The following is a 72,089-nucleotide window of genomic DNA, read 5'->3' on the forward strand; positions in this document are numbered from 1 at the left end:
TCCAGAGGAGAATGGTGGCTCTGCCAGATGGAGTGATCAACACAAGGGTTCCGAATCTTATCCCGCTCCCAGTCCGCACACAGCTGCCACTTCACCTGGTCACAGGTAAGTAACGCAAGCCAGGGCACTTTCACCATGCTCCCTTCAGTCTCCCTTGTAACTGCCTTAACCGCCCCTACCGCAGCCCCTTTTATCCACTATCCTGCGTGTCTCTGTGCTTCCTAGCAGGACGCTCTCTTTCCCACACATCCACAAAGCCTCTGTCTCCCGGCATCTATGTCCCCATGGCCGCTAGACATGTTGTCCCAGAGCAGGACATAAGGCCCACATATACATGTGGTATACCCCATTATAAAAACCCAAAACCTGATGGGTGTGCCACAGATCCATAAATAATGCTCCTCTAGGGGTCCCGGTGACTGGAGTTGAGAAACACTAACTTAAAGGATACAGTAAAAGAGTAAATTTGCCACACACAGAATCAGTGATGGGAAGCGGGCTGTGAATACACCTTAGCAATGATGTGTCTGTCAGTGCATACACGGCAGTCAAGGCTATTGGCTGCACCAATTCTCCATCTTGCCAGATTACATTTTATTTGAATAACACACTATGGGGGTAATTCCAAGTTGATCGCAGCAGGAATTTTGTTAGCAGTTGGGCAAAACCATGTGCACTGCAGGGGAGGCAGATATAACATGTGTAGAGAGAGTTAGATTTGGGTGGGTTATTTTGTTTCTGTGCAGGGTAAATACTGGCTGCTTTATTTTTACACTGCAATTTAGATTGCAGATTGAACACACCACACCCAAATCTAACTCTCTCTACACATGTTATATCTGCCTCCCCTGCAGTGCACATGGTTTTGCCCAACTGCTAAAAAATTTCCTGCTGCGATCAACTTGGAATTACCCCCTATATTTCAGCAGGACAGAAAGTCAAACTGAGCAAGGGACGGCAGTTCCTTAAACAATAAATAAATTAATTAAAAAAACAAGCAATTATGACAAATTGTAACCTAAAATGACAGAAGAACACACAGAAAGGCTATATTTTTCCATTAATTTGTCACCAAGCTCAAGCTTTATATTGATTTTTTGGAAATTGTTTTTGAACCTCTCAGGTTCAGTCACTTGTGACCCTCTTGTGCTTCATTACTTGAAGCAAACATTTTTGTTTAATACCAATGATCAGTCCCACAAATTTGGCAACTTAGGCCCTCATTCCGAGTTGTTCGCTCGGTAAAAATCTTCGCATCGCAGCGATTTTCCGCTTAATGCGCAATGTCCGCACTGCGACTGCCCCAAGTAAATTTGCTATGCACTTAGTAATTTTACTCACGGCTTTTTCATCGTTCTGGCGATCGTAATGTGATTGACAGGAAATGGGTGTTACTGGGCGGAAACAGGCCGTTTTATGGGCGTGTGGGGAAAAACGCTACCGTTTCCGGAAAAAACGCAGGAGTGGCCGGAGAAACGGAGGAGTGTCTGGGCGAACGCTGGGAGTGTTTGTGACCAGTGCCGTTTCTAGCGGCGGGCGAGCCGTGCAACCGCACGGGGCGCCCGCCGCGGCACTTCGTGACTACTCCTCTCCTCCCTCTCTCTCCCCCCGAGCGCTCCTGCTCGGGGGGCGGGGCTTCGCGGAATGACGCGTTTGCGTCGTGACGTCACGACGCAAACGCGTCATTCCGCGAAGCCCCGCCCCCCGAGCAGGAGCGCTCGGGTGGAAGAGAGAGGGAGGAGAGTACTGGAGAAGATAACCATCGACGGAGGAGGCGGCCGGCGCGCGGGACCCGAAGAGCGGCAAGTTGTAAGTATTCTCTCTCTCTCTCTCTCTCTCTCTCTCTCCCCACTTGACACCTGCCGCACTGTGTAAAATGGGGATACCTGCCGCACTGTGTAAAATGGGGATACCTTCCGCACTGTGTAAAATGGGGGCACCTGCCGCACTGTGTAAAATGGGGGCACCTGCCGCACTGTATAAAATGGGGATACCTGCCGCACTGTGTAAAATGGGGGCACCTGCCGCACTGTGTAAAATGGGGATACCTGCCGCACTGTATAAAATGGGGGCACCTGCCGCACTGTGTAAAATGGGGGCACCTGCCGCACTGTATAAAATGGGGATACCTGCCGCACTGTGTAAAATGGGGGCACCTGCCGCACTGTGTAAAATGGGGGCACCTGCCGCACTGTATAAAATGGGGATACCTGCCGCACTGTATAAAATGGGGGCACCTGCCGCACTGTGTAAAATGGGGGCACCTGCCGCACTGTATAAAATGGGGATATCTACCGCACTGTGTAAAATGGGGACACATGCCTGCGTACTGTGTAAAATGGGGATACCTGCCGCACTGTGTAAAACGGGGGCACGTGCCTGCGTACTGTGTAAAATGGGGGCACGTGCCTGCGTACTGTGTAAAATGGGGACACCTGCCTGCGTACTGTGTAAAATGGGGATATCTGCTTACCGTACTGTGTAAAATGGGGACACCTGCCTGCCGCACTTTGTTAAATGGGGACACCTGCCTGCCGCACTTTGTAAAATGGGGACACCTGCCTGCCGCACTTTGTAAATGGGGACACCTGCCTGCCGCGCTGTGTAATATGGGGACACTTGCCTGGTGTAATGTGTAAAAAGGGGACTTTTTTATTTTTATTTTCCCCCCCTGTGGTGGGTGTGATATCAGACGAGGCCACGCCCACTGAAATGAGACCACGCCCATTTTAATCAGGCCACACAGCCTTGTCAGGAGCGCATGCTTTTTTTCTGGCTATATGGGGAGGGCACGCAATTTTTTTTTATACCAAGGGGGGGGGGGGGGGGGGGGCGCATTTTGAAATCTCGCACTGGGAGCCAAATTGTCTAGAAACGGCCCTGTTTGTGACGTCAAACCAGGAACGACAAGCACTGAACTGATCGCAGATGCCGAGTAAGTCTGGAGCTATTCAGAAACTGCTACGAGGTGTGTAATCGCAATATTGCGAATACTTCGTTCGCAATTTTAGGATGCTAAGATTCACTCCCAGTAGGCGGCGGCTTAGCGTGCGCAACTCTGCTATAATCGCCTTGCGAGCGAACAACTCGGAATGACCTCCTTAGTTCTCCTAAAACTTTGCTTTCTTCTATAATAAAGGCATGGTATCTGTTCCTCAGATATCTCCTATGATGGAGGCATGGCATGTGTTTCTTAGATATCTCATATGAAGGAGGCATGGCATGTGTTTCTCATCACCTACAATGGAGGTATGGCATCTGTTCTTCAGAAATCTCCTATGATGGAGGCCTGACATCTGTTCCACAGAAATCTCTTATGATGGAAGGATGGTATGTGTTTCTCCGATATCTGCTATTATCGAGGAATGGCATGTGTTCCTCAGAAATCTTCAATGATGGAGGATTGGCATCTGTTCCTCGGAAATCTAATTTGGTGTAGGCATGGCATGTGTTCTTCAGAAATCTCAATGATGGAAGTATAGCAACTGGTCCTCAGAAAACTCCTATGATGGATTCTTGGCATCTGTTCCTCAGAAATCTAATAAGATATAAGCATGGAATGTGTTCTTCAGAAATCTCAATGATGGAGGCATAGCAACTGCTCCTCAGAAAACTCCTATGATGGAGGCAAGGGATCTGTTCCTCAGATATCTCCTATGATGGGGACGTGGCATCTGTTCCTCAGAAATCTCCTATGATGGAGGCAAGGCATTTGTTCCTCAGATACAGTGTCGGACTGGTGCATGAAGGGCCAACAGGGGAAACACAGTGGTAGGGGCCCTAGTTTAGAGGTGTGGCCAGTCTCCAGAGGGGGTATCGACAGCTGCCACATTGGTTTACCCAACCATTAGAGAGTGCATAGACTGGGACCCTTGATAAATAAATAATATATATATATATATATATATATATATATATATATATATATATATATATAGTAAACACTGCTAGTGCATGCATGTTACTATACCAGAATAATGATACCAATGCACTTTAGAAAATAAACCATAGTCCTGTGCAGTATAAGGTAACATATGTATAATTCAAGTGCACACCTGGAACCTGATCCCTAGAAGAGGAGGTAATTCCCCAGGCAGTTGGGCCCACCAGAGGTTTCCGCTGTGGGCCAGGCCAACCCTGCTCAGATATCTCCTTTGATGAAGCATGACATGTGTTCCATCTCCCATGATGGAGGCATGGCTTCTGTTCCTCAGATATGTCTTATAATGGAGGCATTGCATGTGTTACTCAGAGGTCTCCTATGTTGGAGGCACGGCATGCATTCCTCAGAGATCTTCTATGATGGAGGCATGGCATGTGTTCCTCAGAAATATCCTATAATGTAGGCATGACGTGTTCCTCAGAAATCTCCTATGATTAAGGCATGGAATGTGTTCCTCATTAATTTCCTATGACAGGTGTTCCTCAGAAATCTACTATAAGGTAGAGGCGAAGTGGTGTGTCTGCAAATTACCACAGGACTCTGGAGAACAGCAAAAATATGTCTTTACTCATTGCAATCATGCTGAACAACAGATGCAGAGGCACTTCCTCTATAACAAACACTTCTTGTATGATAAAGTGGATGGCAATGATTCCACCTATTGATATACAGCATACATCTACAGGGGGCATGTCATATGTTCATCAGAAATCTTCCTTAATCTAAACATGGCATGACTTTTACAAACATCTATGGTTTGTGTTAATTAGATCAGGATGGGACAACCAAACCCACAGCTCATTGTTATCATTAATTGACAACTCCTGACTCTAATTATCCCCTTAATTAATTTGATAAGACTATAGGTTCACATAGACAGTTAAGTGTAAAGTTGAATCATTTTGATCAGTAATTGTATGAAAAAGTATACTGTATCAATTTGTGTATGATTGAATGTAATGGGTGCCATTTCAAACAGAGTTAAGGGCAAGAGAGGATCAATTATTACAACCAAATTAGCACACATGTAATTTCAGGCAAGGCTAAAGACAAGAGAAGACCAGTTCTTACAAGTTACACCCCTGAAGATGTCAAGAAAGATGAAACGCATTGGATAATTCACAAAGGGACCCACTTTAAATAATTTTTCTAATTCCACCAGGAGCCGATACTCCTCTTTTGGTCCAGCTCTCCCTTTCAGAGGGTAAGTATGTGGTGTAATAACATTTCTTTTTATGTAAGAGCATCTATATATATATAATTTAGCAAATACATTCTGTTTTATGAAATACTACACAACGTGCAGCCATTGCCCTTTTCTGGGTGCTTTTGATGCAAGGTATCTATTTGTAGGACCTCTACAGCAAACATGAAAGTGGAAGAAGGAATATTCGGTTGGAATAAGGCGAACCAGTGATGAAGATTAAAGAACTGCCTTACTGATACCCCTTTTCCACTAGCTTTTTTAAACACGGGTAAATGCGCGGGGGCGCGCATTTACCCATGTTTTTCCCTAGTGGAAAAGGGTTCCCCGGCAAATTGATCCGGGAATCCTACCCGGGTAGCTAGCCGGGTTGAACACGTGTTCAACTCGGCTAGCTGTCTAGTGTGAACACTAGAGGCGACACGGCTCCCGTTCACAGTGCATAGGGAGGGCGACACGGCTCCCGTTCACAGTGTATAGGGAGGGCGGTGCTGGGAGATCATGTGATCTCCCAGCGTCGCCCCTGCCACATCACTAGCGCGTCACCAACCCGGCAATTGTGGAAAAGGGGTATGACTGAGACAAGTATCAGGTTAGATTAAGGAATACCAGTTTAGTGGGAAGATGTATCATAGCTTGGAGATAGATAAAGTACCAGCCAATCAGCTTCTGTTAGGAGCTGATTGGTTGGTACATTGGGATCTATACACTAAGCCGTGGAGAGAGATAAAGTAACAACCAACCAGCTTCTAACTGTTAATTTTCAAATCCAGCCTGTAGCATGGCAGTTAGGAGCTGAATGGCTGGTACTTTATCTCTCCCCAAGGCTTAGCACATAGACCCCTTTATCTCTCTTCACTTCATTAATCTCCAAGCTTTGAAACTTCTCTCACTTACGATAAGCATTAGTACAAAATACATTTTACGGACATAAAATAGTTACAGATGTATAGAGGCCCTGGCTTCTGCAATAGACATTCTGCTAGTGCACAGGTTCTCAAACTCGGTCCTCAGGAACCCACACAGTGCATGTTTTGCAGGTCTCCTCACAGAATCACAAGTGAAATAATTAGCTCCACTTGTGGACCTTTTAAAATGTGTCAGTGAGCAATAAATACACATGTGGATTACCAGGAAAATATGAACTGTTTGGGGTCCTGAGGACAGAGTTTGAGAACCACTGCTCTAGTGTACAAAACAGCGCTAGCACAAGCAGGATCACCACTCAGACACAAAGACCGTGGCCTGAGCCTTTCCTTGCCACTGCGAGTGGGTTGTGGCATGTTGCCAATTTTATGTTTTTCAGCAGTAAATTTTCTCTTTAGAGGTGATAGTTTCTTTTTCTTTAACACTGAAATATTGTTTAGATTTCAGGTGCCTTTTCTTAAAATTGATGTCCCCTGGACCACCTTTAGAAGATGTTTAAGTACTATCATGACTGGCAGCAGCCGTAGCACTAGTACTGGATTGCTGCTCCTGCTCTTCTATCAACGGACCTATATCAACTCACAGCGCTACTAGTAATGGCAACTTAATGATGGTAACACAGTGCCTGAACACACAAGTTTTATTTTTATTTTGATGAGACCGGGACTATGAGACCGGGACTACTTCCAATAGGATAGCAGCGTGGGTGCGGGAAAAACCGCCATATGAAGATGGCAAATTTTCCAGCAGTCAGAATCTTAAAATGTAGTTTTTTCGGAGCCTTATGAATTAAGTTCCCCATACTAGTATACAGCAGGCCAGGTCGGGGACAAAAGGTAAGCAGAAGAGATCTCATCTTGAATAGCACAGACACTTAATTTATACCAAAGTAGGCTAAAATTTTAATTTTCACCTACTTTAGCATTCATTAAGTGATGATAAATAGATCCCATGGTGGTTTCTTACTTTTGTTGCAAATCCTACATTTTGGATCAGTGAACAGAGGTGGCAATACTCACCTAATGTTACGAGTTGATCTACATTTTACAGCAGCATCCACATGCTGGACAAGTCATCAGAAATGTATTTTATCATTATTATTTTCAATTATTTCACTGGTTTCTAATGGTTTCTGCAACAAATAACAAAAATAAAAGCAACAAAAAAAAAAAAATGTCAGTAAAAAATACACATCCACCAACATTCTGAGAGCACCGATTTAGACCAAAACTAAAATGAAAACTGGGTAAATATTGTAGATCGCCCACTCTCATAGTGGTATACAGCTATTGATACGGTTACCTGTGAGGAAGACATAGATTTGAGTGAATTTGTAATCACCTCCAGCTTCCTGCATTAAGGATCCACTGCTTAACCACCCTTACCGTAAAGAACTCTTACCCCAACATAATGGTGAAAATAATGGTGAAACCTTCTTACTTCCAATCACATCGGGTGACTGCCTGCTCCATGCATGGTCCTTGGTAGGAAAAGATTTGTATTGACCCCATATTTTTAGATTTATGGGGATGGTTTTGCCTTGTAAGAGATTGCCCCTTTAAAAAAATAAATAAATCCCAGTTCTGCCGGTAATCTGTACGGCCGCCAAACTAGGGCATCATTAAATCCGTCCCATTGTCTGTTCTAAATGCAAATAAACCTAGAACTACAGTCTGGATGATCACTTCAATGATCAATCTGGGTATTACCCACGCCTGTAAAAAAATTTCTGCCCATACACTTGTCCACTAAAATTTGCAGATTTTATAAGATTTTTTGGATATTTTTGTTCTTTAAAAAAAACCTGCACAAAACACCAACTTTATTACTGCTCTGCGACGTACACGTTACACCCGGCCTTTAACACCCTATTAGGGAACAACGATGCAGTTTAAAATTTAGATTGAGCTGCATTTTCTTCCGTGATACTGTATGTAATCATAACGCAATTATCTATATCCAATAGAAACCTTTATAATATTTGCACAGTTGTTAAAGTAGCAAAACAGAGTTTAATGAATTCCCTAAATAATATAATGAATGAATGTAAATAATTTGTCGTTCAGATGATATCTTGGTGCAAGAGATGAATCCCTCTGCTACAGTAACATACCTTACTCACCATGGTATTGCGGCACGTGCGGCCAGATGTGTTATTCTAATAAATAATTACAGACACTTACATACCCTTAGACCAGAACCCCTGGGGAGGATCTCCCAATATCCCAGAACTAGTTTAGTTATTGTCAGTAGACCGATTAGTGGTGTTTTGCATCCATTCTGCACAACGATTATTAATGTAACTCCTGGGATTATTTTTTTTAAATGACAGTGTAATTAAAGAAGAAATAATATAACGTGTTCCTAGCCAGACCTGAAGACACAACGGTTCTCTGTAAATGGCCAGCTCATCAGCGAGGTCAGGATCAGGGGATACAGTATCTGCTGCTGCTTGAGGACCAGCGATACATAGCAGATATTGATGGAGAATGTTGAGTATGCTCTGTGGACTATGGCCAGTGTTTATGTCTATGGCCGTCCCCAAGGTAAGTCCCATGAAATATTAGAGTACCTCAAGGCCATTCCAAAATAAAATGAGACATTCTGGCACAAGAGTATTAATTGCCATGTCCACTCCACCAGTCATGGACAATTTCAGGACACTGGCTGAAGTGGGGTGGGTGGGGGGAGGGGGCTTGGCTCAGAGGAACGTGAGGTTTTGGAGTCTGAAACAGACACGCAGAGGAGCAAGCCAAAGTACACTGCACAGCCAACGAGAAGAACAGCTTAAAATGTAGCCTCCCCCCAAGTGAGCTTTGTACGCTATGAAACAAACTTTTTGAAAAAAAGTTTACAAATAGGGCTGGTGCAAGTTTTGACCGAGGGTGGTGTATAATGATTCACCAATCGGTATTATAACATGCATGGGCGCCAATACTGGGCCTCCCGGTCCTTGCACATTCAGCAGCACGGATGTACACCATGGTAGGAGTTTGTACCCATTTGCATATACTCGCAGATGGACGACCACCAATAGACACCCCTGCATGTTTTTATGTTGTTTCCTATTATCGGAATCGCTTTAGGCCTAATGCAAACCCATTAAAAAGCTAGATTTTATTCGTGCATCCTAATACATGTTATAAAATGTGCGTGTGTGTACAGTATTTATATATAGGACATTTGACTTACAGGGGCGCACCACCAGAAGTCCATATTCTGTACCAAGCTTTCCTGGCCCGGATGCATGGTGTCGAAGTCGGAAAATATTGCAATACACATACCACATGCAAACACCACACAGATGGCATCCATGCATGTACTCAGTCTGCCGTGCGTGCGCATACTCGCAAATTGCGTAGAATCGCCTCCCACAGGAGTGCGCGTACGGGCATGGTATGAGCAATTACAGAAAGATTCTTACTTGCAATGGAAATGATTAGACACATGCCACAGTGCCCAGCCTGTGTCGAGTCACTGTTCACACACACACACACACACACACACACACACTAATCTAACCAAACATGCACATCCTTCCAACACAATGTCTTGTTCACTCCAATGTTTGAACAGACCCCCTGGTCTGTGAAGAAAGACAAACACAAACTGAACAAGTCATCGTTTGGTAGGGGCCAGAACAATGGGAGACAAATATCCCAATAGATACACATAAGCCTGCGTTTTCAAATTATTAACTACAGGCAGCCTGCAGTCTAGAAAACCTTTGATATAATAGCAGGGAGACACTATATATATATATATATATATATATATATATGAGAATGGTTGGTCATTTCATGTGTAGGATCATGTTGCCAGGAGATAACATAACAAAGTAACCTAATGAACATGGAAATATCTGTCACACATTACATATTTCCCAAACTTAGTACACACATTACACAGTCTCCCCTTTCCCCTCATGCAACTTTTACTTATTTACAAGGCACAACAAGGGAATTATACACCTTTACAGTATGTGAGGGGACAGTAACTGATCAGAGCATCATGCATGGTATCTACGTGTTCGGATAATTATGAGTAATAATCCGGTGTTGGTTTGGAGAAGATCGCATGTCGTTGCGAATAGTTATTTGCAAATGCTGATTAAAGGTATATTTGTGTTTATTATGTACTTGGTATGCGGTGGGAATCCAGAGCTGACCAGCTGTACACACCTCTGGATCAAGGCATCGCCCATCTCTTCAAACCGACCAATGACCTCTCCTGTACTGTAAACGACCATCCCTCCAACCAATCAGTGGAGAGCATACAACCCCATTGTATTGTATTTTGGGCAAGGGTATATAAACCTTGCACCTGGGCCGGTCACACTCTCTCTCTCTCTGCTTTTTAAAGACTCATAGGTCATCTCGCCAGACGACTGGGGACCGGATCCGGGTGGCGCAAGCGACAAAGCGTACGTATCATTGGGTGTGACTCTCTCTCTGTGATTGAATTGTATGGTGTTGTACCATTTATATTGTAACTTATTGTAATCCCCTTTTTCAAATATATTATTACTTGTTGCTGCTTTGGCCCACAACTTACAATCAAATACTGGTGTTGCATTCAGTTTCTGTTGAGCGTTTGTATAGTGTAATTGCCACACCTAGAGCTGCCTCATGCTCTCAGCGTGTCGGTCTGTGTGTATGCACTGAGTGTAAGCTGCACGGCTATTCCGGTGTGTGTACGCAAAGTGCGTGCACTGTACGGGACTGTGTACGCTAACTGGGGACAGAGTACGAAGGTAAAGGATTTATTACAGCGGCCGCAGCAGTTACAGTGTGCAATAGGGGTTAGTGGCTGCTTTCCAAGAAGTCTATCGAACTTCTCAGTTGGGGGTATCGTCCGGCTCGTCTCATACCCGGCTTTTGCACAACATTGCAGGCGCTTGCCAGCAGCAAAGGGTGTATTAGCATTATTATATTGTGTTGAGCTACCTTGTGCTGCTGAACCGCGCCTGTACTGCATTGGTTAGGGATGCTGGCGTGAACCGCAAGGACAAAGGGTAAAAAAAGCCATTTAAAAATTTTTTGTTTTTTTTCTTTTGCACATGTAACCTTGCGTAAAGGCGCACACAGCGTACCCATACTTTGCATCCATCCCACATATTGTTGCCATAGGTTATAACGGTCATTTATAGGTTTGTGTGTATTCATTTGAAGTAACTGTGTTAATGATATAGTTGTAAGAACACAAAACGCAGCTCTGGCCTAGTCCTTTAGGTTAAACAGAGCAATTGTAGGGTGTGTTCGTGAGCGACAATAGTTTATATCGCTCACATTTATACTGTGTGATTTGTTTTAGTGCGGGTGCACTTTTGTACGTGAGCGCGCACAAGCGTGAAAAGGCACGTGCAGTTGCGTAAGATCGCTAACGCCAAGGACAAATCACACAATAGTTCAATTTAAAGCGGAGTAGTAGATGTTTATCTACAAATAGCACATAACTATTCGGTTTCAAACGCAGATTAGAATAACATTGATAAAGTGTGTTACCTCTGGGGAAAGCTATCAGTTAACAGGAAAGGATATTTTTCTGATCAAAAAACTATAGTGTGTTAGTGTGGGCTGAAAAAGGTGTGAATGTATTGAACCCCGCTTGGTGAACTTGGTGAAACTCGGTGAACTTGGTGAGCACGGTCTAGGTGAACACGTGCAACGGAGTGTGATAAAGCTTTGTGAAGTTGTTGTTTTAAAGGTTTTTTTTTCTTGGTGTTACACTCCGGCTGTTTTGGAGCACAGTGTGAAGACTCCAGTGATCCTACAACTTATAGATAGCAAGTGTCTATAAGCGGTACGATTGGGCCGCACGGTTGTGTGAGCGATACATGGTGCAACGTGATACGAAGTTTTGCATATTTGTGCGTAAATCTCGTCATCATACGCGTTGTGTAAAGCACATGCAAGCGTGATTTGTGTAAAAATAATAATTGTCTTTTAGGAAGATATTCACTGGGTACGGTAAGTTACTCCTAAAGGCCCAGGGGATATAGGCCGAAGTAGGGCCTGCACTGGCTACGCGTGTCTGCTAAATAGGGCGGATCCGTGGTACTCGGAGCAGAAGAAGTTAGTGGAAGAACTTTGAGGACTTCCACCGTTAGACTACTGTGTTTGGAGCATTTTAGGAAGTTTTCCCGTGTTAAAAGGGTCCACAATGGGAGCCAAGTGCACAACACAGGGACGTTCCTCAGTCAGGGTTCAGACAGCAGAATTGAGGCCCAGGGGGTCAGCTCGGTTGGTAATGTGGGGGAAGTATGGTCCCCACACTGAGACCTTTTGTGATAAATCGACACGAATGACTGTGGGGGATAAAGCATCATTTCTTGGGATAGGTAGTTTTGATCCAGAGGTACTACAAAATGTAAGGATTAGAATATGCCTGCTCAAATCCAGAAAGCAAAGGGTAAGGCATACAGATTGTTTAAACTTGTGGCAACAAGAGGGGGATGTGCAAAGGGAGCTTGCTCGCACAGCAAGTTCCAAACCAGGCAGAAGCGTGAATGCGACAGCACCACCACCACCATATGTTGATGGAGAGAAGAGTGTCACCACCAATGATACAAAGGTAGAGGTCAGGGAAATGCGCAGCGAATGTATTAAAACTAACACTTGTACCCTGTTTTACCTTCTCCCCAAGATTACAGCAACGTAGAGGATGAGCCTAGCATGATCTCAGCCCTTGCCCTGGCTGCCACCATACACGACACAAGGGTGGGCATTGCCCAACCACCAAGGGCAGTGGCCGCATCAGCCAGTGAGGGGGCAGATGAGATTGTGGCAACTGGTAAGTACGGTACCGTCCATTATGCAGAAACAGTGACTCCCCGTATTGTAGAGACAAACAAAAAAGATGTGGTTGAGTTGCATCCAGTTAGGGTGATTGCAGTCCCTAACGGGAGAACTGACACTCAGGGGGTGACCCCAATCAGGAACATTGCAATGTACTGTCCCTGGTCCCGTATGGAGCTGAGGTCAATTATGGCAGAATTCCCTGACCCCAGAAAGGATTTAGTCGGATGCCAGAAATATATCAAAGATTTAGGACTTTCCCAAGAACCCACAATCAAAGATTGGCGGACGGTGTTGCGAGCGAGTCTCCCCTCTAACATTGTCATCCCAAAATTTATTACAGACTGCAACCTAGATGCAGAAGTGCCACTCACTGATGCTTACAATCAGGAGAATGTCAGGCAAATCAATATACAACTAGGTTTGTATTTCCCAGTTGTAGTTAGATGGAATAATATTTTTTCCATAAGACGGAAAGAGAATGAACTGGCATCCGAATATTTCTACAGAGCTTTGATGGAAATGGCTAAATTCACTGGGGTTGAGGATATTCGAGACAATGTCAACCACAGGGAAGTAGCTGTCTCTGTATTAATGGAGGGATTGAAGGAGGCACTGAAAACCAGGGTGCAAACTTCTCTGCCAAACTGGAGGGGTATTACAGTGACTGCACTTAGGGAATCAGCACTGGAGCACGACCGTAATATCCAGAAAACCAGGGAGGCACAAGGGGAGCGGTTGATGGTGATGAGCATCCAAGCACTGGAAGGAGCACCAACTCGACCAAAACCCCAGGCCCCTGACACATGGAAAAAGTCAAGAGTTTGTTATCTGTGTAAAAGGGAAGGGCATTATGCCAGCAATTGTAACAGCACACAAACATTCAGACCCCCTAGACAAGAACACGAGCAAAGTAATTATACACATAGAGGAGATCAGGGATCATACAGGAGAGAGTACGAGCCGCATAGAGGGGAAACAAGGAGGTACCCGCCGAGGATGGACTGGCAGACCTCTGAAAATTCTCAGTTACCACCCTCACATATTGTAGCTGCCAATGCGCTGCAGGAGGGTCTCACCACACAATAGAGGTTAGGCCACACCTGTAGTCTGCAACCAGTGAAGTTGATTGCTAGCCTTGGTAGTGAACCTGAGGTCACAGTTGATGTAGCTGGTAGATCATTACCTTTTCTTGTAGATACAGGGGCGGCCAGGTCAGTGTTAAATTCGACGGTAGGTATAAAAACCACGGGAAAAACAATTTCGGCAATGGGAGTAACAGGAACAGTGCAACACTACCCTTTGAGTAGACCAGCAGAGATTACGATAGGGCCTTTGCAGACCAAGCACTCCTTTTTGCTAGCTGCATCGGCTCCGACTAACCTGCTTGGAAGAGATTTATTGTGTAAAATGCGGTGTGTCATATATTGTACTCCTGAGGGTGTCTTCTTAGATATACCCGAGAATCACGTTCAAGAAGTACAAGATATATTAGACACCCCTCAAAGGCTAATGTCGCATTCTGCTGTTATAGACAAGTGTCCATCAAAGGTAGAGGAAATTATCTCACGAATACCGGGTTCCCTTTGGACCAAAGATGGACAAGACACTGGATTGATGGTGAATGTAGCTCCAGTAGTAGTACAAGTAAAAGATGGTAGGATAGCTCCAAAAATCCCTCAGTATCCTCTGAAGCCAGAGGTAGAATTAGGAATTTTCCCTGTCATAGAGCGCTTGCTACAACAGGGCATCCTAGTCAGGACGTCAAGCACTGCCAAAAGTCCCATCTTCCCTGTGAAAAAGAGCGGGGGGAGGGGTTACCGGCTAGTGCCGGATTTAAGAGGGGTGAACAAAATAGTTGAGAGTCAATTCCCCGTAGTGCCCAATCCAGCTGTCATCTTGATGCAGATCCCCGAACCTCTTCATACTTCACTGTCATTGATCTCTGTTCTGCCTTCTTTTCTGTCCCTCTCCACCCCGACAGTCATTACCTTTTCGCCTTCTCTTACAGGGAAGTACAGTACACCTGGACTAGTCTTCCCCAAGGCTTCATTGACAGCCCAAGTATCTTTTCCCAAGCACTGCATGACTGTTTGCAATCCTTTCAACCTGAAAATGGCTCAGTGCTAATACAGTATGTTGATGACTTATTGTTGTGCTCTAACTCATTTGAAACGTCCTTGGCAGATACGAAGCAGCTGCTGCTTCACCTCTTCCAGACAGGACACAAGGTTTCAAAGGATAAATTACAGTTGTGCAGTAAAAGGGTGAGGTATCTGGGGCATTGATTGACACAAGGACAACGACACCTCACTGCTGATAGGATAGAGGCGATTCGCGACATGACTCTGCCAGAAACCCAGCAACAGATCCGCACTTTTCTTGGAATGTGTGGGTACTGCCGAAACTGGATCCCAGGGTTCTCCATACTGGCTTTACCTTTGCAAGAGATGGTCTCTTCGAACAAACCAGATCGGATCTCGCACACAGATGAGTCTGAACTAGCATTCGAGAGACTCAAACAGTGCCTATCACAGGCACCTGCATTAGGCATGCCAGATTATGGGAAACCCTTTGAATTGTACGGTACGGAAAGTGCTGGGTGTGCGGCTGGTGTTTTAACCCAGAGACATGGTGATGCCAGCAGGCCGGTAGCTTACTACAGTGCACAGTTGGACACCGTAGCGCGGTCTCTCCCCACATTCTTGCGAAGTGTTGCAGCGATAGCTTTGCTAGTGAGTAAGAGCGAAGACGTAATGTTAGGACACAACCTGACAATCCATACAACTCATGCAGTATCAGCCTTACTGAACTCCGCCCAAACCAGACATGTCTCATCGGCACGGTTTACAAAGTGGGAATTAGCACTAATGGCCCCTGTAAACATCACCATAAAGAGATGCAGCGCACTAAATCCTGCAACTTATCTGCCAAGTGTGCCTGGACAGGCACAAAGGGTGGAAGATGAGAATGATGGTGAAGGAGGATTTAGTGCAGACACTGATACGCATGATTGTATGAAATACCTCAACCAAACTTTCACTGCGAGACCTGACATTAGTGACAACCCACTGGAAGGCGTAGATTTTACTTTTTACACTGACCGTAGTTGCCACAGACAGACGGACTCAGGAGACTTGTGTACTGGATACGCAGTTGTAGATGACAGAAGTATCATAGAAGCCGAGCCCCTGGGCCCACCGCACTCAGCACAAGTTGCTGAGCTTGTCGCCCTAACCAGAGCGTGTGAACTGGCCAAGGGTAAGTCAGCTAATATATACACAGATTCTAGGTATGCCTTTGGAGTGGTATATGATTTCGGGGGCCCTATGGCGCCTCAGAAATTTCATGACCGCAGCTGGCACACCCGTGGCGCATGCGACCCACATCAAAAGATTGCTATCAGCAATACAAGACCCCGACAGAGTGGCTGTTATCAAGTGCAAAGCCCACACTTACAGTCAAGACCCAGTGTCACTTAGTAACAGCCAGGCAGACGAAGCTGCCAAGGCAGCAGCAAGTTCAGCCACACTAACCAACATCACACCACTGATGACATTTAACACAATAAGCACACAACAACTCATTGAAATGCAAGATTTGTGTTCCCTGCAGGAGAAGTCCGCCTGGAAGGCGAAGGGATATGGAAAGAGTCTTCGGGCCTCTGGACAGATGGGCACAGTAAGCCAGTGGTGCCCAAGGCATATCTTCCAGCCCTAGCGGAAGCAGCTCACGGCCTGACCCACTTGGGCAAGGAGGGTATGTGCAAACTGGTCAGGGCATACTGGAGTGCACCAGGGTTCTCGTCTCATGCAGGTAGGAGGGCAATGGCTTGTATTACCTGCATGAGAAAGAATGTTGGGAAGACCGTACCGACGGAACCATCCCATATCCCTCCTACGGACGGACCCTTCCAGGTAATAGAAATAGACTTCATACAGTTACCACCCTGTAGAAATCTGAAATATGTCCTAGTGTGTACAGATGTCTTTTCAAATTGGGTAGAAGCATTCCCCGCTACCACAAATACTGCTACGTTCACTGCAAAAAAAATTGTGCAGGAATGTGTGTGTAGATATGGTGTCCCTAGAATAATTGAAAGTGATAGGGGTACCCATTTTACAGGTGAAGTCTTTCAGGTCATGTGCAAACTTATGGGTATTAATAGCAAGCTACATACTCCGTACCGGCCACAGGCGAGCGCAAAGGTGGAGAGAATGAATAGCACTATTAAGAACAAGCTTAGCAAAGCGATGGTTGAAACTGGATTGTTGTGGCCAGAGGCATTGCCACTAGTGTTGTACAGCATCAGAACCACTCCCAGGTCACCACTTAACATATCACCCTTTGAAGTTCTTTTTGGGCGACAACCTCACGTAATGATTGACCCCCATGATGATTTGAAATGTAATAATGAAGTGACTGTGCAATATTTGGTTAGGATGAGCCAGCAGCTCAGAAATCAACCAAGAAATCTAAAGCTGGTGATTCCTGACCTACCAAACAGTAGTTGTCATGACATTGAACCTGGGGACTTTGTGATGATTCGAAATTTTCTACACTCAGGTTGCCTCATTAACAGGTGGGAAGGACCGTACCAAGTTTTATTGACCAGTACAACAGCACTAAAGGTCGGCGAAAGAGAGACATGGGTCCACTCGTCCCATTGCAAGAAAGTTGCAGACCCGGAGACAGCTTGTGATAAGGAGAAAGGTGAAGAGAACCTTGTATCGCTGGAGCAGCTATTGCGGGAGAACTAAAAAGGAAAGACTGTTGAGCGGCACCCGAGCGTAGGGAGCGGAAAGAGCAAAGACGGTTGGTGCAGCCAGAGATGGTTAACAAAGATCAAGGAAGGTTGTCGCACCAGTTTTTCTTTTTTCACCTCCCCACTACTTTCTCTTTGTTTTTGTTTTTCCCCCTCATCTTCCTATTTTTGTCCCTAACGAAATGGATCCATCCCAAGAGACTGTATTCCGGCTTTTTCTGGTGGTTTTGTTTTTGTGCAGGACAATTTGTTTTTGTGAGGGCCCCCGAGACGTCGAGCAAGGATCTGGAGTGAGTTCAGATGGAGAGTACGGGTTGGTAGGACCCCAGGATCAGCGTATCACTTTCGCCAAGGCTAGCATCAGAAAAAGGAAATCCAACTCAATCACCAAAAATTTAATTTTATTGTTGTATGTACCGTTACATGTCTTCTGTTCATCTCAGCTAGGTTAGTGAAACACACAGTCATCAGATAATAGGGACACATAATTGCTCACACATATGGATCCCCACGATGTATCATCAGATAAATGTGCTCCCCATTTATCATATAGCTCGGTGGAGTTTGTTGGACCATGTACAGACCCTTAATACGGGATGAGAAGGAATATAATGAATACTTTGCAAAGCCTAGAAGCTAGTGATGCACGATGATACATCCCCCTCAGGCAGTTACTCATACATACACGTTTTTCCTATCACACTAGGCCATCCATTTCTCACCTATGACCTTTTCTCCCTCTTGCAAGATACGTACTCGCCCATTGTAATGTATAGCATGTAAATATTTTTTCTGTTATTAATATTAGTGGCAGTTATTGTTGACTGCCAAAGGGTGGATTGTCGAAGTCGGAAAATATTGCAATGCAAACACCACACAGATGGCAGCCATGCATGTACTCAGTCTGCCGTGCATGCGCATACTTGCAAATTGCGTACAATCGCCTCCCACGGGAGTGCGCGTACGGGCATGGTATGAGCAATTACAGAAAGATTCTTACTTGCAATGGAAATGATTAGACACATGCCACAGTGCCCAGCCTGTGTGTCGAGTCACTGTACACACACACACACACACACACACACACACACACACACACACACACATCTAACCAAACATGCACATCCTTCCAACACAATGTCTTGTTCACTCCAATGTTTGAACAGACCCCCTGGTCTGTGAAGAAAGACAAACACAAACCGAACAAGTCATCATTTGGTAGGGGCCAGAACAACGGGAAACAAATATCCCAATAGATACACCTAAGCCTGCGTTTTCAAATTATTAACTACAGGCAGCCTGCAGTCTAGAAAACCTTTGATATAATAGCAGGGAGACAAATAAATAAATAAATATATATATATATATATATATATTTTTGTGTGTGTGTGTGTGTGTGTGTGTGTGTGTGTGTGTGTGTGTGTGTGTGTGTGTATCTTGAGAATGGTTGGTCATTTCATGTGTAGGATCATGTTGCCTGGAGATAACATAACAAAGTAACCTAATGAACATGGAAATATCTGTCACACATTACATATTTCCCAAACTTAGTACACACATTACACAGTCTCCCCTTTCCCCTCATGCAACTTTTACTTATTTACAAGGCACAACAAGGGATTTATACACCTTTACAGTATGCGAGGGGACAGTAACTGATCAGAGCATCATGCATGGTATCTACGTGTTCGGATAATTATGAGTAATAATCCGGTGTTGGTTTGGAGAAGATCGCATGTCATTGCAAATAGTCATTCGCAAAGGCTGACTAAAAGGTATATTTGTGTTTATTATGTACTTGGTATGCGGTGGGAATCCAGAGCTGACCAGCTGTACACACCCCTGGATCAAGGCATCGCCCATCTCTTCAAACCGACCAATGACCTCTCCTGTACTGTAAATGACCATCCCTCCAACCAGTGGAGAGCATACAACCCCATTGTATTGTATTTTGGGCAAGGGTATATAAACCTTGCACCTGGGCCAGTCACACTCTCTCTCTCTCTGCTTTTTAAAGACTCATAGGTCGTCTCGACTGGGGACCGGATCCGGGTGGCGCAAGCGACAAAGCGTACGTATCATTGGGTGTGACTCTCTCTGTGATTGAATTGTATGGTGTTGTACCATTTATATTGTAACTTATTGTAAACCCCTTTTTCAAATATATTATTACTTGCTGCTGCTTTGGACCACAACTTACAATCAAATACTGGTGTCGCATTCAGTTTCTGTTGAGCGTTTGTATAGTGTAATTGCCACACCTAGAGCTACCTCGTGCTCTCAGCGTGTCGGTGTGTGTATGCACTGAGTGTAAGCTGCACGGTTATTCCGGCGTGTATACGCAAAGTGCGTGCACAGTACGGGACTGTGTACGCTAACTGGGGACAGAATACGAAGGTAAAGGATTTATTACAGCGGCCGCAACGGCTTCAGTTACAGTGTGCAATAGGGGTTAGTGGCTGCTTTCCAAGAAGTCTATCGAACTTCTCAATGGCATCCATCAATAATTAGTAATCCCGTAGTACTGTGTGTATACCTATCCTGCCTTCCTTGTCAAAAGCTAAATACAGTCTATGGGAAATGAGGTTCTTCCTTATTCAGGAAATAAGGCCAGGAGTATATGGATTTGGGGCCTAATTTAGACCTGATCGCAAAAGCAAAATCTTTCTCTAATGGGAAAAACTATGTGCATTGCAGGTGGGGCAGATGTAACATGTGCAGAGAGAATTAGATTTGGGTGGGTTATAATGTTTCTGTGCAGGGTAAATACTGGCTGATTTATTGTTACACTGCAATTTAGATCTCAGTTTGAACACACCGCACCCAAATCTAACTCTCTCTGTTACATCTGCCCCCCCCCCCCGCAGTGCACATGGTTTTGCCCATTAGAGAAAAATGTTGCTGTTGCAATCAGGTCTGAATTAGTCCCTTAGTTTTGATTACGATTTGTATTTCCCTGCTATATTCCGAGTTCAAAAACATACATTGAGACTTTTGGACCTTGTTCAGTAAGGCAAGGATGGGGAACCTTCCGCCCTCCAGCTGTTGAACTACACATCCCAGCATGCCCTGCAACAGTTTTAGCATGGGCAAACATCAAAACTGTGGCAAGGCATACTGGTACATGTAGTTCAGTAGCTGGAGGGCCAAAAAGGTTCCCCATCCCTGCAGTAAAGATTGCAAATTTGGCTTTTTAGCGGAATTTGCAATCCTTTCGTTCGCATGCTGGGGCCAGCTGATAACAAGGTAAGCTGTCCGCATCCCACCCACTGCAATCGCGCTGAAATTGCGGCACCATCGCAATTTCAGATTGATCACAAGAATTATGGAAGAGTTCTGCCAGCACAGCCTGGCTGTGACAGCAGGTGGCCCGGAGCCATTTTGAAGATGGGAGCGTGCGTCTGGGAGCATGTGTCGTCATGCAGCCGACAAGATAACATGCTCCCCTGTTTATGCCGACACGCTACTATTTCCCTGTCACCACCCCCGCAACGCCTGTCAATCAGGCCCTTCGGATGCACCAACGGGGTGACTGCAAAAATTCCGGTTGGATTGTGATTTGCGATTGAACCTGAGTTTTCCCCTTTGCACTTACAAAGGATTTCAGTTTGGTGAAATGAAAGTGGTGATTAGAGTGGTGTCTTACAGTCTTCAGGCTATCACCAGTCCCAATATCCTTAAAAAGGTCTTTATCAGCTCTTTTGGATTTGAGTATCATTGTATCTCAGGTTTATAGGCTAAAGAAGAATAAGGAGACAGAAGTGATTTTCCTGAAGCTTTTTATTGCTATACAGTGTCTTGGTGAGAGAGTCTCCTTAGGACACATTTCACAACCAGCACAAGACCTACAGCTACACCAATCAGACTGACGGACACAACGGCCACCAGCACCCACAGTTCTAGAGGCGTGGATCCTGCTGTCATTCTGGAAGCCTGGCTTCGGGCTACACCAGGGGCTGGGTTAGACTCTGCACCGATCACCAGAAGAGGCCCCAGTGTGGAGAGTCCATGTTCCTGCGAGTGATCACCTGCAAGAGGAGATGTTCGGCTTTAATATGAGCAACCAGAACATCTAGTAGAAGTGCAACATTTACCCAGCGATATTAGGCACTGGTAAGAGGTTCAACTTGCCTGGGACAACTTACCATCCACTCATTGGTACTAACACCTTGTATTCATTAAGGTCACCATAAAATATTATGGGATACGGTCATTAGTTCGACATGGCTTAGGTAGACAGTCATTAGGTTGACATGATCATTTGGTCGACATGAGTTTCTCACATTTTTTGGATTTTTTCATTCTTAATCCATGTGGACTACGATTGGAACAGTAGCCTGTGCCAAGTGAAGAGAGTCATGCGAGGGGACACTGCACCAATTGGGGTTCCCCATCACTTTACGAAGAAAACAATGCCAAAAACAGTCAAAAAACCCATGTCGACCTAGTACATGTCGACCTTCCATGGTCAACCTAATGACTGTAGACCTAAGTTGTGTCTATCCAACGACCCGTACCCAAACATTACCAAGAGCTATTGCTATGACTGGAACTCTATGATGTCCAAAACCTAATTCCAAGGTAGTGAATGCCAAGCGCCATTACAGGTAGAGAGACTATGGGGTCTATCCATGAAGCAGTGAAAAGGGTGGAGAAGTGAGCCAGTGGAGAAGTTGCTCATGGCAACCAGTCAGTGTTGAGGTAACATTTCTAAAGTTCATTCTATAAAATTATACATAGTTGCCATGGGCAACTTCTCCACTGTTCCACTGCTTCATGAATAGACCCCTATGTGCTTTAGCAGTGACCACTCAGACAGACCTGGGAGAAACCCCTAACCATCTGAAGTGAGGGTAATCCTCCTAGAATTATCTGTGATAAAAGGGTTCTTTGAGAGATATAACATACCATCCAACTAACAGCCTGTAACATGACAGTTAAGAGCCGATTGGCTCTCCCACTTTATCTCTTTAAGGCTTAGTACTTACTGTAGACCCCAAAGACTGTTTGAAGAACAAGTCTAGCCATAAGTCCTTAGTGACTCCAGTGTCCGCAGTATAGGAGATGCCTTTACCAACTCTAGACCTGGCACCACCTTTGATTTAGGGCACGTGGAAGCCTGGCAGTGTATAAGTGACTCAGCAGTGCCTGGTAACATCTCACCATCTCAGAACTCACCAACTTCTCTCTGCCACCTTCCTCTTGGCCTTCCGTGGATCGGCCCCCATCTGCTCTGTCCAGTAGTCACAGCACAGTTCCTAGTGTCACAGCATTGGCAGATGTTATTGGAGCCCTCCACAGTGGACCACCTAAGAAGAAGAGTGGAGAAGTCAGTCAACAGACTCATAAGACCAGTAACGTGTCTCAGGGGTCTACACAGTGTCTCACCTGCTAGAGGCTTTGCTGTAGGAACAGGCTTTGTTCAGTGGATCCGGGGTCTGAGAGGCTGCAGCAGCCCTCAGGTAACAGGTGATATAGATCTAAAGAAAGACAACAAATTACAGTGTAGGAGTTAAGCAGAGAGAAGGGAGTGTGGGGCTTCCACTAGGAATGCACTGAACCATGAAGTTATTTTCCTGCACAAAGGCTGGCCAGACACCTAAAGATTATCTATGCCACCAACCCACTAATATCTGGAAAATGTATGGGAGCAAGTGAATCACCCATTTTTAAGTCTGATAACTACGTACCTACCCTGCTCCTAAGCATTGGACAGGTAGGTTATGAAGGAGGGGGGGGGGGGGAGAAGACTTTTTATTGGGGGGGGGGGGAAGAGGGGGTACCAAAAGCATGCCATTGGACCGCATCGAACTGGAGGTATTCAACATAAAAGTCAGCAGCACCTACACGGGTAGGCGGCGAAGAAGCAGCTAGCAATAGTACATATGACATGCTTGTAATCTCCACAGGTTGCTATGGGGAGTGACTTAGTCATGGAAAAGCTGTGGGATTTTGGGAATGCTGAAGGAGACACTTTTTTTTCAATAAAACTTTATTAGTACATAGACGGAGTTATCTGGGAGTGTGGTAAACATAATTTACTGCAATATTAGACATTAGTACATCCCGCCCAACGTCTCTGCAACAGTTTTCTGGCATTTGGGAACATGCATTACCAGATTTTAGTTGGGTGGTTGCAAAGATAAATCTTAAAGTGCACGGCTAGCTTTAGCTATTGGTTACAGGATTTTGGAGCATATTTATCAAAGTGATTTTGTGAGAAATTCCCCCAACAAGATATTTATCAGAATGTAGGGCAGTCCCACTATTTTAGATCACAAAAACAGTCCCCCCCATAGTCTTCTAAATTGGGAATTTTAACAAGCTCTGGAATACAAGGCTTTTTGCAGCACGGCCCCGTTGGCCTAATGGCTATTGCATCACTTCTCATCACTGACCCATACACAGCCCAGTGGCCATGCATTACACTTGCTGGGTCCATGTTCTCTGTATTCTGTGCACTATTTCTTTCCTCTCAAAATTAACACCAGGCCCCATCCTAGAAGATGTAACCAGTAGGGTGTACAAGTCCTCACCAGAGAGACATCTCTTCCAGTGAACCGGAACGCATCAACCATGAACTGGAGCTTGTCTGGTTCAGATCTTGGGGATATGAAGGCAGAAGAGGAATCTTCTTGCTGACCATCCACCAGGCACCTGTAGAACACATTGGTCAAAGGCACAAGGTGGAACCACAAGATCAGCCTAAACAGTAACCTGTGGAACATACCCATTGTAAGCAATGAGAGCATAATTAGGGGTGGACTGGACATCAGGAGACAGAGTGGCCACACAGCTATCCACAAACAGCATCATAGGGACGTGGTTCTGAGTGTCCACAGAGGCCTCTATGTAGAACATGTCCCCCAGCGTGAAGACATAGGAAGGATTGGGAGCGCTCCAGTCATCTGTAAGAAAATCAGAGGATTAGAAGAAACCCAACCAGACCCAGCACCATCGTACTGTACCCCCCCACCTCACTCACCCATCATCAGCTGCAAGGAGAAGGACAGCCTCTCTTCTGAGGACACGGTGGTACTGAACGGAACCCATGTTGGCTCAATGGCATTGCTGCTCACATTACCATGTCTAATTAAAACAAGACAAATGGTCCTTGATCAGATCCATCTACTGTATATTGTTAGAAGCCTCAAACAAAACATTTGAGATTATACATGGACGGTGGTAATGATGTTTGTGCAGGTCTTCTATACTGTATGGCTCAAAGGTTATACAGTAGATGTCTCACACAGTACTAAGATAGTGGCAATTATATTGAGCAGCAGCACATCAGGTTGATGGACAGAACTCCCTGGGTCTTAGTGCTTAGCATATATGAACAGTGGGGAGATTATGAACAGATTTCATATATGGAATGAGACTAGCCACAGACACAACTATGGCTCACTGAAGAGGTAAAGCCACAACCGTGTCTATAGTAGAAGATACATTACTAGTTGTGATACCAAGTTGACTTCATCCAGAATATTCATTGACACATTAAAAGATGCCTAAAAGACAGCAGCACTTAGTAAGTCACATCTGCTGTGGGCGAAGCCACATTTTCTAGAATAGTGCAGCAACAGTTTCAGAGATTCTCAAAGTTTCCTTCCAATGAAACGAAGACTGTAACACAACCCTACTCCGCATGCAGCCTGGGGCAAGGTATATTAGGAGGCCGCCTTAACCAGAGAGCCTCCTTGTTCAAGGATGTGTGGTAGACTTATGTTATAGCTCATCTTCACTGCCTCGGAGGTCTACAGGCGCACAGAAGACATAGTATTATGGCACAGGAGCACAGCTTCTCCATTGCAGAGCAAAGCTGAGAGTCACTAGTGTGGCAGCTCCCACTCATTAATAAGATACAATCCCCTCCATTCCACAAAGCCACACTCACCGGGGGTAGAAGCACTGGATGGGGACCACGGCAGGGTTGGACCTGGTAATGGGGACACTGCTGGAGGGCTTTGGGTTGTACGACAGACTGGTTGTGTAGATCAACGAGTCTGCGGTCATCTGAGAACAATATAAGATTATTATTATTATTATTTACACCCAGTACTACTGTACATGCAGATCAGTTCTCCCTGACTGAACAGAGATTATTCTACTACAAGCCATGTCACTGTAGCAGATACAAAGGTCCCCTATGCTATGTTTTGTGAGTTTAGTACATGGTAAACAAGGGTTATAGATTACTACAGTAAGAAGGTGTGCCATCTAGTGGTGACTAAGTAACACTGCCAGTCTGCACCAGGGTCTGTCACTTCCAGCAGGATTGCAGGAAACAGAGTTTGGGAATTTGGAACAACCACATTACCAAGGTCAGGGTTATCCAGCTATGGGGGAATGACAAGTCCCAGCATGCAAGAAGTTACCAAGGAATGCTGGAACTAGTAGTTCTGCACAGGTTTAAATACTAACGGCGCCAACTGCTCACTTCATGCAGCCACATGGAGCCAGAAATGTCAGACAACAGCTGGTACAATACCTGCCAGGCAGCCGGACCTCATACACGTTACACGAGAGGTTTACATTCAGCAAAGGCGACAATACATGACGTACACTACACAAGGACGCAGCTGTAGAAGTGTAATAATCACAATAAGTGTTATATCCCATGAAAACTATTTGTAAGCTTTACCGCAATGCATAATGTTCCCCACATACGGTACGCTACTGCAACGCATATCAGGGATTCAATATGTATTACCAGCGGACGGGATGTCAGCTATCAATATACCAACAGCGGAATCCCGCCCGCCAGAATGCCGGCAGTGGAGCGAGCGTTAAGAGTCCCCTTGCAGGCTGCAGGCTCAGTGGCTTGCTACAAGATCTATTCCCAATCCAGGTGTGCTGGGATTCCGGCTGGTGGCACTATTGGGATTCTGGCGTCTGCATCCTGACAGCTGACAAATTAAATGCATCCCTATATCAGATGTATCCACTGTGCCCCCCCCGGCACAGCAGTGCACATAGAATTCTATAGGGCTGCAGTTTTCTAGTACGCCGCAAGCTCCGGGAAGTTAAACTTAGGAGCTCCTGCATTATAGGCAACGCCATGGGTGTAGCTACAGTGACTGTCATTGCTATGGGGCCCTGGACGGGTCATATACAGTAGTTGCCCACAAAATTCCCAGAATTGCCTGCAAAGCAGTTGGATTCAGCCGGTGGCCAAGCCTAAATGGGGTGACAATCCATTTTCAGTGAATGAGGTGTGTATTGGATGATAGAATGGCAACTTGGCATAATCTGAACTGGGCACTGTAATATGGTATAATATGTACTGGGGCACTGCAATGTGGCACAGTATGAACTAGAGGTACTATAGTATGGCATAATATGAAAGGGGGAGCACTACAATGTGGTATACAACAAACTGGAAGAGGGGTGTTCCACACCCACTCACATGGGGTCTATGTACCAAGCCTTGGAGAGTTATAAAGCGGATGGAGATAAAGTACCAGCCAATCAGCTCATAGCTGTCATTTTTCATACCCAGCCTGTGACATGGCAGTTAGGAGCTGAATGGTTGGTACTTTATATCTCTCCATGGCACATTTTATATATATATATATATATAATGCATTGGGGACACTATGGCATAGCTTGAAATGGGGAGGGGTACTGGAGGACTGTGTGGTACTAGAGCATCACTAGGGAGCATACAGTGATCCGGAGCATTACTATGGAGTATAAAATAAGCCACTGCTGCAGAGAAAGGGACCTCTCTAGAAGCAACAGAATAAGGGACCTTTCCAAATGTTACTATGGGGCACATGAAATTCTGGCTATGCCCCTAGAGGACAAGGCCTATAGAAGCCTATGTTCCGGGAGTTCTCAATGCAGTGGATAGTTCTATTGGGAGAGCTGGCCCTGCAGGTAAGTATCCATACCTCCCAACTGTGCCACTTTCAGAGGAACAGTACCACCCATGGCCGCAGTGTTCCACAGGGGGAAAAGTGTGTGTATGGGGGGGGGGGGGGGGTGTCACTGCTGATACCGTACGTATTTGTAAGCCGGGGGTGGTGTGGGGTTGATGGCGAGCAGCCTAGTAGCCCTGTGCATCAGCTCTTGTGAATAAAAAACCCTGACCAGATATCCTACTAGACCAAAGCTAGGTTTTACCCCCTTTCACTTACCTGTACTGCATTCCCACACTCCTGGAGGCCAATCTCAAAGACCACACTGGTATCAGTGCTCTGGGGACCAGGATAGCAGGGCTGGGGCCCAAGGCTCAAGTCGGAGGCCTTCACCAGCTTCCCATTGCCATACAGGTCTCTCATCACAGTCACCACCATCATGTCCTCACCACACTGCACACGGATAGGAGAGTTCTGGGGTGGTGCCAGCTGTCTAGACTGAGCAGCTCCTCCATCATACCTAACAGGGGACCCCCATCCTGATACAGGCTGAGCACCCCATCTGGAAGACCCCAGGCCAGACACTGGCTGAGCACCCCCTCTGGAAGACCCCAGGCCAGACACAGGCTGAGCAGCCCCCACATGAGAACCTCTAAGAGAGCCCCTCACAGAGGCCTGGTGATGCCTCCACCAACTGTCTGACTGCCGCCTAACCAAGATACGTTCCCTGACACTGGCAATTCCTGAACCATTAACCAGAACCACCAACAGCAGCCAACTCCACCTCACACACAACCCCATTCTGTCTGCAGAACAAACAGCACAAGGCCAAGAGTTCAGGGAACATCCCATTATACCCCTCCCCAGCTGCTAATACCCCCACCTGGGGCAGGTGATTATCACTCTCACCTGACTCCTCTCACCAAAGATAAGGTTGTCTAGCAGTATTTATGATTTACATACAGTAATATCTATCTATCTATCTATCTATCTATCTATCTATCTATCTATCTATCTATCTATCTATCTATCTATCTAATTAACCTGAACCTGAGCTGTTTACTGTATACAGCAGTACTGCAGAAGCATTCCTGCTTGTACACAGGTGACTAGTAATTTTCTCACCTGTGCAAAATACAGTTTGAACTTTTGCCAACACACATACGCACACATATATATGTATGTATGTATGTATGTGTATGTCATACTAGACTACATGTGATTTTGTTATATTTGTATTGGCATGTGCTTTATCTGGTAGGTAGGGCATGTAGTGTGTAATCACAACCACACAATATATTGCGACAATCTTTCCTCTGAATAAATCACCTGACCCCCACCCCCCACCCCCCCACTCCCCCCACACACACATTTCCACCCCCACTCCTCGGCTTCTCTCCCACACATAGGGGCTCATTTATCAATGTGTGATAAATCTTGTTGCGTCTGATAAATGGCCAATCAGCTCCTAACTATCATGTGTTTGAAAAATGACAGTTGGAAGCTGCCTGAGTTTTATCACTCGCTGATAAATGGGCACCATAGTCTGATTTGCGCAGTTTTCAGAGTGTGTGCACAGCAGATTTGTATCCCCTGCACCCCAGAACGTCTATTATATTTGGTAAGTTTTCCCCCCCCTATAAATGTACTACCAAACAGATATATGTGTGTACAGCCTTGTAGATAATGCAAAGTTATATATACTGTACACCAGCAGATGACTCAAACTATGAACAGCCAAGTTCAGAGGTTCACAAACTTGGAGGTCTATTTACTAAGCCTTAGATTGAGATAAAGTGGGGAGAGATAAAGTACCAGCTAATCAGCTCCTAACTGCCATGTCACAGGCTGGGTATGAAAAATGACAATTAGGAGCCGATTGGCTGCTACTTTATCTCAGTCCACTTTATCTCCATCCAAAGCTTAGTAAATAGACCCATTGGTCCGCAAGGCACTCTAACAGTCCAGGTGTTAAGGGTATCCATGCGAAAACTCACAGCAGCAATCAGGTCTGAATGACCCCCTGGGTCTGTTAATGTAGCACAATATAATATGACATGGAAAAAGCCACAGCCGCTGCATTGTAGCACTTCCTATGCAGATTCAGAGACTCAGTACAAGTGTGGCATGTCAGATTAAGCCATACTTGCCTACCTGACCCTCTCCATAAGGGAGAAAATGCTCTGTTCCTGGACTTTCCTGGTAATGTATGATTGCCATCACCTGTGGTGAAACACCTTTCTTATCAATTGCCTAGCTCACCACAGGTGATGGCAATCATACATTACCAGGAAAGTCCAGGAACAGAGCATTTTCTCCCTCATGGAGCGGGTCAGGTAGGCAAGTATGGATTAAGCATACCTTCCAACATGACCCTCTCCAGGAGGGACAGAATGCTCTGCTCCTGGACTTCCCTCTTAATCTAGGATAGCCATCACCTGTTCTGAAACACCTTTCTTATCCATGAACCTGTTCAACACAGACGCAGACAATCATAAATGAAGAGAAAGATCCAGAAGCAGAGCATTGTGTCCCTCCTGGAGAGGGTCATGTTGGGAGGTATGGATTAAGCAGCACCATCTCCTGGTGTGTTCTGGTCACATTGTGACTGAGATACATTTTTAGATTTATGGGGAAATGTACTAAGTCTTGGAGAGTGATAAAGTGGACGGATGGAGATAAAGTTCCAGCCAATCAGCTCCTAACTGCCATGTTACAGACTCCAGTAGGTGATCAATAATGTTGTAAGATTAAAAACTGTTCATTTAATAATAATGAATTCTATCCAGGAATCTTTTCTTTTGCGAGAGGAGTCAGGTGAGTGTGATCATTACCTGCCCCAGGTGGGGGTATTAGCAGCTGGGGGAGGGGTATAAATGGCTGAACCCTGCACTCCTGGCTTTGTGCTGTTTGTCCTGCAGGCAGAATGGGGATGTGTGTGAGGTGGAGTTGGTTGCTGCTGGTGGCTCTGGTTTATGGCTCAGCATTTGCCAGTACCAGAGAGCATGTTTTGGTTAGACGCCAGTCAGATAGTTGGTGGAGGCGTCACCAGTCCTCTGCAAGGGGTTTGCCTAGAGGATCTCATGTGGTGGCTGCTCAGCCTGTGTCTGGCCTGGGGTCTTCAAGATGGATTGCTCAACCAGTGTCTGGCCTGGGGACTTCTAGATGGGGTGCTCAGCCTGTGTCGGGATGGGGGTCACCTGTTAGGAATGATGGGGGAGCTGCTCAGTCTAGACAGCTGGCACCAACCCAGAGCTCTCCTATCAGTGTGCAGTGTGGTGAGGACATGATGGTGGTGACTGTGATGAGAGACCTGTATGGCAATGGGAAGCTGGTGAAGGCCTCAGACTTGAGCTTGGGACCCCAGTCCTGCAGTCCCAGCCCCCAGAGCAGTGATACCAGTGTGGTCTTCAAGATTGGCCTCCAGGAGTGTGGAAATGCAGTACAGGTAATGATGGACTGTGTTCTATGTTGGTGTGATGTCTATTTGCCTGGTGGTTGTCCCCTAGTGTCCTTGTCTCCTGTCCATTACTATGGGTTAGTATAGTAACTTGGGCACAGGATTCCTACTGACGGATTGTGCTTTATGAAATGTCTTCCTATACTATAACTAGTGCACCCTGAGTGTAAGTCTCATGAACCTTCCCTTACAAAAGGCTCTGGTACCTGCTGAGGCTCATACTGAGTGCTGGTCACCAGTGGCAGGGAGCTTGAGTGCACTGATTATGCTTCCATTCTATGCACATTGTCTGAGTAGTGCACATGGGTGTAGCTAAAACATTCTGGACCCCATAGCAACACTTTGAAGAAGCCCCTGTCCCAGTGCTTTTAGAAAGACATCACTCTGCCACATAATAGGCCACACTAATGTAAGTCACAACATGCAATACAGTACCCCTAATTCACACCATGGCATAGTACCCCAGTTCATATTGTATAACATCATAATGGCATCCAGTTCAATTTATACAACACTAAAAGGAACCGGCCCATGGGCATAACTAGATATATTGTAGACAACAAGGCAAAAGTTCTAGTCCCCCTATGTATCTCCCAATGGTGAAGTGTATAGAACATGTGTAACAGGGAAGGTAGCCCCTCTTGGCTCTGGGCCCCATAGCAGCTGTACCTATGGTAGCTACACCCCGGTAGTGCACCTGTGGTGGTAATTGGCAGAAGGATTGTGTGGTGGCCAGGTCAAAAAAAAAATCACCCTTTATCCATAGACTAGATTCTACAGATAAGACAGTCTCCAATGGAAGCTGAGGTCTGCCTTGTGATCTCCCTCCTGGGCAGTGATGCAGTGTCAGGGGAGTATAGCCCGGGCTGGGGAACATTTATGACGTGTCGTCAGTGTGCTAGGGTAATGTGTAACCGTGAGGTATACTCTATTCGGGTTGCTGCAGATGTGATATGGGGCAGGCCTTACTATGGTGTAGTTGGTACGCTGTGTATAGCGTGCTGTTCCTGGGCACTGGCTGTCTCTCAATACCTCATGAGGAGATGTAGTTACTGTATATGACCAGCGGTTAAGATACCACTGGTCAATACCGACCCCTATATCCTGCCTGCTCAAAATATGAACAGTCAGCATGCTGACCAGCAAGGACTATTCGCACTCGTGCTGTCCACAACACCCGTAGGGTAGAAATAGAACCTGTGGTGAGCACAGCTCACTACCAAGCCCTCAAGGGGCTTTTTTTGCACTCAACACCCCCCCCTCCCCTCCCCCTTCAGGTATTCTGCAGCCTAGATATAAGGTGTGAGGGCAACAGATCTTTCATTAAAGACTGTCCCTGTATAAGAACTTCTGGCATTACCAGGGTCTGCAGACCGGGTGATGGAGAAATGTCTCTGCTTTGTCCTACAGATGATGGCAGACTGGCTGATCTATACCACCTCCCTGACCTACACTCCAACATCCCTCAGTGGTGTTCCCATCATCAGGACCAACCCTGCTGTGGTTCCCATCCAGTGTTTCTACCCCCGGTGAGTGGTTGTGCCCAGAATTTGTTTAACTTTTTTTTTTGTGTGACTTAGTTTATGGGTTCTCTGCTATGGTAGGATAATGCTATACTTGGCAGTCTCTGAGGGGAGGAAGGGAGGGGGTGGAATAGTGGCCTGTGACAGCATATCACACCCTGGATAACATCACAAAGTGTTGGCCAACACAATGGGGGACTAGGTATTCTTCATGAGACTTTTGTGAGGCACAATTCCCTTCTGGTGATGGGAGGCTGCAAGACGAGAGACTTATGGTGTCAGGGTTGTATGAAGGTGGTGACACTTGTGTCCAGCAATGTTCACCACTGAGAAGTGACCTTGTAGGCTTAAGCCAAGCACCACCATAGAAAAAGACACTAATACTGTAAGCCTGTATTACTTTTCTGCACTACAGTGTATGAGTGAGAGAACGCTGGAATATAGTATTATCCTGTCTCAGTCTGCTGACCACATTGTGATCTCTTGGATCTGAGAATGTAGGCGTAACATCTATCTGCACCACTTCACAATCATAGACAGCTGGTAGAACTGCATCAAAACAGACCTAAAGTATGATGATGCTGCAAGTAACCACTGTTGAATGTATGAACATGGCTGTTTTCTTCTGCCTGTAACATTGGACCACTGATGGTGGGTTTATTAATCTTGTGTAGACATGGAAATGTGAGCAGCAATGCTATCAAGCCAACATGGGTTCCGTTCAGTACCACCGTGTCCTCAGAAGAGAGGCTGTCTTTCTCCTTGCAGCTGATGATGGGTGAGTGAGGTGGAAGGTACATTATGGTGGTGCTGGGTCTGGTCTCTTCTAATTCTGATTTCCTTACAGATGACTGGAGTGCTCCCAGACCTTCCTCTGACTTCCAGCTGGGGGACATGCTCTACATAGAGGCCTCTGTGGACACTCAGAACCATGTCCCTATGATGCTGTTTGTGGATAGCTGTGTGGCCACTCTGTCTCCTGATGTCCAGTCCACCCCTAATTATGCTCTCATTGCTTACAATGGGTAAGCTATACAGGTTACTGTTTAGGTCGATCTCTTGGTTCCACCTTGTGCCAATAACTAATGTATTCTATAGTTGCCTGGTGGACGGTCAGCAAGAAGATTCCTCTTCTGCCTTCATATCCCCAAGACCTGATCCAGACAAGCTTCGGTTCATGGTTGATGCTTTCCGGTTCACTGGGATAGATGTCTCTCTGGTGAGGATTGGGGTTGGAAATGCCAATACCTCCTCAATAGGAGAGAATGTTGACTGTGCCTCTTCTATGCTGTATACATCTAGACCTATTGTCTTTCCTTTGTCATGAGCTGTGTATCCTCTCCCTCCCCAGATCTATATCACTTGTACGTTGAGAGCTGCTGCAGCCACTCAGGTTCCTGATCCCATGAACAAGGCCTGTTCCTATGTGAAGGCATCTAGCAGGTGAGGATGTCCTACTGTAGCTTCTACAACTTGTATAAATCAGTGCATGTGAGGATAGTGTTATAAATTCTGCTGTAGCTGAGATAACTGTTCAGCAGTAAGTGATACTTGGCAAACTTAAAGTATATTGGAAACTTTAGTCCCTAGAGATCTACTTCATAAGAGCAGCTAAAATGGAAAATGAAAAGCAAATCGCTATAGACAGTAAAACCAATCCTAAAGTTTTTTTAAATACACGAACGGTAAAAGTTTAAAGGAGAATATAGGTCCATTAAAAGATGAATTCGGAGAATTGATAAATGATGATGAAATAAAAGCGGAAATACTGAACAAATTCTTTTCATCAGTATTCACCAGTGAAGAACTGATGGTGGGAGTAGAGAATAACAATTGTGACAGTTAATGATTCATGGTTAGATACTTGTTTAAGCGTAGAAGTAGTCCGGGAGAGTAAGCAAAATTAAGATTAATAAATCACCTGGTCCTGATGGACTTCACCCGAGGGTTCTTATGGAGCTTAGTTCACAACTAGCACGACCCCTATACTTGATTTTCAATTAGATCAGGCATGGTACCGAAGGATTGGCGTATTGCTGAGGTAGTGCCATTATTTAAAAAGGGATCCAAAAATCTTCCGGGAAACTACAGACCAGTTTAACATCTATAGTGGGGAAAATATTGGAAGGAATTCTAAGGGACGTCATACAGGAGTATCTAAAGTCCGCTAGAATTATTAGCAAGAACCAGCATGGGTTTGTGAGGGACAGGTCATATCAGACTAACTTAATTAGCTTCTACGAGGAAGTGAGCAATAATCTTTATCAAGGAAAAGCAGTGGATGTGGTCTTCCTAGATTTTGCAAAAGCCTTCGATACAGTTCCTCATAGGAGACTGATTATCAAATTAAAGGAGATTGGCCTAGGAAAAACTATTTGCACATGGATAAGCAGCTGGTTGGCTAGCAGGGTACAGTGAGTAGTGGTCAACGGGAAGTCTTCAACCTGGTCCCCAATAGTCAGCGGAATACCACAAGGGTCTGTACTCGGACCACTACTGTTCAACATATTTATCAATGACCTAGAAATAGGCCTGGAAAGCAGTGTCAATCTTTGCAGATGATACTAAACTGTGTAAGGTAATTAATTCAGAATTGGATGGGGAGTCCTTGCAGAATGATCTATCTAAACTTGAACTCTGGGCGTCTAAATGGAAAATGAGGTTCAATACAGACAAATGAAAGGTTATGCATTTTGGGACTAAAAACAAACTTGCATCCTACATATTAAATGGGGAACGCCTAGGGGAAACAGAGTTGGAAAATTTGGGGGGTATTCATTGATAGGCTTAATAACCGTACACCATGTCAAAACACAGTAAAGAAGGCCAGTAAGGTGCTAGCGTGCATAAAAAGGGGAACTGAGACAAGGGACTCGGATGTAATCATGCCGCTATATAAGGCGTTGGTATGTCTGCACCTGGAATACTGTGTTCAGTTTTGGGCACCATTGTATAGACATCAGTGAACTCGAAAGTGTTCAAAGGCGAGCTACTAAATTGTTTAAATGCCTAGAAGGACTGGACTATAAGGAAAGACTTACTAGGCTGAATATGTATACACTAGAAAAGAGGTGCCTAAAAGGAGATTATAATCTTCAAATATGTAAAGGGACATCACAAAGAGTTATCAGAGGAATTATTTATTAAAACGCAGTTTAGGACACGTGGGCACTCGCTGCGACTGGAGGAGAGTTCCGAACGCAATGGAGGAAAGGGTTCTTCACTGTTAGGGCAATCAGGATGTGGAATTCCCTGCCAGGGAAGGTGGTAATGGCGGACTCTGTAATTGGATTTAAAAAAGGAATGGATAAATTTCTGAATGAAAGCTATCCAAGGTTATAATACTTAAAATATCAATGTGGTTAATCCAGGGGTAACATGAGTTATAGTAGCTAACTAGTCATAAAACATTATTTAGCAAGTATGTAGAATCATCACAACTTAAAACAGGTTGAACACTATGGGCAATTTGCCTCTTCAACCTCAAATACTATGTAACATACAGCATATAGCATCAATTTCTTCATACCTCAGTCACTCAAACAAGTATGAGGCCCTACTATCACTATCTCTATTGTATGAAAGGAGTCTGTCCATACAATTAATTGATTCTATATAGCAGGAATGAAGAGTAGCTTTCTCAATAACATCTGTCTCCTTAGCTGGACAGCTGTAGATGGCTCCAATGCTATCTGCCAATGCTGTGATACAAAGAACTGTGCTGGTACATCCAGGAGATTGGTATTGCCGTTTGGGAGACCAAGAGTAATTGGCAAAAGAGAGCTTGTGGATGGTGAGTTGCAGACCTTATTCTTGATGTTCTCCTAGTTAAGGTTGGGTAGGCAGCTATTGTATAATTGGATCACAGGAATGGACCTTGCATATTTCTGACCATTCTTGGCCCTAGGTGGTTGTGAGTGGCCTGGCTGTAAAATTTGTATATCGGCAGTAAGTTTGTTTAGCCTGTGGGGATGCAAAAGTGTTGTGTAGTCAAGGGGCTATACTGATTAATTGGTGGGGGGGGGGGGGGGGGTATACTGACCTGAAATGGGTGACTGGAAGCAAACATTGTTAACCATATGTAACATGAGACATGGATGTTAATGGAAGCTGCTGTTCTTCCCTGCAGGCTCATCTACTGGAGAACATGGATTAGTGACTTTGGGTCCTCTGCTGGTGGTTGGAGCAGGACATGTCCAGGCTTCCAGAATGACCATAGAGTCTGGGCATCTGGAACAGTGGATTCTGGTGGCCATTGTGTCTGTCAGTTTGGTTGTGTTGCTTGGCTTTCTTACATTAGTTGTGAAACGCTTGATGAATACACATGCTCTTGTACAGGATGCAGAGAAATAAAATACTTCATTACCACCTTATTCTTGGGTCAATATGTTTTGGCAAAGTCAAAACAAGCCAAACAAAATAGGTCAGACTTGTGTAATTGCTGTATAACCATCAACAATGCCAATTTAGAAACAGGTGATCAGGTCACTTCTGTGATTTCATCTCCTGAGCAATACGTATCTAACTTGGCCACGTGTGTGTGGGCAGTTATCTGTTGGGTTAATCCAGTTAGCTGCAAGGCCCTCATGGCAAACTGCAGCTGATCTAAATTCCATTCTTGACAAAGAAGGGGAGAGGGGGAAACCAGAGCACGGGTATGTACAGTAAAAATGTGGTGGCTTGCAGTAGGGATCAAATATTCCACAATGTGCCGGAGTTTAGTGTGGTGCAGGGCTGCAATCAGAAATTCTGGTGCCTGGGACTCACAAAATAGGCAGCCCCCCCAAAAAAAAACACTCACTCATCACAGGCTGGCTGGAGCTGTAGCAGCCTGGTCCCATGTAGCTCTGCACACTTTATGACCAGATCTGGCCTTGTTACAGGAGGGGGAGAGTATGCTGCAAGCTTCTGTTGAAAAGTCTTGGCCAAAATGGCAGCTGCCTTAGAGGGGATGGTTATTAAAAATACTAAAGGAGGCCCCTCTAGTATTTTTAATAACGCTCTTCTGAGGCGGTGGCTTTTTTTTTTTTTTTTTTTTTTTCTTTTCTTTCCTTTCACAATAGAACCTTGCAGCGGCTTCTCCCCCCTCATTTGACAATGCCGGAACTCTGTAATAAACTGGGTGTAGCCTTGCGGATGGTGGCATGAGCGGCCCAGGCCCCCTCCTCTGTTAGAGAGGCAAGGCCCGGGAAATCAGTGCCTGCAGCACCCCCCCTTAGGGTGGGCCTGATGTGGTGCTCTCTTGAGGTACCACCCTCAAATATCTCAGGTGGAGGTACTCCCATAAGTGTATATGTATATACGAAGAGGCAGAGAAGAGTGGGTTTTTCTTTTTCTTTTTTTTTTTTTTTTGCACTATTTACAGCTTAAAAATTATCATTTTATTAGCCTTCATTAAAAGCGGGGCGCTTACTACATACAGAGAAACATCACATTTAACATAGAAAAGGGTCTTTCTGGAAAAAAAGTGGATACAAATTAAGCCAGCCTTAGGGGTATATTCAATTGAAGTCGGATCCATTCCGACATTCATTTATCAGAAAGGATCCGACCTGGGCTACTCAATGACATCTCAATTCAACTTTTAAAGTTGAATTGAGATGCGGGATGGGAGACGGGGGAGAGCTGCGCTATATAGAAGCTGCTGCAACCCCCTGTCTCCTTCACTCCCCCCTCAGTCTCTCCCTCTTCCTGTCCCTGTATCACAACTGCCGCTCTCGGCAGCGTCCACCCTGCTCCAGCAAGTGACGTCTCGCTTGCTGTAGCCGGGTGGACGCTGCTTTGAGCGGCGGCTGTGACATCCTCTAGCACTGCTCGGCTCTCTCCATCTCATTCGACTTTTTTTTTTTTTTTTAAGTCTAATTGAGATGGTTGAAAAGGGGGCCAAAACCTGTCAGTTTTGGCCCCGTCTTCAGCACAAGCACGGGGATCAGCAGCTATACCGCCGATCCACGTGCCTTTTTGACATGGCAAATTCATCGACTTGTCGGAGAATTTGGGGTTATATTGAATAGGTCGGAACCCCTTCCGACCTCAAAGTTAAAAACTGACGTCTTCTCGACATACGACAGCTTTCGACTTCAATTGAATATACCCCTCAATGTAGCCAAGAAAAATATATAGGCTTAAATAAGCCGAGTTACTGATAACTGAAGAGCAAATCCGGGTGGTGTCATATTCTGTAAATCATAATGGAAACAAATGTTCCTTTTGTAACTTGGCACCACAACCGACAGTCCTGATACTGTATAACAGACCAGTGCAATTATAGGTTATAACAATATCTTGTCACACTAGTATTATCATACAATCACAGACTGCCAGTTTCAGTGTTCACAAGATGTATACACTTGTAACAAAATCATATCTGAAAATATGTATGGGGATTATATGTAATCACAGGGCAGGTGGTGTGTGGGGAGCCTTGTATCCCTGAGGTGTAATTATCAGGATAATGTTCAGGTGTGGGGACAGATCAGGCACTCACAAAACACCACCTTCCCTGTGATTACGTATAATCCCCATACATGTTTTCTGATGGGATTTTGTTACAAATATATACATCTTCTGAACACAAACAAGCAGTCTGTGATTCTATGATAATCCGTGTGACATCTTTGTTATAACCTGTATTGCACTGGTCTGTTATATACCTCTCTCACATATCCAAGGCTGGATCCCACCCGGGAATTGGAAACAGGGCCTTCCCTGGTGGGATCTGGCATTGGAGGCTGCTTGCTGGCTTCCCGACCTGGCAAATTGCCGGTCCATTGCTGTGGAGGTGGTGCTGGGTGATGAGCTCATCTCCACACTGACTCTCCCTGTAGTAAATGGGTCTGGGATTGCCTTGACCCAGGAATCCGCTGACGCGGTATTCAACCCGGGAATAACACTACTTTATTCATGGGTTGAATTATCAGGTCAGGCGACCCGGGAATTCTCATGGGGCCCTTTCACACCGCACACTGACCTGTGTCCACCCGGCAATATGCCAGGTCGATACCGGGTTATTTTTGCGATGTGATAGGGGTAATACGGTATCAGAACTGTTGGTTGTGGTGCCAAGTTACAAATGGAACATTTGTTTCCATTATGACTTACGGAATATGACGCCACCCGGATTGTTTATTTTCACATCTGCCCTGAGTTATCAGTAACTTTGCTTATTTAAGCCTATATTTTTTTTTGCTACCATGAAGATTGGTTGTCTGTAGACAAAAAATTTTTTTTTTCAGAACTTTTTTATGTTAAATGTGATGTTTGTCTATGTATGTAGTAACAGCCCTGCTTTTAATGAATACTAATGATGCAGCTTAAATTAGAGTGCCACGAAAAAAGTGTCTTTTCATACTACCTGTAATTCCAGTCTTGTAGGCTTTTTTTTTTCCTGGACAAACCTAGTATTTAAAAAAGAAAAGGGAAAGGAGCCATATATAAATGGCAGATTTAATTCACGTAGAACAGAGGTTCTCAAACTCTGTCCTCGTGGGCCCACACAGTGCATGTTTTGCAGGTAACCCAGCAGGTGCACAGGTGTATTAATTACTCACTGACACATTTTAAAAGGTCCACAGGTGGAGCTAATTATTTCACTTGTGATTCTGTGAGGAGACCTGCAAAACATGCACCGTGTGGGCCCCCGAGGACCGAGTTTGAGAACCTCTGATGTAGAATATCAACTCACGCTAAAACAAGGGTCTTAAATAAAGGACTTGCATTGCTGTACACAAGTTCATTTAGAAGGAAGTTTTCTGTACTGTGATTGTTCTGTATGACTTACAGCTAGTAAGATGCAATTCTCCAGAGTCCTGTAGTCATGTTGCTGTATTGTTATAAGCAAATAAATGGAATTATAGTGCACAGGGCCAGATAAAGGGGTGTATTTAAAAAAAAAAAAAAAAGTGAATAAGGGTGTCTTCACACTATCTTAGTATCGCTTAAATACTGATGCTGCATTCAGACTGCAAAAGCCGGATCCTACCCGGTAAGACAAACGTGTACTTACCGGGTGGGATCCGGCATTTGCACTCCGCTGCTGGCTTTCCGACCCAGCAATATACCGGGTCGGTTGCCATAACAACGGAGCGCGCAGCAGCAGCGGGGGTGGAGGTGGCGTCGGGAGATGAGCTCATCTCCAGCGCCGCCTCTCCCTATCTTGTGAATGGGAACCGTGTTGCATCGACACGGCTCCCATTCACACCGCACCTGACCTGGTAATCAACCCGGGTAAAACCCTTCTTTTTTTACCGGGTTGATTTACCGGGTCAGGCGGCCCGCTAAATCGGCCAGTGTGCTTTCACATCGCACACTGACCCGGTTCGACACGGCAATATGCCGTGTCGGTACCGGGTTATTTGTGCGATGTGAAAGGGGTCTTAGTAACTAAGGTTGAAAAAAAAGACAATTGTCCATCGAGTTCAATCTATTTGTGGTCTCCTATGCAGTCTTATTATAGGACTAATGTATTAAAGGACTTTTGGAGCAGTTTTCTGAAATTACACCAGCTACAATGGGCGTAATCGCAGTAACCATTGGAACGTCCCTACTTCTGCCCAGCGGCCTCTGCTTTCCAGCAGAGAGAGCCGTGCTGTGACCTGGCTCAGGTAGGTAATTGGCTATGTAACAGGCTGACAAGTTTAAAAAAAAAAAAAAAATTGCCAGTCCCAGGAGCCTGTGCCTGGTGCTCCAATGTGGGCTGCCCATTATCAGGACCTATGCACTGCTGTGATGCCCTGGTGCGGTAAAGTGATGCTGCAAAATAGCAGCTTAATCTACAGCAGTGGGGGGGTCACAGAAGCAAACAGGATCTGATGCCTGGCAGGAGTACCAATCGCTGGATCTTGGGGCTGGTAAGTATGTTTACCGGTGGAGGGGGCTGTGGTGATGGGTGTTCCCGGTGGCACATGCACAACAGTAACTCGGGGGTATTTTCTGAAAAATACTGTGATAATGCTGCAGGGACAGTGCTTATTATAGGAGCCCCTTTTTGTGGAACCTGGTTCAGTTGCACCATTTGGAAAATCTCTGGTGCCCCCCCTTGTCTTGATGCCCTAAGCAGGTGCATATTTTGCTTAATCCAACACTGACCATTGGTGCACTAGCTAATGAGGGACAGGATTGTGTGTGGGATTTATACTGATGTAACGTGTGCACTTCTATTACATGAGGAGGAACTAATATTGGACACTGCTATATACACATGCTCCATGCTCAGTCCAATAAAAGTGCAATGGAGTTTAAAAGAAAGTCTGATGTATGTGCCCTCTGGTAACGTGCAGCAACATACAGTGTGTGAATTGCAGCATTCGACATTCCCAGGAAAGCAACAAATATCATGCTTTCAATAAATGCTGCAATGCTTGTGGCAAAGAAATAATTTTCCATGCAGGAGCAGGTCAAAGCCCCAACCCTACCCTACCCCCCCCCCCCCCCCCCTCCACACACACACACACACACACACACACACACACACACACAGCAGATTCTGAGATTTCTTTACCAGATTTAAAGATTCCACCAGTCTTGCCCCATTAGATATGTTTCGGTGATTGCCAAATAATTTTCAGCAAATACATATCTGCCAATCTTGACAGGCTGATTAGTTTACTAGAAATGGTCTGCTGATTGTTACCATACACTAGCAATCTACAGCCCCACTTGCTCTATGAAATCCAACATGTTGGGAGACCTGATTTAACAATACCAGTTGATTTTTTTTTTTTTGGTCTGAATCCACGACCTGTGAACCCCACACAGCGCAGATTTATTTGCACAATCCTCTGCAAATTGCCCCAACTGACCGCTGATGTACAGTATGTGGGCCTTAAAGCTCATGAATGACCATGCCATCAACATCAAAACGGACACTGGCGCCAAGTGAACCATCATGGGAACTCCTTCAGCACACAAACCCCAAAACACCTATTGGGTGCTCTCCTAATGAGCAGGGTCATGCTGCAATCCACAAACTTCCAGCTGCAATTTCATATAGTGGACAGTGATATCAAACTGCTCCTAGGTTTGCTGGACAGCATAAAATGGGGGTCAGTAACTTTAAGTGCTGGAGTACATGTCATTCAACATGGTGTTCCAGAGTTAGGTGACTGGGAGTGTCCTAGTAGTCATCACATGCGATTAGAGGAGACTGGTTCTCCGGGACGTGTGCCACAAAGAACAAAGTGATAGCGGAGTTAAATCTCATGACACCATTGGACATGATTGTTCCAGTGGTGGATGCTGCCCCAAAGGTGTCAATGATCCTGTGCATCTGAACCAATCTCTGATGAGAACATATCAGCCCCTCAGATCAAGGTACATGGTGGTCATTCTGACCCGTTCGCTCGCTGCCGAGCGAACGGGTACCCACTACACATGCGCCGTAGTGCACCGGCGCATGCCAGATGGCCGAAGGCTGTAGCGGGGCTGCAATTGCCTCTGCCTGATTGACAGGCAGAGGTGGTCGCTGGGCGGAATGGCGTTGTTTGGTTGCCGTTTCGTGGGCGTGGTCCGGCCAACGCAGGCGTGGCCGGACCGTACGGGGAGTGGCCCGCAGCAGCTGCTGCTGCAGGCTGGGGAGTGACGAGTAGCTCCCGGCCAGCGCGCTAAAGCTGCACTGGTCGGGAGCTACTCTGGAAGTGCAAAGACATCGCCGCTGTGCGATGCTTTTGCACTTCTGTGGGGGTCCGGCACTGACATGCGGGGCGGACTATCCCTATGTTGGGTGTCCCCCCGCATGTCAGGGTGCGGCCGTGGGCGGATTAGAGAGGTACCGGGGGAGTGAGGGGGGGGGTGGGGGGTGTAATTGTGCGGCCACGGGTGGGACACACGGCCGGCAAAAGTTAGGAGCTGCAGGGCTGGTAGACTGTCCGGATCTCTACAGAAGGGGGGTGGCCACGGCTGCAGCAATCTGCTGTGGGGATCCTTTGTGCTACTGGGCTGCCCGGTAATTAGTAGCCATCAACGGTTGGCTGCTGCTCCAGAGATTTTAGCAGGGCAGCCCTGGCAATAGGATACTGTGGGGGGGCCGCGGCTTTTGGGATTCTGGTGCAACTGGGCTACCCGGCAATTATGAGTCGGGGGGGGGGGGGGGATGCAGCTGCAGAGATTCTGTAGCTGGGCAGCCCCGTTAATACGATGCGGCTTTAGAGGGCAAAGTTATGTCTTCTAAAAAAGCCCAGTTTTTCGGAAGTTATCATTTCCTGATGGGGGCATGATGAATCATGAAACAATTGTGAGAGAATACAATGAGAATTGAAAAAATTCTCATTTCACAATTTTTTCATGATGAATGACCCCCTTGGTCTGTTAATGTAGCGCAATAAAATATGACCTGGAAAGAAGCCACAGCCGCTGCATTGTAGCTCTTCCTATGCAGACTCAGAGACTCAGTCACACACAGATATACAAGTGTGGCATATCAAATTAAGCAGCACAGTCTCGTGGTGCGTCCTGGTCACATTGCGACTAAGAGACATTTTCAGGTAAAAAAAAGCTACAAAATAAAAACCACAGAGAGCAAGCAGAGTCTCGCAGGACCTGATGTGCCGAGAGGGGCTGTTTACTGGGACTGCAGCACCAGCGTATGAGGAAACATGTAATACCCTCATTGTGTTCATTTAAAAGAGACCCCACTCTTTTTTTTTTTTATTAATTAATTGTCTCCCCACATAGCCAGAGCATCCCCACAGCCCTGTAGTAATGACAGGGCTGAACTTTGACCCTCTCAGCTCTGGACATGGAGAGTTTGGCACTATTCAGCATGCCGCCAGGAACCAGAAGTACGGGGGCCCCCCGCTGAAGTCTGCCTGCTTCCCAGCTGAACTGTCGCCAGGGTCATGAGGACCATCTACGCTGAGAGAAGCGGAGGGGAAGAGCTGACAACCGCAGCCAGCAGCGTACCAAGGAGCGGAGATGGCAGCGCTGGGAGGACCTAGGAGACCCTGCCTGGGGAGAAGAGCTGGCCACGTCAGTGCCAGCAGGGATGGAACGCGGAGAAGTGACGCCGCTGGCTAGAGACTGGAGTGCTGAGCCGGAGAGACCGCAGCCCGTCCAGTGTAGCAGCGATGACCTCCGTCCCCTGGATCTCGAGGAGCGGCAGCTGGCGTAAGGTGATGGGTGCGCAGGCACCGCGAAGAACGACCCCGGGTAGAACCCCCACCCCAGTGAGGACCCCTGGCCGCCTGATCAGAGCGCACCGCGGCTGGAGCAGAGGACCCTGGACAGCAAGCGAGAAGATGGCGTGGACCAGCGGCGGGAGGACAGAACAGTAGCGAGGACCCGGAGAAGACCCTGGCGGCAGTGCGGAAGACAGCGCAGAGTGGAGAATGAGCAGCGGGTGCATCCCCAGTGCGGTGCTCTGCATACCGGGTGGCGCTGTAGATGAGGAGTCGGGTCGGAAGTGGCTGAAGAGCCACAGCGTGTGGTGAGAACACTACAACCCTTCCGCTGCATTGCTCTGCCCCTGATTTACCCTTCCGCTGCAACACTCTGTTAATGGGGACATATAAAAGGGTGTAGGCTCCCCTCACTTCTGTGCTTTTGCGTACAGTTATTTTACAGGGGTAGGCTGCCCTTAGTTCACCTGTGGCCCTACATACTGTTATAAAAGGGGTGGCCTCCCCTTATCTCTGGTCACCCCAGTAAAAAGTAGAGATGAGCGCCTGAAATTTTTCGGGTTTTGTGTTTTGGTTTTGGGTTCGGTTCCGCGGCCGTGTTTTGGGTTCGACCGCGTTTTGGCAAAACCTCACCGAATTTTTTTTGTCGGATTCGGGTGTGTTTTGGATTCGGGTGTTTTTTTCAAAAAACCCTAAAAAACAGCTTAAATCATAGAATTTGGGGGTCATTTTGATCCCATATTATTATTAACCTCAAAAACCATAATTTCCACTCATTTTCAGTCTATTCTGAATACCTCACACCTCACAATATTATTTTTAGTCCTAAAATTTGCACCGAGGTCGCTGGATGACTAAGCTAAGCGACCCTAGTGGCCGACACAAACACCTGGCCCATCTAGGAGTGGCACTGCAGTGTCACGCAGGATGTCCCTTCCAAAAAACCCTCCCCAAACAGCACATGACGCAAAGAAAAAAAGAGGCGCAATGAGGTAGCTGACTGTGTGAGTAAGATAAGCGACCCTAGTGGCCGACACAAACACCGGGCCCATTTAGGAGTGTCACTGCAGTGTCACGCAGGATGTCCCTTCCAAAAAACCCTCCCCAAACAGCACATGACGCAAAGAAAATAAGAGGCGCAATGAGGTAGCTGTGTGAGTAAGATTAGCGACCCTAGTGGCCGACACAAACACCGGGCCCATCTAGGAGTGGCACTGCAGTGTCACGCAGGATGTCCCTTCCAAAAAACCCTCCCCAAACAGCACATGACGCAAAGAAAAAAAGAGGCGCAATGAGGTAGCTGTGTGAGTAAGATTAGCGACCCTAGTGGCCGACACAAACACCGGGCCCATTTAGGAGTGTCACTGCAGTGTCACGCAGGATGTCCCTTCCAAAAAACCCTCCCCAAACAGCACATGACGCAAAGAAAATAAGAGGCGCAATGAGGTAGCTGTGTGAGTAAGATTAGCGACCCTAGTGGCCGACACAAACACCGGGCCCATTTAGGAGTGTCACTGCAGTGTCACGCAGGATGTCCCTTCCAAAAAACCCTCCCCAAACAGCACATGACGCAAAGAAAATAAGAGGCGCAATGAGGTAGCTGTGTGAGTAAGATTAGCGACCCTAGTGGCCGACACAAACACCGGGCCCATTTAGGAGTGGCACTGCAGTGTCACGCAGGATGTCCCTTCCAAAAAACCCTCCCCAAACAGCACATGACGCAAAGAAAATAAGAGGCGCAATGAGGTAGCTGTGTGAGTAAGATTAGCGACCCTAGTGGCCGACACAAACACCGGGCCCATTTAGGAGTGGCACTGCAGTGTCACGCAGGATGTCCCTTCCAAAAAACCCTCCCCAAACAGCACATGACGCAAAGAAAAAAAGAGGCGCAATGAGGTAGCTGTGTGAGTAAGATTAGCGACCCTAGTGGCCAACACAAACACCGGGCCCATCTAGGAGTGGCACTGCAGTGTCACGCAGGATGGCCCTTCCAAAAAACACTCCCCAAACAGCACATGACGCAAAGAAAAAAAGAGGCGCAATGAGGTAGCTGTGTGAGTAAGATTAGCGACCCTAGTGGCCGACACAAACACCGGGCCCATCTAGGAGTGGCACTGCAGTGTCACGCAGGATGGCCCTTCCAAAAAACACTCCCCAAACAGCACATGACGCAAAGAAAAAAAGAGGCGCAATGAGGTAGCTGTGTGAGTAAGATTAGCGACCCTAGTGGCCGACACAAACACCGGGCCCATCTAGGAGTGGCACTGCAGTGTCACGCAGGATGGCCCTTCCAAAAAACACTCCCCAAACAGCACATGACGCAAAGAAAAAAAGAGGCGCAATGAGGTAGCTGTGTGAGTAAGATTAGCGACCCTAGTGGCCGACACAAACACCGGGCCCATCTAGGAGTGGCACTGCAGTGTCACGCAGGATGGCCCTTCCAAAAAACACTCCCCAAACAGCACATGACGCAAAGAAAAAAAGAGGCGCAATGAGGTAGCTGACTGTGTGAGTAAGATAAGCGACCCTAGTGGCCGACACAAACACCGGGCCCATTTAGGAGTGGCACTGCAGTGTCACGCAGGATGTCCCTTCCAAAAAACCCTCCCCAAACAGCACATGACGCAAAGAAAAAGAAAAGAAAAAAGAGGTGCAAGATGGAATTGTCCTTGGGCCCTCCCACCCACCCTTATGTTGTATAAACAAAACAGGACATGCACACTTTAACCAACCCATCATTTCAGTGACAGGGTCTGCCACACGACTGTGACTGATATGACGGGTTGGTTTGGACCCCCCCCAAAAAAGAAGCAATTAATCTCTCCTTGCACAAACTGGCTCTACAGAGGCAAGATGTCCACCTCATCATCATCCTCCGATATATCACCGTGTACATCCCCCTCCTCACAGATTATCAATTCGTCCCCACTGGAATCCACCATCTCAGCTCCCTGTGTACTTTGTGGAGGCAATTGCTGCTGGTCAATGTCTCCGCGGAGGAATTGATTATAATTCATTTTAATGAACATCATCTTCTCCACATTTTCTGGATGTAACCTCGTACGCCGATTGCTGACAAGGTGAGCGGCGGCACTAAACACTCTTTCGGAGTACACACTTGTGGGAGGGCAACTTAGGTAGAATAAAGCCAGTTTGTGCAATGGCCTCCAAATTGCCTCTTTTTCCTGCCAGTATAAGAATGGACTGTGTGACGTGCCTACTTGGATGCGGTCACTCATATAATCCTCCACCATTCTTTCAATGGTGAGAGAATCATATGCAGTGACAGTAGACGACATGTCCGTAATCGTTGTCAGGTCCTTCAGTCCGGACCAGATGTCAGCATCAGCAGTCGCTCCAGACTGCCCTGCATCACTGCCAGCGGGTGGGCTCGGAATTCTGAGCCTTTTCCTCGCACCCCCAGTTGCGGGAGAATGTGAAGGAGGAGATGTTGACAGGTCGCGTTCCGCTTGACTTGACAATTTTCTCACCAGCAGGTCTTTCAACCCCAGCAGACTTGTGTCTGCCGGAAAGAGAGATCCAAGGTAGGCTTTAAATCTAGGATCGAGCACGGTGGCCAAAATGTAGTGCTCTGATTTCAACAGATTGACCACCCGTGAATCCTTGTTAAGCGAATTAAGGGCTCCATCCACAAGTCCCACATGCCTAGCGGAATTGCTCCGTGTTAGCTCCTCCTTCAATGTCTCCAGCTTCTTCTGCAAAAGCCTGATGAGGGGAATGACCTGACTCAGGCTGGCAGTGTCTGAACTGACTTCACGTGTGGCAAGTTCAAAGGGCAGCAGAACCTTGCACAACGTTGAAATCATTCTCCACTGCGCTTGAGACAGGTGCATTCCACCTCCTATATCGTGCTCAATTGTATAGGCTTGAATGGCCTTTTGCTGCTCCTCCAACCTCTGAAGCATATAGAGGGTTGAATTCCACCTCGTTACCACTTCTTGCTTCAGATGATGGCAGGGCAGGTTCAGTAGTTTTTGGTGGTGCTCCAGTCTTCTGTACGTGGTGCCTGTACGCCGAAAGTGTCCCGCAATTCTTCTGGCCACCGACAGCATCTCTTGCACGCCCCTGTCGTTTTTTAAATAATTCTGCACCACCAAATTCAAGGTATGTGCAAAACATGGGACGTGCTGGAATTTGCCCATATTTTTTTAAATTCAACAATTTTTTATTGAAATTTTTTCTTTTTTGTTCAGGTTACAAAACAAAAATACAACTTAAACCTAAAGCATTGCTGTCGACAGTAGTATCAAGCATCATATAGGGTATCATACACAAACATATAGTTATAATCGATTGGCATCTGATATTAAACCCGGCAGACACGCCACTTCACCCATATATATATCTATACGCATACATACACCTACACATATATATATATACATATACATATACATACACATACATATACAAAAAAATATAAAAAAGTACAGCTTTCCAGAGCCGCTGAATACAACCATATCAAAATAGAGGAAGCGGTGCCTCGGGTGAGCTATATAGTAAATACCAATATTGTGCAAGCAGTACAATTTCCTAGCCTCATCAGGTAGCTTCGGGGTGATTATGTTGAAGCTAAACTTGCATCCGCAGATATTGTAATGCAGGCACCCCCAACATATGGTGATGACAACCATCTATCCCATATCGCATAATATTTAGTAATGGCTTTTCTGGACACATAGACAAATCTTTCATGCGCCACTGTAGTATTCACTAAAGCAATCCATGAGTCAATATCTGGGCCATCAGGTGCCATCCACGATCGGGCTATAGAGACCTGTGCAAGAGCACACAAGTTGATAACGTAACGCCTGGAGGGGGCATCCAGCAACTCCTCATCCACCACCGCCAGCACACATACAGGGGGGGTCAGCACATCAGCAGGTATACCAGTGGAAACCATAATCTTGAGTACATCCTGCCAGAAGGTATTAACTATCCTACAGGACCAAATCATGTGCCAAAAGGTGCCTCCATCTAGAGTACACTTGGGGCATTTAGAATCCACTCTTCCTCCGAATCTCATTAACCTCTCAGGAGTAATATAGACTCTATGTAAAACAAACAGATGCACCTGTTGGTAACGGACCGCTGTGGTCGCCAATCTAGAGGCACCCAGTGCATCCTCCCAGGTATCATTAGATATGGGCCCCAAATCACTTTCCCATCTAGATTTAAGAGAAAGAAGGGTCTCACAATGATAATCACGTAGTAGAGCCGAATAAAATGTGGAAATAGTGCAATTTTGAAGCTTAACAAATAGTTCCCTTACTGGTGTGTCCCGGAGCATCAGGGGAGCGTTTGCAAATTGAGTTTGACAAGCATGGCGGAGTTGTAGATATCGATAAAAATAGAAGGTAGGAATATTATAATCCTCCTGCAATTGTTGGAAAGACTTAAATACACCCATATGATACAATTGCCCAAGAGACTGCACTCCCCGGCTGCTCCAGACCTCCCTCATCTGCAACGATGTAAGCTCGTTAAAAGAATGTGCATAGGCTAGAGGCGTTTCCGGATCCCAACCCTCTCCATGGAGCAATCTATGCGTCTGTCTCCATACCATAATTGCTTGCTTGACAACGGGAAGGTTAAGTAGCGATACATTGTCACTCAACAGTAGTTGTAATGGGGTGCAGTTCCGATCGGTTATATAGAGAATTCGGGAGATCAATTCATCTCTACCAGGATCATGTAACCACTTACTAATATGTACCATTTGTGCCGCTAGATAATATAATCTGAATTTAGGGAGGCTCAGGCCCCCAGAGTGGGCGCGTGAGGGTGTCTAATTTTATTCTGACCCGGCGTTTAGACCATACGATAGAGGACAGAAGACTATCTATTCTCCTAAAGGTTTTTAATGGGAGATAAACAGGGGAGTGCTGTAGCGCATACAGCAACTTAGGCAGGGCCACCATTTTCACTAAATTAATTCTACCCGTTATAGTTAGAGGTAGAGTCCCCCACACCGCAATACGGGAGTGCAAATAATCCATGTGAGGTTTTATGTTTAGGGAAAAGTATTGAGAAGGATTATTTGTGACCCAGATTCCTAAGTACTTGAATGAGTCCACCCAGCGAAGAGGTAGGGCCACGAGCGGAGCCCCAGGACAAGCACCCCGAAAGGGCAATATGCAGGACTTATCCCAATTTATGGACAAGCCAGAATACGCGCCATAGGTGTCTATAATACGCAACACGTGCGGCATGGTATTGCAGTAGTCTGATATAAACAGCAGAATATCATCCGCGTATAGAGCAATCTTGTCCGTGGTGGGGCCCACCCGGAACCCCCCCACCCGCAAGTCAGAACGCAGCAAGCACGCCAAGGGCTCCACTGCTAGAGCAAAAAGGATAGGGGATAGCGGGCAGCCCTGTCTTGTACCCCTAGCCAGAGGGAATGCAGAGGAAATGAATCCATTTATCGAGACCCTGGCTGATGGTGCGGAGTAAAGTAACTTGACCCACCGTATAAAGCGTGGTCCAATACCGAAGCGGGCCATAGACCCCCACAAGAACGCCCACTCCACTGAATCAAAAGCTTTAGCAGCGTCGAGAGACACTACAACAGAAGTGTCGGCGTCCCCGCGAGGGCCCTGTAAGTGCGTGAACAAGCGCCTAAGGTTAGTTAGAGTGGACCGCCCCGGCACGAAACCAGTCTGATCTGTGTGTATAATTTGGGTAATAACGGAGTTGAGTCTAAGTGCCAGGATCTTTGCTAACACCTTGATATCAGTTGTAAGTAGCGAGATAGGTCTATATGAATCTACCCGCTCTGGGTTCTTATCCGGTTTCAATAGCACTATTATGAAAGCCTCAGTCATGGAATCTGGCAGCGACCCCAACTCCAACAAGTCATTGAACAGAGCAAGTAATCTAGGGCCATAAAAGTCAATATGCTTCTTATATAGCTCAATAGGAATTCCATCTAGCCCTGGTGCCTTGCCTCCAGGAAATGATTTGATGGCTGTTTCAATCTCCGTCAATGACAAAGGGGAGTCCAGGAATTCAACCGCCACATTAGAGAGCGAGGGCAATGGTAAACCAACAAGATAATCATTTATTTCCGTTGAATCAGCCGATAGTCTCGTACTATACAGACTTTTATAATAAGCAACAAATTGGTCCGCTATTTCCGGGGTTTTTACATAAGTTACACCATCATCCCCGCCTATCGCAAGGACAGTATTAGAGAATTTATCTGCCGCCGCTAAATGTGCTAGATAAGTACCAGGTCTATCGCCTGTAGCATAATAAGAGTGTTGGGCATACAGCAAACGGTATTTGGCTTTATCAGATAGACAGCTCCTCCATTTGGACTGCGCAAGCAACCATGCGTCCTTGGAGGCAACCAATCCATCTTGCAAATATTGGATTTCTAGGGACCTACAGGAAGCCTCAAGTTCCATTTCTTGGCGTTTGTAGCCATTTTTTAAAGTAGCAACCCGTCTAATTAGGGAACCACGTATAAATGCTTTAAATGCGTCCCAGAGGATTGTTGGTCCAGCAGTACCCCCATTCAGCTCCAAGAACTCCCGCCAAGCAAGCTCAAGCTCCGCTCCAGTGCCCATCTGTGAAAGCCAGAATGAGTTAAATTTCCAAAACGACTGTCCCCGGGTACCCCCAGTATCCAGATTCAACAGTACTGGCGAGTGGTCAGAAATACCTCTAGTTGCATACTGGATATCAACAATCTTGGGAACTAAACAGGGGGAGACCAGGGCCATATCAATCCTAGAAAAGGAGGAGTAAGTAGGGGAGAAGCAGGAGAACTGTCGAGCAGCTGGATGCCGCACCCTCCAGACGTCCACCAAACCCATACCCTCCACTAACAGAGCAAGGTTACCCGGACGTGGGCGAGGCACAGTAGCATTGGTGCTGAATCTATCCACTCTAAGATCCATGACATTATTAAAGTCCCCAGTGCAGACAGTGGGAATATTGGGGTAAAGGGACATAAAATCAGCAGCCTTGCGTAGAACCTCCGGGGAGTACGGTGGAGGTATGTAAATAGCTAACAATAATAAAGACATGGAGTTTATTTGACATTTAAGAAAAATATATCGTCCCCATTGATCTACCTGGGCCTGGTCCAAAACAAACGGGACAGATCTGCGGATCAGAATGGAGACGCCTCTGGAATGGGAGGTATGAGTGGAGTGGTATAGCCACCCAATCCATGGCTTTTTAAGAGATAGAACTTTGGCTCCCTCCATAAGACAAACAACATCTGCGGAATACTGCCTAATCTGCCGAAGCACCAGGGCCCTTTTAATTTTGTCATTAAGGCCCCGCACATTCCAGGATAAAATTTTTAGACTAAGTGATGCCATAATACATAATAGCACCAAGTGCTAGATGTGTCCACAACATTGAAGGTATTTGAAAGAGACAGAAAAGTAACCACCTGCGAAAAATTTCTCTAAACATGTCGCCACAGCAATGCTTATAAAACAACCACCCATTAAATCCTCCCTTCCCCCCCATACAACCCCCCACCCTGTATACCGGCCCGAACTGTGGCATACCTAATCCCAAAAAACCCTCCCAACAACTAAACGACTAGTAAAGAGGACAAAAAATACAGCGGTCGCAAGCAGGCATTGCTCCCCCGCCATAACCTAACCACCCCCAGGGCCAAATAAGCACCCGACCCCCGAACATGCAGGGACCCGATATCAAGTGCAACATTCAGTATATTACCAATAAAGGCTGTATCGATGACCTAGTAGGAAAAAATCAACAAACATTAATGCAATAGCTGTATACACAAATACTTAATGACATAAATCGCAGTCCAGCCAGCGGGCAGCTGCGACATTCAGTCATTTGCCAGAGCGCGCCCTGCCGGGAACTGCCGGTCAAGCCACGTCGCCGCCTCCCGCGGGGTCAAAAAAATTTTAGTCTCTCCTCCTGCGACCACCCGCAACTTTGAGGGAAAGAGCATAGCATAAGGGAGATTGAGCTCCCGGAGACGTCTCTTAATTGGAAGGAACTGGGCTCTCTCCTTCGGGACGTCAACCGCAAAATCAGGAAACACAGAGATCCGGGTACCATTCCACTTAAGTGGGCCTTTGGTGCGTGCCAGGGTGAGTACCTTGTCCCGATCCTTGAAGTGGAGGAATTTAGCTATAAATGTACGGGGAGGAGCCCCCGGCGGTAATGGCCGCATAGGGATTCTATGTGCTCGTTCCACCGCGTAGTGTGATGTAAAAGCATCCGTCCCAAAGAAATCTGTAAGCCACTTCTCCAAAAACTGCTCAGGTGCATCACCCTCCTCCTTTTCCGGCAAGCCTACAAACCGAATGTTATTCCGTCTCAGACGCCCCTCCATATCGGTCAATTTTTTCTGCACCTCCGACATCTGGGATTCAAGGGCAGTGGTGCGTCGGCCAAGCGGGGCCACAGTGTCCTCGACAGTAAAAATGCGGGTTTCCGCCTCCCCCACTCTCTCTCTAACTCGTTGTAGATCCTGATGAATTAAGGAAAGATCTGATTGCACCTGAGTGATCTTTTCGGCCAGCCTGCCTTCGCTGGCATTAACTGCGTCCAGTACCCTTTGGATAGCATCCTCTGAGGCCTCTGGAGGGCCGGAGCCCGCACTTGTAGCCGGGGAGGGGGGAGAGGATCCATCCTGCGACCCCCCCATTCTCTTATTTTGCGCAGGAGGATTTCTGGCGTATTTTTCAAGCTTGGCCGCAGCCTGAGAAGTCTTCCCCATAGTATTCGTTATAGTCACCCCTACAGGGAGTTGCAGCACTATATGAGAGAGTTATGGCAAACCAAGCAGGTAAGCCTCCAGTCAGTGCTACATCAACAAATCAGGAATCACACAGTGGTAGACCAGCAGCCTCCAGCTGGATATATATAATGAAAAGAGAAAAAGTCACAGTAATATATTTCTGTCAGGGAATAAGCAGCAGAGGGGGCCGAGATCCAGGAGCACTGAGCAGTTATAAGGACAATGGGTGGGAGCCTAATTCCTCATCTCCCAAGCCCCACACTGGAATGTCATATATTAGCCCCAGCAGGGGTTCTCAGATACTGCAGCCGGAAGCTTATGATACAGTTCTTTTTTTTTTTTTGTTTTGTTTTGTTTTTTTTAATTTATTTTTTATTTCCCCCCACAGTGCCCTATCCTGTGGAGCAGGAGAGCAGTGACAAGCAGCAGCACGGCCCAGAGTGTGTCAGGCAAGGACGAGTGGGGGAGCGGACTGCAGCAGACTCTGTGCGCGTCTCCCAGCCGCCGACCGGAAGTAGCAGGGCCAGCCGCGGCCGGAGCAGGGGAGACCGCACTTACGGCAGCGGACTCAGGCGGCAACAAGAAGGAGGAGAGCAGGGAGCGCTCACCGCCGTAGATCTCTCCCCGGGAGGCCCGACAGGCAGTGCAGATATAGCGCGCCGATCCCCGCCACCACGGACACCGCGTCCCACGTGGCGCGACAGCAGCCAGGTCGGAGTCGTCCCGCTGGCCAGGCACACGGGCAGGACGACGGAGCAGGCCAGAAACTCTCCTATGGGTGCACCAGACGATAAGGCAGGTCCAGGGCACCTCTTAACCCCGGGGGGGAGACTTCAGGATGGTTTTGAGGATAATCAGGCAGGAGAGCTCAGCACAGTACGTGCTACTCCATGCCCAGCATAGCCACGCCCCCGGAATTTGCCCATATTTAATGCACACACAATATTGCTGGCGTTGTCCGATGCCACAAATCCACAGGAGAGTCCAATTGGGGTAAGCCATTCTGCGATGATCTTCCTCAGTTGCCGTAAGAGGTTTTCAGCTGTGTGCGTATTCTGGAAAGCGGTGATACAAAGCGTAGCCTGCCTAGGAAAGAGTTGGCGTTTGCGAGATGCTGCTACTGGTGCCGCCGCTGCTGTTCTTGTGGCGGGAGTCCATACATCTACCCAGTGGGCTGTCACAGTCATATAGTCCTGAGTCTGCCCTGCTCCACTTGTCCACATGTCCGTGGTTAAGTGGACATTGGGTACAGCTGCATTTTTTAGGACACTGGTGACTCTTTTTCTGAGGTCTGTGTAAATTTTCGGTATCGCCTGCCTAGAGAAATGGAACCTAGATGGTATTTGGTACCGGGGACACAGTACCTCCAACAAGTCTCTAGTTGGCTCTGCAGTAATGATGGATACCGGAACCACGGTTCTCACCACCCAGGATGCCAAGGCCTCAGTTATCCGCTTTGCAGTAGGATGACTGCTGTGATATTTCATCTTCCTCGCAAAGGACTGTTGGACAGTCAATTGCTTGGTGGAAGTAGTAAAAGTGGTCTTACGACTTCCCCTCTGGGATGACCATCGACTCCCAGCAGCAACAACAGCAGCGACAGCAGCAGTAGGCGTTACACGCAAGGATGCATCGGAGGAATCCCAGGCAGGAGAGGAATCGTCAGAATTGCCAGTGACATGGCCTGCAGGACTATTGGCATTCCTGGGGAAGGAGGAAATTGACACTGAGGGAGTTGGTGGGGTGGTTTGCGTGAGCTTGGTTACAAGAGGAAGGGATTTACTGGTCAGTGGACTGCTTCCGCTGTCACCCAAAGTTTTTGAACTTGTCACTGACTTATTATGAATGCGCTGCAGGTGACGTATAAGGGAGGATGTTCCGAGGTGGTTAACGTCCTTACCCCTACTTATTACAGCTTGACAAAGGGAACACACGGCTTGACACCTGTTGTCCGCATTTCTGTTGAAATACCTCCACACCGAAGAGCTGAATTTTTTTGTATTTTCACCAGGCATGTCAACGGCCATATTCCTCCCACGGACAACAGGTGTCTCCCCGGGTGCCTGACTTAAACAAACCACCTCACCATCAGAATCCTCCTGGTCAATTTCCTCCCCAGCGCCAGCAACACCCATATCCTCCTCATCCTGGTGTACTTCAACACTGACATCTTCAATCTGACTATCAGGAACTGGACTGCGGGTGCTCCTTCCAGCACTTGCAGGGGGTGTGCAAATGGTGGAAGGCGCATGCTCTTCACGTCCAGTGTTGGGAAGGTCAGGCATCGCAACCGACACAATTGGACTCTCCTTGTGGATTTGGGATTTCGAAGAACGCACAGTTCTTTGCGGTGCTACTGCTTTTGCCAGCTTGAGTCTTTTCATTTTTCTAGCGAGAGGCTGAGTGCCTCCATCCTCATGTGAAGCTGAACCACTAGCCATGAACATAGGCCAGGGCCTCAGCCGTTCCTTGCCACTCCGTGTGGTAAATGGCATATTGGCAAGTTTACGCTTCTCCTCCGACAATTTTATTTTAGGTTTTGGAGTCCTTTTTTTACTGATATTTGGTGTTTTGGATTTGACATGCTCTGTACTATGACATTGGGCATCGGCCTTGGCAGACGACGTTGCTGGCATTTCATCGTCTCGGCCATGACTAGTGGCAGCAGCTTCAGCACGAGGTGGAAGTGGATCTTGATCTTTCCCTAATTTTGGAACCTCAACATTTTTGTTCTCCATATTTTAATAGGCACAACTAAAAGGCACCTCAGGTAAACAATGGAGATGGATGGATACAAGTATACAATTATGGACGGACTGCCGAGTGCCGACACAGAGGTAGCTACAGCCGTGAACTACCGTACTGTACTGTGTCTGCTGCTAATATAGACTGGTTGATAAAGAGATGTAGTAGTATGTATGTATAAAGAAGAAAGAAAAAAAAACCACGGGTAGGTGGTATACAATTATGGACGGACTGCCGAGTGCCGACACAGAGGTAGCTACAGCCGTGAACTACCGTACTGTGTCTGCTGCTAATATAGACTGGTTGATAAAGAGATGTAGTAGTATGTATGTATAAAGAAGAAAGAAAAAAAAACCACGGGTAGGTGGTATACAATTATGGACGGACTGCCGAGTGCCGACACATAGGTAGCTACAGCCGTGAACTACCGTACTGTACTGTGTCTGCTGCTAATATAGACTGGTTGATAAAGAGATGTAGTAGTATGTATGTATAAAGAAGAAAGAAAAAAAAACCACGGGTAGGTGGTATACAATTATGGACGGACTGCCGAGTGCCGACACAGAGGTAGCTACAGCCGTGAACTACCGTACTGTACTGTGTCTGCTGCTAATATAGACTGGTTGATAAAGAGATGTAGTAGTATGTATGTATAAAGAAGAAAGAAAAAAAAACCACGGGTAGGTGGTATACAATTATGGACGGACTGCCGAGTGCCGACACAGAGGTAGCTACAGCCGTGAACTACCGTACTGTACTGTGTCTGCTGCTAATATAGACTGGTTGATAAAGAGATGTAGTAGTATGTATGTATAAAGAAGAAAGAAAAAAAAACCTCGGGTAGGTGGTATACAATTATGGACGGACTGCCGAGTGCCGACACAGAGGTAGCTACAGCCGTGGACTACCGTACTGTACTGTGTCTGCTGCTAATATAGACTGGTTGATAAAGAGATGTAGTAGTATGTATGTATAAAGAAGAAAGAAAAAAAAACCACGGGTAGGTGGTATACAATTATGGACGGACTGCCGAGTGCCGACACAGAGGTAGCTACAGCCGTGAACTACCGTACTGTACTGTGTCTGCTGCTAATATAGACTGGTTGATAAAGAGATGTAGTAGTATGTATGTATAAAGAAGAAAGAAAAAAAAACCACGGGTAGGTGGTATACAATTATGGACGGACTGCCGAGTGCCGACACAGAGGTAGCTACAGCCGTGAACTACCGTACTGTACTGTGTCTGCTGCTAATATAGACTGGTTGATAAAGAGATGTAGTAGTATGTATGTATAAAGAAGAAAGAAAAAAAAACCTCGGGTAGGTGGTATACAATTATGGACGGACTGCCGAGTGCCGACACAGAGGTAGCTACAGCCGTGGACTACCGTACTGTACTGTGTCTGCTGCTAATATAGACTGGTTGATAAAGAGATGTAGTAGTATGTATGTATAAAGAAGAAAGAAAAAAAAACCACGGGTAGGTGGTATACAATTATGGACGGACTGCCGAGTGCCGACACAGAGGTAGCTACAGCCGTGAACTACCGTACTGTGTCTGCTGCTAATATAGACTGGTTGATAAAGAGATGTAGTAGTATGTATGTATAAAGAAGAAAGAAAAAAAAACCACGGGTAGGTGGTATACAATTATGGACGGACTGCCGAGTGCCGACACAGAGGTAGCTACAGCCGTGAACTACCGTACTGTGTCTGCTGCTAATATAGACTGGTTGATAAAGAGATGTAGTAGTATGTATGTATAAAGAAGAAAGAAAAAAAAACCACGGGTAGGTGGTATACAATTATGGACGGACTGCCGAGTGCCGACACAGAGGTAGCTACAGCCGTGAACTACCATACTGTACTGTGTCTGCTGCTAATATAGACTGGTTGATAAAGAGATGTAGTAGTATGTATGTATAAAGAAGAAAGAAAAAAAAAACCACGGGTAGGTGGTATACAATTATGGACGGTCTGCCGAGTGCCGACACAGAGGTAGCTACAGCCGTGAACTACCGTACTGTACTGTGTCTGCTGCTAATATAGACTGGTTGATAAAGAGATGTAGTAGTATGTATGTATAAAGAAGAAAGAAAAAAAAACCACGGGTAGGTGGTATACAATTATGGACGGACTGCCGAGTGCCGACACAGAGGTAGCTACAGCCGTGAACTACCGTACTGTGTCTGCTGCTAATATAGACTGGTTGATAAAGAGATGTAGTAGTATGTATGTATAAAGAAGAAAGAAAAAAAAACCACGGGTAGGTGGTATACAATTATGGACGGACTGCCGAGTGCCGACACAGAGGTAGCTACAGCCGTGAACTACCGTACTGTACTGTGTCTGCTGCTAATATAGACTGGTTGATAAAGAGATGTAGTAGTATGTATGTATAAAGAATAAAGAAAAAAAAACCACGGGTAGGTGGTATACAATTATGGACGGACTGCCGAGTGCCGACACAGAGGTAGCTACAGCCGTGAACTACCGTACTGTGTCTGCTGCTAATATAGACTGGTTGATAAAGAGATGTAGTAGTATGTATGTATAAAGAAGAAAGAAAAAAAAACCACGGGTAGGTGGTATACAATTATGGACGGACTGCCGAGTGCCGACACAGAGGTAGCTACAGCCGTGAACTACCGTACTGTACTGTGTCTGCTGCTAATATAGACTGGTTGATAAAGAGATGTAGTAGTATGTATGTATAAAGAAGAAAGAAAAAAAAACCACGGGTAGGTGGTATACAATTATGGACGGACTGCCGAGTGCCGACACAGAGGTAGCTACAGCCGTGAACTACCGTACTGTGTCTGCTGCTAATATAGACTGGTTGATAAAGAGATGTAGTAGTATGTATGTATAAAGAAGAAAGAAAAAAAAACCTCGGGTAGGTGGTATACAATTATGGACGGACTGCCGAGTGCCGACACAGAGGTAGCTACAGCTGTGAACTACCGTACTGTGTCTGCTGCGACTGGATGATAAATAATGATATAAAAAATATATATATATCACTACTGCAGCCGGACAGGTATATATTATATAATGACGGACCTGCTGGACACTGTCTGTCAGCAGAATGAGTTTTTTATAGAATAAAAAAAAAAACACCACACAAGTGAAGTCACACGACGAGTGTTTAACTTTTTCAGGCAATCACACAATATAGTATACTACTAACTATACTGGTGGTCAGTGTGGTCAGGTCACTGGTCAGTCACACTGGCAGTGGCACTCCTGCAGCAAAAGTGTGCACTGTTTAATTTTAATATAATATGTACTCCTGGCTCCTGCTATAACCTATAACTATTAACTGGCACTGCAGTGCTCCCCAGTCTCCCCCACAATTATAAGCTGTGTGAGCTGAGCACAGTCAGATATATATACATAGATGATGCAGCACACTGGGCTGAGCAGTGCACACAGATATGGTATGTGACTGAGTCACTGTGTGTATCGTTTTTTTCAGGCAGAGAACGGATATATTAAATAAAACTGCACTGTCTGGTGGTCACTGTGGTCAGTCACTAGTAAACTCTGCACTCTCTACACTTCTACAGTACTCCTAAGCTCCAGTAAATCAGGTCAATCTCTCTCTCTCTCTCTCTCTCTCTCTTCTAATCTAAATGGAGAGGACGCCAGCCACGTCCTCTCCCTATCAATCTCAATGCACGTGTGAAAATGGCGGCGACGCGCGGCTCCTTATATAGAATCCGAGTCTCGCGAGAATCCGACAGCGTCATGATGACGTTCGGGCGCGCTCGGGTTAACCGAGCAAGGCGGGAAGATCCGAGTCGCTCGGACCCGTGAAAAAAAACATGAAGTTCGTGCGGGTTCGGATTCAGAGAAACCGAACCCGCTCATCTCTAGTAAAAAGGGGAAAAGGGGGTAGGCTCCCCTTGTTCGGCCCGTCCCAGAGAGAAAAGGTGAATAGGGCATAGGCCCCTAGTTTTTTTAGGGTCAGCCAGACAGTTCAAGTAAGGGGATAGGTTCCCTAGAGCCCCACGTTCCCGTAAAGTGATTCCCACTCTCTCCTAGGGTGTTGTGTAGGATTTTTGCTAATGTGTTAATGTTTAAGTGCATTTCAGGCTGACAGTATAATACAGAGGTTTGGTTAGAGGTGTTGGATGAATTGGTGGAATTACTAATTGCTATGCTGCTACTGCCGGGCATTATTTATTACTGACTGTGTTATGCAAGCTCCGCCCAGCAGTGCCTGATAAAGCTGATATACCTGTTCCCGCAACTCACCTATCTAATTGCCATTGCTGGTTATACGAGACTGTGTTATATAGAGACGCCAGCTTGCTACCTGTTCCCGCAACTCACCTGCCTAATAGGCCCTACACACTGGGCGATAATACTGAAAGATATGAACGATCTCGTTCATTAATGAACGAGATACCGTTCATATCTTTGAGTGTGGAGGCACCAGCAATGAACGATGCGCGGCCCCACGCTCGTTCATTGCTGGTGCCCTGTCGCTTGTGCAGGCAGGCCAATATCACTGCCCCCCCGCCGCCGGGTCGCCGTCGGCCGTATCCGCCGTCGGGCAGCTCGGCGGCGGATCTATTAATGTGTAGGGCCCTTTAGTGTTATTGCTGGTTAGAAGAAATTGTGCTATGGTAAAGACAACGCCGGCTTATTTCAAGGTTTTCTTCTGTTGTACATTCCAACAGAGAGTTCCATGCCTAATTGTTACTTATTCTGTCACTGTCATTTTTAACATGTATTATTAAAATGGAGTTGGATCCTGTACCGTGTGTGGTCATTGTGTCTGAGGGGTAAAGCAGGTCTGCTTCTCTGATCATAACCGAACCTGAGTATCTTAGTACCCCACACTTAGTTTAAGCAGGGGTGTAGCGAGGGTGACTCCGGTGGAACGCAAGCTCCGGGCGGCCAAAAAGTTAGAGGGCGCGCTGCTCTAGAGTGTTGCGTAACGTGTATAAGGGGTACTACTGTGTGGTGTAATGTGAATAATGGACACTACACTGCAGAGTAATGTGAATTGGTACTATTCTGTGGCCACGCCCCTTCCCCATGAAGCCATGCCCCTTCGGCATGCACTGACCCTATTTTAAACATGGGGGGCACCCAAAGGACGCTTCTTCCCTGAGCTCCACAAGGTCTAGAACCCCGCCCCAGGGACTGGCTGGCAACTTTCAGCCTGGGGGGCAGACTCAAGCGAGTGGCCCAGCTTTTCACAGGGAATGCAATGCAAAAATGGCCCTGGAACACTTAAATTACACTGGCCCGGTGGGCAGATGGCACCGTGCCAACTTGCGCAGCAAGCCCCTGACTTAGGGTTTTTAAATATTCTTTCTTTTCAAATGTAACATGCCACCACATGTTGGCTAGGCCCCAAATTCAGTACAGGGGAGGGGGGCACCAAAACATACCCTTGCTCCGGGCACCATGGCGCCTAGCTACACCTCTGAGTTTAAGTTCCGGCACCGGATTTGTGGGCGTTACACACATCTGTACAGTCATTTCTACACCGGATACCTGTGTACCATAGTGGATCGCAGCCATCGGCTGGGTGAGCAGAAAACAGCCTGGTGTTATCTAGTACTGAAGCTGAGAATATGGCACTCACAGAATCAGCCAAAGAGGCCTTGTAGCTGAAGGAGACCTTGGGCAATATACAATAGCCTGCAAGATGCAGGCCGTTTGGGAATTTCTGCCAGGCTGACTTATTTTTAAAGCGACACTCAAATAACAAGGGAAAAGCAGGTTGGTTTGGCCGTGTAAATGACTGCCTCTTTAAAAATACGGGCAGTCTTGCTGAAATTCCCGAACAGCCTGCATCTCGCAGGCTATTGCATATTGCCCATTGTGTGTTCTGAGTCCAGGTAATCTCATCAGCCTAGCATATGGCAATAAGGGGTCAATGGAGCCACAGTGGTCACTCTAAGCCAGGCATGTCCAAACTGCGGCCCTCCAGCTGTTGTGAAACTACATATCCCAGCATGCCCTGACACCGTTTTGCTGTCAGGGAATGCTAAAGCTGTGTCAGGGCATGCTGGGATGTGTAGTTTCTCAACAGCTGGAGGGCCGCAGTTTGGCAATGCCTGCTCTAAGCAGATTGCACATTTCAGAAGAGAGTTGACAGGTAGCACTATGGTAAGTAGTGTGAGATCAGGAGTTAGTGAGGAGCATACTGCTGCTATGTTAACCAAAGGGTTGACGTCACATGCGCCTCTCTACAAAATTGTGGCCTGACGTATATGAATTATGGATGAGTTACGCGTTATACCCTCTTGTGTTTTGCAGCATTGGAGCAACTCCAGGAGTCTGAGAAAGTGACGGAAGAACATAGCGCTGGCCCGGGACATATACGCACACATTGGTCTCCTAACACACTAGATGGGCAGATTTAGGGGGAAATGTACTAAGCTTTGGAGAGTGATAAAATGGAGGGAGATAAAGTTCCAACCAATCAGCTCCTAACTGTCATGTTACAGACTCCAGTAGGTAGGCTGACCATATTATCCCTTTTACCTGGGACGCTCGTGGATTACACAGGTTCTGTGGCTGATTAAGAACAGGTGGAATGTGGGCTTGAAGTTAGCCAGCCCCAGAACCTGTGTAATTCATGAGCGTCCCAGGTGAGAGCGATAATATGGTCAGCCTACAGTATGTGATCAATAATGTTGTAAGATTTAAAACTGTGTTCATTAAATAAGAACAAACATGTCCACAGAGAGAGTATATCTATGTATACACACACACATTATATATACTTATTTTATTGTCCTACAACTAGAACATGAATTATATCCAGCATTCTCTGTTTGGTGAGAAGAGTCAGGTGTGTGTGATCATTACCTGCCCCAGGTGGGGGTATTAGCAGCTGAGGGGGAGGGGTATAAAGCACTGATCCCTGCACTCCTGGCTTTGTGCTGTTTGTCCTGTAGGCAGAATGGGGTTGTGTGTGAGGTGGAGTTGGCTGCTGCTGGTGGCTCTGGTTTATGACTCAGCATTTGCTAGTGCTGGGGAGCGTGTCTTGGTTAGACGCCAGTCTGACAGTTGGTGGAGGAATCACCAGCACTCTGTGCAGGGTTCTCTTAGAGGGTCTCCCAGAGGGGTTGCTCAGCCAGTGTCTGGCCTGGGGTCTTCCAGATGGGTTGCTCAGCCGGTGTCTGGCCTGGGGTCTTCCAGATGGGGTGCTCAGCCTGTATCAGGTTGGGGTTCACCTGTTAGGTATGATGGGGGAGCTGCTCAGTCTAGACAACTGGTACCACCCCAGTCCTCTCCTATCAGTTTGCAGTGTGGTGAGGACACTATGGTGGTGACTGTGATGAGAGACCTGTATGGGACTGGGAAGCTGGTGAAGGCCTCAGACCTTAGTCTGGGTCCCCAGCCCTGCTATCCTGGCTCCCAGAGCACTGATACCAGTGTGGTCTTTGAGATTGGCCTCCAGGACTGTGGGAATGGACTACAGGTAATGCTGATCTGTTGGATGTCTGTCTGGTTGCTGTCTCCTAGTGTCCCTGTCTTTTACTATGAATTGGTGGAGTAACTGGCACAGGGTTCCTGTATTCTACAAAACATCTGCCTATACTGTAACTGGTGCACCCTGAGTAGGTCTCATGAACCCTCCCTTACACAGGGCTCTGGTAACTACTGAGGCTTCTACTGTGCGCTGGACACCAGTGGGCAGTGAGCCTGAGTGTGACAGGTGTGCACTGATCGGTGAGCAGTATAGTCAGGCATGTTACTAGTGCACCTGTTTAGGTAATTAGCAGAAGGATCTGTGTTTGCTGACTTCTGCTCATGTGGCCAGGTCATAAAGTTAACCATTTATCCATAAACTTTGATGCATACTTGCCTACCTGACCCTCTCCATGAGGAAGAAAATGCTCTGTTCCTGGACTTTCCTGGTAATGTATGATTGCTATCACCTGTGGTCAAACACCTTTCTTATCAATTAACTAGCTCACCACAGGTGATGGCAACCATACATTACCAGGAAAGTCCAGGAACAGAGCATTTTCTCCCTCATGGAGAGGGTCAGGTAGGCAAGTATGCTTTGATGCTAGAAATAACGTGGGGTCTCCCTTTTTTTTTTTTTTTTTAAAGATTTCCTGTCTTGTACTTCCCTTACTGTGCCTCCTGGGCAGTGTGATATTGCACCAGTTGGGTATAGGCCAGGCTGGGGAACACACATGACGTGTCGGCGTGCTAGGGTACTTGTGTAATACTACAAAACATTGGGGAATAACCAACCCCCCCCCCCCCATAATTTTAGTGACCCAAGTTATTAAATTTGGCAAGTGTGCAGGACATAACCCCACAGGAATATTATCCCTGGGTTGTTGCAGGCACAAGTGTGTGGTGTATAGGATGTGGTTGGTTATAGATGGTCACCAGCAGGAGTAGTGGTCACATGTTGGGCTTCCTAGTCATTGTTGCACCTTATCAGGAGACTAGTTTATGTAAGTGATTTTTGGGTCTCTTCTGAATCTCCTCCAATGGCTCTACCAGATAACTCTAGCTATCGGGCTCTCTACCTGTATAAGAATACCTTCTGGCATTACAAGTATCTGCAGGATGGATGTTGGAGAAATGTCTCTGCTTTGTCCTACAGATGACTGCAGACTGGCTGATCTACACAACTGCCCTTACCTACAATCCGACGTCCCCCAGTGGTGTCCCCATCACCAGGACCAACAGTGCTGTGGTTCCCATCCAGTGTTTCTACCCCCGGTGAGTGTTTGACAGGTAGCTATGGGTTAGTTATGATATAAGTATCTTTGCTATGAGAGGATAACACTATAGTTGGTGGTCTCTCGGCGGGGGGGGGGGGGGGGAATGATAGTGGCCTTTGATGGCATACCACACACTGGGTAACCTCAACAGGCCTCTAGAATAAAGGGATGTCTAAGGTGATGGGACTATACACTCTTCAAGGGATAGTGCTGAGGTTGCATGAAGGTGGTGCTTCTTCTGTAATGGTTAACCAGGCCTCTGTGGCCACACCCATAAATATGGGCCCTTGACACTGCATTCCTCCCTCCCCCCACCCGGCGGGCCTTTCATGCTGCAATCTGACACTGCTTGGATCTGTAGCAGTAACCTCTAAATGCACCACCTCATGCTCATAGGAGGTTGGTTAAAACAGAATGAAGATGCTGAATTAGTCGCTGTTGCATGTATCATAAATGCGGTGGTAACACTGCTTCTATCTGCCTGTAATACTGGTCCATTGCTGGTGGGCTTTATTCTTTCATGTAGACATGGTAATGTGAGCAGCAATGCAATCAAGCCAACATGGGTTCCATTCAGTACCACTGTGTCCTCAGAAGAGAGGCTGTCCTTCTCCTTGCAGCTGATGATGGGTGAGTGAGGTGGGGGGTACAGTATGATGGTGCTGGGTCTGGTTAGGCCTCTTATAATCCTGATTCCTTCACAGATGACTGGAGTGCTCCCAGACCTTCCTCAGTCTTAGAGCTGGGGGACATGCTCTACATAGAGGCCTCTGTGGACACTGAGAACCACGTCCCTATGATGCTGTTTGTGGATAGCTGTGTGGCCACTCTGTCTCCTGATGTCCAGTCCACCCCTAATTATGCTATCATTGCTTACAATGGGTATGTTCCACAGGTTACTGTTCAGGCTGATCTGATGGTCCCTCTACCTTTTGGCTATAACTAATGTGTTCTATAGGTGCCTGATGGATGGTCAGCAAGAAGATTCCTCTTCCGCCTTCATATCCCCAAGACCTGAGCCAGACAAACTCCGGTTCATGGTTGATGCTTTCCGGTTCACTGGGATGGATGTGTCTCTGGTGAGGGCTGGAGATGCCTATACCTCTTCAATAGGAGAGAATGTTGACTATGTGCCTCTTTGCTGTATACATCTAGACCTATTGTCTTTCCTTTGTCATGAGCTGTTTATCCTCTCCCTCCCCCAGATATATATTACTTGTACTCTGAGAGCTGCTGCAGCCACTCAGGTTCCTGATCCCACGAACAAGGCCTGTTCCTACGTGAAGGCATCTAGCAGGTGAGGATGTTCAACTGTAGCTTCTACAACTTCTATAGATTAGAGCAGGCAAGAATAGTGTTATACCACGGCTAAAGCAGAATGTAACTGTACAGCAGTAAGTGACACTCTGCAAACTTAACTTATATTGACAGCTTTAGTCTGGATATCACTAGAGATGTCTACTTCATGATGAGACTATACAGCATATAGCATCAGTCTTCATACCTCAGTCAGTTGAAAAAGTATGAGACCCTACCGCCACTATCTCCACTGTATGAGAGGAGTCGGTCCATACAGTTCATTGACTCTGTACAGCAGGAATGAAGAGTAGCTCTCAATAACATCTGTCTCCTTAGATGGACAGCTGTAGATGGCTCCAATACTATCTGCCAATGCTGTGACACAAAGAACTGTGCTGGTACATCCAGGAGACTGTTATTGCCAGTTGGAAGACCAAGAATAATTGGCAAAAGAGAGATTGCTGATGGTGAGTTCCAGACCTTACTCTTGAGGTTCTCCTAGTTAATGTTGGGTAGGCAGCTATTGTATAATTGGATCACAGGAATGGGCCTTGTATAGGTCTGATCATTCCTGGCCCTAGGTGGGGGTGAGGGGTCTAGTTGTAAAATGTGTAAATCGGCAGTAAGTCTGTTTAGCCTGTGGGGGTGCAGAGGTGTTGTGTAGTCAAGGGGCTATACTGATTAAAGGGGGGTATATTGAGTGGCTATAGGTGACTAGCAGCCAACATAGATGATATGTAACATTATGAGACATGGACGTTAACAGAAGCTGCTGTTCTTCCCTGCAGGACCATCTACAGGAGAACATGGATCAGTGACTTTGGGTCCTCTGCTGGTGGTTGGAACAGGAGATGTCCAGGCTTCCAGAATGACCATAGAGTCTGGGCATCTGGAACAGTGGATTCTGGTGGCCATTGTGTCTGTCAGCTTGGTTGTATTGCTTGGCTTTCTTACTCTAGTTGTGAAACGCTTAATGCATACACATGCTCTTGTACAGGATGCAGAGAAATAAAATGCTTCATTACCACCTTATTCTTGGGCCAATATGTTCTGGCAAACTCAAAACAAGTTATACAAACAAAAACGAATGTTTCCGCACCGGTATAGTATGACCTAATCCCCATATAACATATTAATATAGGGATCTAGATATCTACCTGAGGGGACGTGCTACCTGCTACCTAAAAGGTCGATATTTAATCAAAAAAGAAAAAGAAAAAGGGTAGCGTTGTGGTGCACAAGGTCATAAATTGGCTGTTTATTAATGAATTAAAATGTAACTTTTATTAGTAATTTAGAATAAAATAAACTCCCCACCAATCAACAAAAAGGCGAAATATTAAACTAAAAGATAGTAAGAAATGAAATATTAAAAACTGGCGCTGAGACACCTGATATTGCTCCTATAGTACTAAATGATTGATCCAAATATCAATGTTAGTATTGTGTAGTGGTGTGTAAATCATCACCTACTAAATATAAATGTTAGTCTCACGAAGTGGTGTATAAATTATCACCACTGTAAATATAGTGATCCTCTAACACCGATCGAAACAGAAATAAAGGACGTTCCTCCTATATTTGTTATATCATTCGGGGGTGGTGAATAGATTTTACAAATATCCCTGAGTAATAGACTTGAATACTATGTCTCCCTCATACACTGTTGCAAAATTATGTTCTGCTAGACTCTCCACCATCTGAGAGTGGCAGAATGAATCACTAGAGATAGAATGTAACAAGTGAACTAAACATTCTTTTTACTATGAAATGCTGTGAAACGGAGCAGAGTCTGTTTGGGTGATTGTTCACACTGCCTGGATGAATGGTGCACTCTAGGGTAACAGAATAATTAATAGGTATGATCACTAAATCTTTCCTCTATATACTCCTAGAGTATATAATAGATTTGCAAAATGAGTTCTCCACACATCTCGCTGAAGCGATAATTGCTCATCTGCACAGTCTTATAGGCAGTAATTAATTTCTCACAGTCAATAAAATTAAAGATGACATGTATTTCATAACAGGGGTCTAAACGTTTATATCCACAATCAAGTAGTGTCTCTTTATGTGGTGAGCTGATAGCAGTCTGCTGGGTTCACGTTAGCCGTGTTAAATAGAACGGCATTACATAGTCCCCATCTGCACGATGTTGCTGGCAGGTATAAATCACTCAGTGAGAGAGATAACACATGTCTCGTGTTTAAGGAGGCAGTGTTATATTGTATTTAAGGAGGCAGTGTTATATTTCCCTGTTCACACTGCCTAAATGTATATTCCTATTAGCGTATTATGCTGTGAACTAATATAGAATTCTGGAGATTGTGTTTATAAGCTTAGAAGATGACAGAATATTTAATAGGTATAATTTACTGATGATTTGACCAATTATTCTTTCCTCTCTATATTGCTAATATCTATAATGAAATTGCAAAGTGAGTCCTAAACACATCTCATGAGGCAATAGCTTCTCATCTGCACAGTGTTATAGGCAGTATTTATTTCATCACAGTCGGTAAAAATGAGGGATGACATGTATTCAATATTGGAGACCTAAGCATTTGCACCCGCAATTAACAATGTTTCTTTGTGTGTTAAGCTAATAGCAGTCTGCTGAGTTCACACAAGCCGTACTGAGTGAGACGGCATTAAGCAGTCCTGATCTGCACGATGTTGCAGACAAATATAAATCTCTGACAATAAGAGAGATATCATGTGTCTCTTGTTGAAGGAGGCAGTGTTATATTTAATTAACGCTTGCACCTCAGGTTCGATCACTTCAATTAAACTAACATATACAGTAAACACAATATCATTAGGAGCATATCTCGGGCCGTCAGCGCCTTACTCCAAGGCGCATTTCGCCCGTGGCTTAATCATGGAGCCACGGGCGAAATGCGCCTTGGAGTAAGGCGCTGACGGCCCGAGATATGCTCCTAATGATATTGTGTTTACTGTATATGTTAGTTTAATTGAAGTGATCGAACCTGAGGTGCAAGCGTTAATTAAATATAACACTGCCTCCTTCAACAAGAGACACATGATATCTCTCTTATTGTCAGAGATTTATATTTGTCTGCAACATCGTGCAGATCAGGACTGCTTAATGCCGTCTCACTCAGTACGGCTTGTGTGAACTCAGCAGACTGCTATTAGCTTAACACACAAAGAAACATTGTTAATTGCGGGTGCAAATGCTTAGGTCTCCAATATTGAATACATGTCATCCCTCATTTTTACCGACTGTGATGAAATAAATACTGCCTATAACACTGTGCAGATGAGAAGCTATTGCCTCATGAGATGTGTTTAGGACTCACTTTGCAATTTCATTATAGATATTAGCAATATAGAGAGGAAAGAATAATTGGTCAAATCATCAGTAAATTATACCTATTAAATATTCTGTCATCTTCTAAGCTTATAAACACAATCTCCAGAATTCTATATTAGTTCACAGCATAATACGCTAATAGGAATATACATTTAGGCAGTGTGAACAGGGAAATATAACACTGCCTCCTTAAATACAATATAACACTGCCTCCTTAAACACGAGACATGTGTTATCTCTCTCACTGTGAGTGATTTATACCTGCCAGCAACATCGTGCAGATGGGGACTATGTAATGCCGTTCTATTTAACACGGCTAACGTGAACCCAGCAGACTGCTATCAGCTCACCACATAAAGAGACACTACTTGATTGTGGATATAAACGTTTAGACCCCTGTTATGAAATACATGTCATCTTTAATTTTATTGACTGTGAGAAATTAATTACTGCCTATAAGACTGTGCAGATGAGCAATTATCGCTTCAGCGAGATGTGTGGAGAACTCATTTTGCAAATCTATTATATACTCTAGGAGTATATAGAGGAAAGATTTAGTGATCATACCTATTAATTATTCTGTTACCCTAGAGTGCACCATTCATCCAGGCAGTGTGAACAATCACCCAAACAGACACTGCTCCGTTTCACAGCATTTCATAGTAAAAAGAATGTTTAGTTCACTTGTTACATTCTATCTCTAGTGATTCATTCTGCCACTCTCAGATGGTGGAGAGTCTAGCAGAACATAATTTTGCAACAGTGTATGAGGGAGACATAGTATTCAAGTCTATTACTCAGGGATATTTGTAAAATCTATTCACCACCCCCGAATGATATAACAACATAAATATAGGAGGAACGTCCTTTATTTCTGTTTCGATCGGTGTTAGTTAGAGGATCACTATATTTACAGTGGTGATGATTTATACACCACTTCGTGAGACTAACATTTATATTTAGTAGGTGATAATTTACACACCATTACACAATACTAACATTGATATTTGGATCAATCATTTAGTACTATAGGAGCAATATCAGGTGTCTCAGCGCCAGTTTTTAATATTTCATTTCTTACTATCTTTTAGTTTTTAATATTTCGCCTTTTTGTTGATTGGTGGGGAGTTTATTTTATTCTAAATTACTAATAAAAGTTACGTTTTAATTCATTAATAAACAGCCAATTTATGACCTTGTGCACCACAACGCTACCCTTTTTCTTTTTTGATTAAACTCAAAACAAGCCAAACAAAATGGGTCAGACTTGTGTAATTGCTGTATAACCAGCAACAATACCAAGTTAGAAACTTAATGCAGGATAAAGTCGAAACAGGTGATCAGGTCACTTTCATTTCCTGAGCAATACAATATCTAACTTGGCTGTGTGTGTGGTATCTGTTGGGTCAATCCATTTGGGTGCAAGCTGCATCTGATTGAATTCCAAACTTGCAGGCTCCCCCACCCCCCCTGAGTTAAGAGGCTACTAGCTTTAACTTTATATAGCTTAAGGGACATAATTTGACCCAATCTTGATCTCAGATGGGATGTGAAGATTCACCCAAATCTGCAATGTGATCATTTACACACTGTAGGGATGTGTCTAATATAATATATTTAAAAAAAA

The 72,089-nt window shown here is 45.9% G+C and overlaps 3 protein-coding genes across 3 annotated transcripts; 2 read left to right on the top strand and 1 right to left on the bottom strand.

The window, feature by feature from the left end:
• Positions 1-21,398: 21,398 nt before the first annotated feature.
• On the bottom strand, positions 21,399-28,343 carry LOC134935920 (zona pellucida sperm-binding protein 3-like). Its single transcript, XM_063930774.1, has 8 exons — positions 27,779-28,343; positions 25,534-25,652; positions 24,622-24,725; positions 24,367-24,544; positions 24,173-24,293; positions 23,025-23,116; positions 22,815-22,945; positions 21,399-21,664 (listed from the first exon to the last, which is right to left on the bottom strand). The coding sequence occupies exons 1-8, from the start codon at positions 28,298-28,300 to the stop codon at positions 21,423-21,425; spliced, it is 1,509 nt and encodes a 502-aa protein (XP_063786844.1). The 5' UTR covers positions 28,301-28,343; the 3' UTR covers positions 21,399-21,422.
• Positions 28,344-30,394: 2,051 nt separating this feature from the next.
• On the top strand, positions 30,395-36,855 carry LOC134935921 (zona pellucida sperm-binding protein 3-like). Its single transcript, XM_063930775.1, has 8 exons — positions 30,395-30,947; positions 32,370-32,488; positions 33,157-33,260; positions 33,330-33,507; positions 33,581-33,701; positions 33,834-33,925; positions 36,145-36,275; positions 36,612-36,855. The coding sequence occupies exons 1-8, from the start codon at positions 30,426-30,428 to the stop codon at positions 36,833-36,835; spliced, it is 1,491 nt and encodes a 496-aa protein (XP_063786845.1). The 5' UTR covers positions 30,395-30,425; the 3' UTR covers positions 36,836-36,855.
• A 27,153-nt stretch (positions 36,856-64,008) lies between these two features.
• LOC134935922 (zona pellucida sperm-binding protein 3-like) lies at positions 64,009-68,157 on the top strand. The gene is made up of 8 exons (XM_063930776.1): positions 64,009-64,559; positions 65,706-65,824; positions 66,353-66,456; positions 66,531-66,708; positions 66,785-66,905; positions 67,032-67,123; positions 67,462-67,592; positions 67,914-68,157. The coding sequence occupies exons 1-8, from the start codon at positions 64,038-64,040 to the stop codon at positions 68,135-68,137; spliced, it is 1,491 nt and encodes a 496-aa protein (XP_063786846.1). The 5' UTR covers positions 64,009-64,037; the 3' UTR covers positions 68,138-68,157.
• Positions 68,158-72,089: the final 3,932 nt, after the last annotated feature.

Source organism: Pseudophryne corroboree, chromosome 6, assembly GCF_028390025.1.
Source record: "Pseudophryne corroboree isolate aPseCor3 chromosome 6, aPseCor3.hap2, whole genome shotgun sequence".
Lineage (NCBI taxonomy): Eukaryota > Metazoa > Chordata > Amphibia > Anura > Myobatrachidae > Pseudophryne > Pseudophryne corroboree.

Bases quoted from the DNA above. Each gene is read 5' to 3' on its own strand.
- LOC134935920 (XM_063930774.1), bottom strand. From the start codon at position 28,300: ATGGGGTTGTGTGTGAGGTGGAGTTGGCTGCTGTTGGTGGTTCTGGTT. The intron at 24,545-24,621 runs GTGAGTGAGGTG...ATTTTCTTACAG, and splicing joins CTCCTTGCAGCTGATGATGG to ATGACTGGAGCGCTCCCAAT. The intron at 22,946-23,024 runs GTGAGACACTGT...TCTTCTTCTTAG, and splicing joins TACAGCAAAGCCTCTAGCAG to GTGGTCCACTGTGGAGGGCT.
- LOC134935921 (XM_063930775.1), top strand. From the start codon at position 30,426: ATGGGGATGTGTGTGAGGTGGAGTTGGTTGCTGCTGGTGGCTCTGGTT. The intron at 32,489-33,156 runs GTGAGTGGTTGT...AATCTTGTGTAG, and splicing joins ATCCAGTGTTTCTACCCCCG to ACATGGAAATGTGAGCAGCA. The intron at 33,702-33,833 runs GTGAGGATTGGG...CTCCCTCCCCAG, and splicing joins CTGGGATAGATGTCTCTCTG to ATCTATATCACTTGTACGTT.
- LOC134935922 (XM_063930776.1), top strand. From the start codon at position 64,038: ATGGGGTTGTGTGTGAGGTGGAGTTGGCTGCTGCTGGTGGCTCTGGTT. The intron at 65,825-66,352 runs GTGAGTGTTTGA...TCTTTCATGTAG, and splicing joins ATCCAGTGTTTCTACCCCCG to ACATGGTAATGTGAGCAGCA. The intron at 66,906-67,031 runs GTGAGGGCTGGA...TCCCTCCCCCAG, and splicing joins CTGGGATGGATGTGTCTCTG to ATATATATTACTTGTACTCT.